General features: G+C 48.4%; 2 protein-coding genes across 3 annotated transcripts; one reads left to right on the top strand and one right to left on the bottom strand.

The window, feature by feature from the left end:
- The first annotated feature begins 17610 nt into the window (after nucleotides 1-17610).
- LPO (lactoperoxidase) lies at nucleotides 17611-36883 on the top strand. Of its 2 annotated transcripts, XM_068530290.1 has the most exons (12): nucleotides 17611-17686; nucleotides 18915-19002; nucleotides 23476-23636; nucleotides 24983-25100; nucleotides 25527-25656; nucleotides 26405-26611; nucleotides 27843-28167; nucleotides 29776-29936; nucleotides 34195-34447; nucleotides 35306-35479; nucleotides 36252-36489; nucleotides 36676-36883. In XM_068530290.1, exons 1-12 carry the CDS (start codon nucleotides 17611-17613, stop codon nucleotides 36881-36883), a joined length of 2139 nt encoding a protein of 712 aa, XP_068386391.1. The 2 variants fall into 2 exon arrangements, with proteins under 2 accessions (XP_068386391.1, XP_068386392.1); XM_068530291.1 differs by lacking the exons at nucleotides 18915-19002; nucleotides 23476-23636.
- Nucleotides 36884-39549: 2666 nt separating this feature from the next.
- Nucleotides 39550-48636, bottom strand: MPO (myeloperoxidase). The gene is made up of 12 exons (XM_068530255.1): nucleotides 48543-48636; nucleotides 48312-48405; nucleotides 47811-47986; nucleotides 47451-47574; nucleotides 47222-47351; nucleotides 46945-47151; nucleotides 45758-46076; nucleotides 43793-43953; nucleotides 42167-42422; nucleotides 41530-41700; nucleotides 40483-40720; nucleotides 39550-39757 (listed from the first exon to the last, which is right to left on the bottom strand). The coding sequence occupies exons 1-12, from the start codon at nucleotides 48616-48618 to the stop codon at nucleotides 39550-39552; spliced, it is 2160 nt and encodes a 719-aa protein (XP_068386356.1). The 5' UTR covers nucleotides 48619-48636.
- Nucleotides 48637-55925: the final 7289 nt, after the last annotated feature.

Here is a 55925-nt window from a genome sequence, read left to right on the forward strand (position 1 = left end):
ATTGTATTGCTGTAAACTTCCCTCATAGAACTGTTCTTGCTGCATCCCATAGGTTTTGGGTAGTTGTGTTTTCATTGTCACTTGTTTCTAGGTATTTTTTGTTTTCCTTTTTGATTTCTTCAGTGATCTCTTGGTTATTTGCTAGTGTATTGCTTAGCCTCCATGCGTTTGTATTTTTTACAGATTTTTTTCCTGTAATTGATATCTAGTCTCATAGTGTTGTGGTCGCAAAAGATACTTGATATGATTTCAATTTTCTTAAATTTACCAAGGCTTGACTTGTGACCCAAGATATGATCTATCCTGGAGAATGTTCCAAGAGCACTTGAGAAGAAAGTGTAATATGCTGTTTTTCGATGGAATGTCCTATAAATATCAATTAAGTCCATCTTGTTGAATGTATCATTTAAAGCTTGTGTTTCCTTATTTATTTTCATTTTGGATGATCGGTCCATTGGTGAAAGTGGGGTGTTAAATTCCCCTACTATGATTATGTTACTGTCGATTTCCCCTTTTATGGCTGTTAGCATTTGCTTTATTGAGGTGCTCCTATGTAGGGTGCATAAATATTTACTATTGTTATAGCTTCTTCTTGGATTGACCCCTTGATCATTATGTAGTGTCCTTCTTTGTCTCTTGTAATAGTCTTTATTTTAAAGTCTATTTTGTCTGATATGAGAATTGCTACTCCAGCTTTCTTTTGATTTCCATTTGCATGGAATATCTTTTTCCATCCCCCCCCACTTTCAGTCTGTATGTGTCCCTAGGTCTGAAGTGGGTCTCTTGTAGACAACATATATATGGGTTTGTTTTTGTATCCACTCAGCCCGTCTATGTCTTTTGGTTGGTGCATTTAATCCATTTACATTTAAGGTAGTTATCGATATGTATGTTCCTATTACCATTTTCTTAATTGTTTTGGGTTTGTAATTGTAATCTTTTCCTTCTCTTGTGTTTCCTGCCTAGTGAAGTTCCTTTAGCATTTGTTGTAAAGCTGGTTTGGTGGTGCTGAATTCTCTTGGCTTTTGCTTGTCTGTAAAGGTTTTAATTTCTCCATCGAATCTGAATGAGATCCTTGCTAGGCAGAGTAATCTTGGTTGTAGGTTTTTCCCTTTCATCACTTTAAATATGTCCTGCCACTCCCTTCTGGGTTGCAGAGTTTCTGCTGAAAGGTCAGCTGTTAACCTTATGGGGATTCCCTTGTATTTTATTTGTTGCTTTTCCCTTGCCGCTTTTAATATTTTTTCTTTGTGTTTAATTTTTGGTAGTTTGATGAGTATGTGTCTTGGCATGTTTCTCCTTGGATTTATCCTGTATGGGATTCTCTGTGCTTCCTGGACTTGACTATTTCTTTTCCCATATTAGGGACGTTTTCAACTGTAATCTCTTCAAATACTTTCTCAGTCCCTTTTTTTCCCTCTTCTTCTGGGACCCCTATAATTCGAATGTTGGTGCATTTAATGTTGTCCCAGAGCTCTCTGAGATTGTCCTCAATTCTTTTCATTCTTTTTTCTTTATTCTGCTCTGTGGTAGTTATTTCCACTATTTTATCTTCTAGGTCACTTATCCATTCTTCTGCCTCAGTTATTCTGCTATTGATTCCTTCTAGAGAATTTTTAATTTCAATTATCGTGGTGTTCATCATTGTTTGGTTGCTCTTTAGTTCTTCTATGTCCTTGTTAAAAGTTTCTTGTATTTTCTCCATTCTATTTCCAAGATATTGGGTCATCTTTACTATCATTACTCTGAATTCTTTTTCAGGTAGACTGCCTATTTCCTCTTCATTTGTTTGGTCTGGTGGGTTTTTACCTTGCTCCTTCATCTGCTGTGTATTTCTCTGTCTTCTCATTTTGCTTAACTTACTGTGTTTGGGGTCTCCTTTTTGCAGGCTGTGGGTTCGTAGTTCCCGTTGTTTTTGGTGTCTGCTCCCAATGGGTAAGGTGGTTCAGTGGGTTGTGTAGGCTTCCTGGTGGAGGGGACTGGTGCCTGTGTTCTGGTGGATGAGGCTGGATCTTGTCTTCCTGGTGGGCAGGACCACGTCCGGTGGTGTGTTTTGGGGTGTCTGTGAACTTATTATGATTTTAAGCAGTCTCTCTGCTAATGGGTAGGGTTGTGTTCCTGTCTTGCTAGTTGCTTGGCATAGGGTGTCCAGCACTGTAGCTTGCTGGTCGTTGAGTGGAGGTGTGTCTTAGCATTGAGATGGAGATCTCTGGGAGAGCTTTCCCCATTTGATATTACGTGGGGCTGGGAGGCCTCTGGTCGACCAAAGTCCTGAACACGGCTCTCCCACCTCAGAGGCTCAGGCTTGACACCCGGCCAGAGCACCAAGACCAGAATGCAGACTATGACAAAGGAATCTAACTGTGTTAAAAAATAATTTACATAACCACACTGAAGGGATTGAGAAAGTAAGGAGCCAACAGAAATAACTCTTGAAAGCAGTGTTTTGATGGAAACTGAAAGCTAAAGACAAAAAGAACTGTCCACAAACACTGTACTCTGGTTGGTAAATTCACTTCTCAGAGGCATATGGATTAGCAATTCTGAAACTACTTTATATGTATACTAGGGTTGAAGAAATAAGTAATCATACTGTAGAGAACAAGAGCAATGTTTCTCACTGTCTGAGAAAAAAGTTACAAAAAGGAAAGGAGGTAAAGGTGAGAATGAACCCCGTGGTGCTGGATCAGAGTTGGAGTTAATGGTAAAACTCCTGGGTGTTTTTTAAAATATGTACAAAGACAGAGTCAGACATGAATAGAGGTATGTAAGTATGTGTGTATGTATGCGTGAGTACTATCCATACATACAGTTCCCAGCTCTGTCCACCAAGAGAGTCCAGAAGCAGTCACTCTCCAGGAGAAATGAGCATTCCCAGTACCCAGACTTGGTTTGTAAATATCTTCCTTCATTATAAGGGATCAGGCTCCTTGAGGAATTGTTTTATTTCCTGGAAGAAACAGAATGGAACCTCTTAGGAACCGCTGGGCTAGCTAGCTTCCGTTAGCCAAGGGCAATCCTGAGATGGGTGCACCTATGCGCTGTTAACAGTCAACATGCTCAGCAGCCCATCAAGGGGACCTGGGCAGGGCACCGACAGCATCTGCTGCAAGTATCCTTTGGAGAGGTGATCCCAGGAAATACTTGTACAAGAGTGTTATTTACAGGCCAGCTTACTCAGGGCACAAAGAGCATAAGCATCCTCACCTTTCCCCAGCCCCTTCCAGGCAGTATGTCAACAGGTAGAACAGGTGGGACCACATGGGTATTACCACACGAACATTACCAGAATCAGTAGGAGAATAAAACAGGTCAGCAGTACCCAGAAACTCAGCCTCTGAAGCAGTTGATTTGTATGTCCTAACCAGATCTCAAATGCCTTTTCTCAAGAAACATACTCAGCTTTTGATAATTAATTGCTTTTATCTTGGGCAGCCCCATTTTCCCTACAATGTGTCCCAACAAGTTAGCCCAGGTCTTCAGTGACATCTCAAGACTTGGAGTAGTAGGAGTGTTCTAAATGGTAGGACTCTGATGACATTGGCTCCTATGGTCCCTCCTCCTCCAAGAAGAGGTTTCAATTTTTGGAAACACGGGGACTTTACAATTTACCTTCCATGCTCCTCCCTTTCTTGGTATTCTCCTGGAAATATGAAGAAATTTATCTCTTCAATAAATTCTAGGGCTTCCCTGGTGGCGCAGTGGTTGAGAATCCGCCTGCCAATGCAGGGGACACGGGTTCGAGCCCTGGTCTGGGAAGATCCCACATGCCACGGAGCAACTGGGCCCGTGAGCCACAGCTACTGAGCCTGCGCATCTGGAGCCTGTGCTCCGCAACAAGAGTGGCTGCGACAGTGAGAGGCCCGTGCACCGCGATGAAGAGTGGCCCCTGCTCGCAGCAACTAGAGAAAGCCCTCGCACAGAAACAAAGACCCAACACAGCCAAAAATAAATAAATAAATTTATTTTTTAAAAAAATTCTAATAAATGCCAGCATTTTCTGCCAACTACAAGATTCTTTCAAGTTTAATCTCATTAAAGTCCATTGACTTTCCCCAAATCAGCAATGACATTTTGAAAGTCTATATCTATATCTACACAATAATTATGAATCAAGTTTTTGGCTATTGCTTCAAAAGAATCATTTGGCTACAGCTATTAGGGTTGAAATTAAGTGGCATAGAAAATATTTTGAGTAAGGATTCTCAGCAATCCTGTCTGAGCCCCTACCATACTAAGATATGGTACTTATGAGTTGCTCCACAATTTATTAATTAATTCACTTAGTTCAACAAATATTTATTGCTGGTCTTCTGTGTGGGGGTCACTGTGTAAGTCCCGCAGATATGTGATATATACTAAACATTCTCTGACCTCATGAAATTTACATTCTAGGTAGATAGATAGACAGTAAACAAATAAAAAAGTAAAACATGGTACAATATTTGGTGGTCAGTTCCATGAAGAAAAATAAAACAAGGAAGGATAATAAGAATTGTGGGAGGAGAAGAGTTTGAATTTTTTTTAAGGGAAATCAGGAAACACTCAATGAGATTGTGATATTTAAGCAAACACCTGAAGATGATGAGGAAGCAAGGCATGTGGAGATCTGGAGAGTGAGCGTTCCAGGCAGAGGATTCAGCCATTACAAAGCAGGGTCGTGGGGCATGGGTGTACATTATATTTATTCTCAACTGTATTATAATTTATGTGAATAATTATAGTAATAGATATTGCTAAATTAAGACTAACTCCAAGCTTCCACTCAGCAAAGCTGATGAGATGTCCAGTGTGAGTCATTATTGAGGGTCCTTCCCACTCCCTAGACTCAGGGAAGAGTCCCTGTGCCCTGGAAAGGGGCCTCCAGTCCACTGTGGTCATTGCTGGAATGGTCATGGCCTGAGCTCACTGCAGAGTAAGCTGCTCTCTGCTCATCACACCCATCTTCCTCATGACCAACTTGGCCCCCCAAGACTGTAGCCTCAGGGATCAGTCCCCGATATGCATGTGCCACCCCATCAGAGGTCCTGCCCCATCTAGGAATGCTATATGGGAGCTGAAGTTCCCTGCTTCTTGGCCCTACATCTTGGAGCACTCCCTCCATCAACACAGGCTTCAGGAATCAAACTGCTAGTCTCCTGTCTTAAGCCCTGGGGATATGTTGTACACGAAATAGTCTCTGACCTCATGAAATTTACATTTTTTTCCTGTGTAAAAATGTTTATTTGTACTAATGCTTAGAATATAAGAACTGAAAAAAGAAAGACACCTCAACTCCAAAGGGACAGTGAATTAGGGCCTGCCTGCAGCCAAGAGGGGGCACACTCCAGGGTGTCCTGGTATGGACTGTCCCCGCTACTACTTAGTGTCACCAGGCAGAAAATTGAAGAATCAGGGTGTGAAGACCTTACCAGCTGCTAGCAAGTGTGCAAGGAATGAAAGGGAAGCCAGGATACACAGAGCAGGAGGCAAAGGCTCCCAATTCAGTTCAGGGCAGGAGCTGAATGTCCAGGTCCAAGAAGAACAAAAGGGGATTTTGGAGGTATACTTCCATTCCTCACCCCCCAATACCTCAGTGGAGCTCCCCAGCCCCTGTGAGCTAGGTTTGTTTGTCAGTTATGCTGTTGGTGGTGGTGGTAGGCTGGTTGGCTGGTTGGTTGGTTGGTTGGTTGGTTGTTTGGTTTATTATTTCTTGGTCGTTTAAAGCAAAGGCTTATTAATTTCCTGGGAGGCAAGGAAAATCCAGCCCTCCAGGACACAAAGCTTTTAACTGCTGTCTTGAGGGAGGGTGGAGGGAAAAGTATTTTTATCCTTTCAACAGAAGAAAATGAGTTAAGATCTCAGTCAGGTTAATCTACCACATAAACATCTCTGGAGTCTTCTCCAGGCTCTCCATCTCCAGGACCACCAGTCACTACCTTGTTCCAGGTTACAGTTATTTCTTACCTAAATGATTGCAACAGGTCCCCAGCTGATCTCTCTGTCTCCAGTCTTGTCCCCTCTAACTGTTGTCCATACTGATACCAAAGTGACCTTTCTAAGGCAATAATCTGATGAGGCTTAAAATTTCTTTGCCAGTTAAGGAACTAGCATGTTATCCAATTCACGCCTGTGAAATGTGAGAAAAGATTCGCCAGGATTTCTGGGAAAACTGTTCTTTCTCTTCTGTGAGATTCTCTGCCTTCCTACGAAGGTGGTTGTGTGCCATCTTGCCTCCAAAGCAGCTTGGAGGAGGCTTGGCAGGGAGAACTGCAGGGTAAAGAAATCCAGAACCACCGAATTAAATCAACCCTGAAGTCTGCCCTATCTCTGGACTTCTTGTTAGAGTTTTCTTTTTGTTTTTAATATTTCAGATGATCAAAAATATGGAACAGAGATTGCACAACAATGTGAATATACTTAATACTGAACTGTACACTTAAAAATGGTTAAGGTGTTAAATTTTATGTTGTGTATTTTACCACAATTTTTAAAAAACATTACAAAAATGACAGTAAAAATATGGAGAAATAGTATAATGACCACCTATACTGTATATTTGGATATTTCAGTATCCAACTTGAAAATTTCCCTATTAGTTAAGCCAATTTGAGCTGAGTCCAGCAGCAGAAGCCAAAAAGGAAACTTTCCATTACTGCCCCCTCCTCTCCCACCCTGTGAAATGCAACCCAGCAAGGAGAACATGGGCCTTAGTTTTAGTTTCTGGCCTCCTCAGTAACTAGAGACTCAGACGAGGCTGAGAGCAGACAGCGTGATGTCTCAAGAACAAGTTCATGCTGAAGTAGCTGCTCACCTCCCATGACTAAGAACTCATCTCCAAACTCATCTCTTACCTGTGATTCATGCTTTCCACGTCTGCATACAGGACCTCAAGTGGCCCTGACAGAGCCCTGTGATACAGGCTGGGGATATTGCTCCCATTGGCCAGAAAAGGAAGCCGAGGCTCAGAGACTGAGTGACTGCCTGGGGTCACACAGCGACTGAGCAGGGTTATCAGGACCCAGGGAGATGATCTGACCCCATTCCAAGCTCACTCTCCGCAACTCATGCTGCCCAAGCTGGCTGGACACCTGCCTGGGGGAGCAGGAGTAACCCAGAGAACACAGAGCACTGGCTAAACATGGCTCATATTCCTTGCGTGTCCATTTTAGCTTGATGTTAAGTAAATTTAAATTTTTTATTTAGTAAAACACACACAGATGAGTTCTGGAGTAGCACACAAAAGTGTGACTTGTTAAGTTAAAATGTGAGATCTCGAACTTTTAGTTGATAATAACGTAACAATATTGGTTCATTAATTGTGACAAACGTACCACAGTGATGTAAGATGGTAACAATAGGAAAAACCGGGGGTGGGTATATGAGAATTCTCTGTACTATCTTAGTAATAATATTGTAAATCTAAAATTGTTCTAACGGGACTTCCCTGGTGGCTCAGTGTTTAAGAATCCGCCTGCCAATGCAGGGGACATGGGTTTGATCCCTGGTCTGGAAAGATCCCACATGCGGCGGAGCAACTAAGCCCGTGCACCACAACCGCTGAGCCTGCGCTCTAGAGCCCGCGTGCTGCAACTACTGGAGCCCATGCGCCTAGAGCCCGCGCGCTGCAACTACTGGAGCCCATGCGCCTAGAGCCCGCGCTCCAAAACAAGAGAAGCCACCGCAGTGAGAAGCCTGCGCACCGCAGCGAAGACTATCCGCAGCGAAGACTATCCGCCGCTCACTGCAACTAGAGAAAGCCCGTGCGCAGCAACGAAGACCCAACGCGGTGAAATAAAGAAATAAAAATTTTAAAAAATAAAGCTGTTCTAAAATAAAAATTTTATTTTTAAAAATGTGAGCTATCAAAGAAATTGTACAATCTCAGTTTCCTCCAGGAGTACCTGGTCACACTCCTCTTTTGTTGAAGGTATATCAGAAGCCGTGTTTAAAAAGCATTGCCAGGAACCCTCCTACACTGTTGGTGGGAATGTAAATTGGTGCAGCCACTATGGAGAACAGTATGGAGGTTCCTTAAGAAACTAAAAATAGAGCTAACATATGATCCTGCAATCCCACTCCTGGGCACATATCTGGAGAAAAACATGGTTCGAAAGGATACGTGCATCCCAATGTTCACTGCAGTGCTGTTTACAATAGCCAAGACATGGAAGCAACCTCAATGTTTATCGACAGATGAATGGATAAAGAAGATGTGGTACACATATACAAAGGAATATTACTCAGTCATTAAAAAGAATGAAATAATGCCATTTGCGGCAACATGGATGGACCTGGAGGTTATCATACTAAGTGAAGTAAGTCAGACAGACAAATATCATGTGATATCACTTATATGCAGAATCTTTAAAAAATGATACAAATGAACTTATTTACAAAGCAGAAACAGATCACAGACTTAGAGAACTTATGGTTACTGGGGGTAATGGTATGGTGGATAGACTGGGAGTTTGGGATTGCCACATACACACTGCTATATTTAAAATAAATAACCAACAAGGACCCACTGTATACCACAGGGACCTCTGCTGAATACTCTGTAATAACCTAAATGGGAAAAGCATTTGAAAAACAATGGATACATGTACGTGTATAACTGAATCACTTTGCTGTACACCTGAAACTAGCACAACAGTGTTAACCAACTCTACTCCAATATAAAATAACAAACTTTTTAATAAATAAATAAAGAGCATTGCCCATGCCCTGTCGTTCACAGAGTAGAAGGACATTCTACAGCATCTTGAAAACGCCGCATTTCTTAAGAGAAGAACAAGAAAGCAGGACAATAAGGGCTCATTCACTCTCCTCCCCTGGCCTCTGCCCCCTTCTTAGCACTATGAGAAGAGTGAGAGGCAAACAATCACTTAGCCCTTCCCAGGTTCCCAGGAGAGCAGAAGGGATTCTCTTACAGCAAGTCCGCTCCAGCACCTCACCCCATTCCAGCCTCCACCACAATCTTCCAGAGATAATTATCTTTGCACAGCCCCAAATTATCTGGGTGGAGCCCTAGGAAGAAGTAGCGAGATCTCAGCCATTTACGGTAAGTCCCAGAGCCTGCACACCCTGGCACCTAGTGGGCACAATTCACTAGTTCCAGGGCTAGTCCGCAGGGGAAGGGGGTGCCTTCTCAGGAATGTCCATGCAGAATTCCAGCCTCCATCTGGCAAAGAGACCTAAAGATGGAACTTCACAAGACTAGGGCATGTGGGTTCTGTTGCTTCTGAGAGATTCTTCCGCCATCTGTAAAATAGGCATTGAAGTTCCACCTTCAGGTTGGAAAAGGGGGTCTAGCTGCTGTCTTCACCCAACTGTAAAAGGACCAAGATCCAGATGTTCCTCACAATCTCCTGGCTCTCTCTGCTTTTGTGCAGCTTAAGATGGGCAGTGGGGCTCTAAGTTGGGGAAAACGAAAGAGAAGAGAAAAATTCAGAAATTATACCCTCTAGTTACACTTTGAATAGCCACTGTGTTTTAGTTAAGCCAGAAGTGATTTACAGAAACAGCTTTAGGACCAACAGCCAAGACCTTGGACTTGAATGACTGAGTTAAGGCAAGGTCATTTTTACACCGATATCATCATCTTTATCAACCAAACAAATATCATTGATTGCCCAATACAATCTGGAGCTCTTAAGGAATTTATGATCTAATTTGGGCATCAGGAAAGATGCATAAAGAGATAATAGATAGGAAAAGCAAAGGAGAGAAAAAGAGAAGCAATATCTGATGCTCCCTGGAGGTTGGCAGATAGGGGAGTCTCCATGGACAAGATAGGGCTTGAGATACTGGTCAGACAAGAAGGGAGAGAGCCAGCCAGACATGGAGGACAGCAGTGGGAAAGGCACAGAAGCAGGACAGTGCCTGGCATGTTAGGGAAGAAAGAGTAGGTTAGTTTGGCTGGAATAAAGAGATTGGGTAGAGGAGTGATGTCTGAGGGGCTGGGAGAGATGGGAGGGTAAGCAGGCTAGAACTTTGGCTAAAACTTGAGACTTTGTCCTCTGGGTAGTAGGGAGCTCAGGAGTGAAAACCTTAGTATAGAGGAGGAAGGGGTGGAGCGGATTGGTGGCAGGGAGACCAATGAGAAGGATGTGATCTTGGAGCAAAACTGAGGTGAGTCAGAGCAGAACCAGAATGTGGGGAAGGCAAGGAAGTGACCAATGCAAGTGACTGATGAAGAACAAATGGGTAGGAATCAGTGACTGAGATAGGAGATGGGAGGAAGGCAGAGGAAGAGAAAAGAAGAGAAAAAAGGAGAGCAAAAGTACTTGGGATGACTCCCTGGTTTCCAAACTTGAGTGACTGAGGGAATGATCACATTCCCAGCAGAATTTTTCTTCCTGTTTCTCAACAAGATTCCTCTCGTTCTTTTATTCTGGTTGTCCCTCAGAACTAAAGGAAACTCCATCCCAGCTGGTCCTAACAGAGAATAACATAGGATTCTGATGCCCTTTTTGTATAAAGAGAACCTGAGGATATGTGACGCGTACAAGATTGAACAGGTGGGGCAGAAGCAGACAGGTACTAGGAGCTCCTAGATCTGATGATTCACAGGAGAATCCTAAACACCAGAGCCTCGGGGAACCACCACGATTATTCAGTGGACCCACTTCTCTTTGCAGATAAATTGAGGCCTGCAAATGAAGAATGACTTCCCCAAGGTCACACAACCAGTAGATGGCAAGGTAAGCCATCTGGCTTCCTGAATCTTAATCCAGAGTTCCTTGCATTTCCACTTGTTGCTTAGTGTTTTATCTCTGTGTGTGTCTGTCTGTCTGTGGTGTGCACATGCTTGCTGAGTGACAGGAGGTATTTTATTGGAATGATATTTTCTCTGTGGATTTACCACAAAACATACCTCACCTGACTTCTCATGTAATAACAATAATAATTCAAGATTGGCTTTTGTTTAAAATCCTGAGTTTGTGACTTATATGAGAGTTGGTTTCTCTTCCCATCTCTACCCCAACCATCTCTGGATCTATTTTAGGTCAAATGGTCTCAGCTGAGCTCTAAGATCTGTCTGTCACCTTTCCCAGTTCTGTCCCTGCACAATTCTACCAAGGCATGGAACAGATATGACATCTTTTTCATTTGAAGCCAACTTTATCAAAATGCATCATTTGTAAGCTAATTGGGAAGAAGGAGGGTTGGGGGTAAGAAAAGGAAAAAACAAGAACACATAATACGGGGTGCTCACTGAACATCTAAGAGGGAGATAAAAGAAAGGAAGGAGAGATGGAACACTGATGGAAAATAGGAGAATGGCCTTGACCAAAAAGGACTTTAGATTAATGGAGAGAAGGAAGAACATTCTGCCCACTCCAGCAGAGAGGTTCTTGGTTATTCCCTCTGCCCGCCCCACCAGAGTGGTCCCTGGAGGAACCCTGAACAAGACCCAGCCCTTCCGCTCCCAACATTCTGTGGCTAATTGGAAAAACTCATTGATACTTGGTTTACCAGTCAGAACCCTGATGTTATGCCAATCTCAGAAGCCACCAAATATCCAATGAATCCTCCCACTAAAAAATACTTACAGGAGACAGAAGGCCTCTTCTTGCCTGCTGAGGAAGACACACAAACCATCCCAGACACTTTTCTCTTCCACAAACCCCTCTTCCTCCTGAAGGGGGCTGCCTGGCAATGTTCCCATCCCTCCCAAGGCCCTGTGCTGCCAGGGACACCATTCAGAGAAACTTTGTTGTCTCCACACCTCTCCCAAGGCCAGGATGGCTGACGCCAGAACACCTGGGTTCCTTCCTTCTCTGGGGTGAACAGCGGATGTGTCCCAAAGAGGGTAAACATTGACATGTGGAGCCATACTGGGGACAAGAAGTCCGTTTGTTTGGTGTTCTGAGAACCAACAAGAGGAAATGCATTTTAACCAGGAAAGAAAAAAATTAACATGTCCAGCTGTGAATGACAGCCAAGCCAGCGGAAGGTGGGCAAAAACAGACAGCTGAGAAAGGGACTGGCTGGGCTTCCAAGAAGATATCACCTGAAACGGTGGAGATGGCTGGAAGGCCAGGGCCCAGTGCGAGAGCTACGGTCAACTCATACACAGTGGTCACTTTGTCACTCACTGACCATGAATGTCCCTTGATCAGCATGCAGAATTGTACTTCCAGGAGTAAAGGAGGAAAGCCAACCATGTCTGAGGTCAGCCTTGCTTATAAACTATGAATTCTTGGAAAGTGTGTGTGTGTGTGTGTGTGTGTGTGTGTGTGTGCGTGCACATGTGCAATGCCATGTGCCAGTGGCAGACTTCATCTTCATTGGGTATTTCCTGCTGCCACTATTACTAAAATATCTTGGACTCTCTGTGCTGATATATGAGAAGCTGTTGGCCTTTTTAGCTTTCTACTGGGCTACCTGTCTTCCAGTCTCCATTTCTCAGGCCAGTTCCCTCATGGGGAGACATCTAGCTGTGTTAAACAGATTTAACTAAACTGAGATAAGTCCATGAATACATGTCATCACACATCAGCAAAGCTCTGAAAATACAAGTATTCAGAACCAACTAGGTCAAGATCCACCTAAAGACACAGCTTCATTAACTCGTAAAGCACAAAACCCAGAGGTGAGAGCCCTGAGAAGCATGTTCCAAAGTTCAAGGAGTGGTCAGACAAAGAAACCTTGGCTGACAAGCGGAAATGTCTTTCAAAGAAAACAAGAAAAGCTTGATGTCTTTCACTTACCTTTCCTGGACAGCTGCCTTCTTTTGAGATGCCCAGCTCATTTGCCTGGATTCATCGCAAGAGAAGCAGATTCTAACTACCTTCCATCAGCCAGAGAAAAGGAATATTACCTTTTGGAAGGTAAATTCAGGGGGCTGGTTTTGGGATGATGAAATTCTGACAGTCCCCCAGAGTATTTTCAACCCAAAGTATAATTTTATAAAGAGGCTTATGTTTTAATTTGCCTGTCTGTAAAATACACTCTCATGAAATTTCATTTTCTTTAAACCTTCTTATTTCCTTCCTGTATGGATCTAATGAACTTGATGGTATATAACATTATACTTGGGCTTTAAGTCAATAAGTTCCTGGATAGTGGTGGTTTTTTTTTTTTAATGGCTCCCCCTATAGAAGGTATGAAGTCATAGAATCCTAGTAATCATCTAAGCCAACCATTGGCTTTGCAACTAGAGTATACGAGGAAACAGAAGGTGGAGTGACTTGTCCAGAGTCACACAGTGACAGAGGCAGGGATCTAACCTACCCCTTGACAACAAGTCCAGGGCTCTTCTCACTTCCCTGGTGGCCAAAAAGGGGCAGTATTTTGAAATTTTGACCCCCCTCAAAAGGGAACATTTGAAAACTACTGCAAATCCCAAAGATAAATCTAGTGGCTTCCACAATGATTGGGTGAAAGGTAAGGGAGGGATCAAAGGGCACTGAATAAACGAATGGGGAAGAAAGTCATTTAATTGTTCCTAATTTTAAGAGTTATTCAGATCCCATTAAGGGCATAAAAGGGACAAGCCTGCTCAAAGGTTGGAGTTTTGCCTTCCATGACTGCAGCGGGACCATGTAGTTCACCTGAAAAATAGGAAGAAGAGGACTTGCTTCATCCAGGATCAGTGATAGTGTATCAACCAATCCCTGCCATTTGGCAGTTTCCTCGTGCATCTGCCCAGAGTCACAGGGTATTTCCCGCTGAACCTGAGATCCTCCTCCAAGCCACGTCAGCCCCTCATAATCTTTCTTTCTGGGCCTTTCCCTGAAATTAATTCTTGATAGACGGTATAAAAGACCAGCTCCTCTAAGGAGAGAAACTCCCCTGGCTGCCACAGGAGGCCAAGGCACTTGGCAGGTAAGACTCATTAACTGGAATCTGCAAAGTTGACGATGAAATTTCCTAAAGGCTTCTCAGAAAGCTTGGTACTGCATTTGGACTTGTCTTCATCAGGCATTTTCTGGTGCCAGATTTGGCTGCCAACCTGGCAGGTTATCCCTGTTTGGGAGAATGTGATTGAATCCATAAGGGACAATGTGATTGAATCCATAAGGGAGAATGTAATTGAATCCATTGTGGGGCAAAGAGGCTTTTCTGAGTCTGAACACCGAGCCATAGAATCATAAATTCTTAAGGCTGGAAGGTACCATATTCCTCTCATCCATCCTGTTTAGGAACTAAGGTCTAAGAGATATCATGTGTCCAGGTCACACAGAAAGTTGGGGGAAAATAGTAACAGAATGATGCTCTGTGTGGTGTTCTTGAGACTGATGCAATTATGATATGAACGCTAATGAAAATTCATTCTAGTGAAAATTTTGCAGTGTTTAAGGGGTTCCCTAAGCCAGGGCTCTCAGATCTTCAACCTGTTTTTAGTGTCTCATGCTATCTACAGCAGACCTGAACATCTAGTTAGCCCTGAATGTCTAGTCCCAGGTGTCTCCAATATCCTGTGGGCACTATGTTCTCAATCAGATTTATGAATTGCAGCAATATTTAAATGGGTTTCATCTTGGGAAAATTGAGTGATTAAATCATATTGTTTTTTTATGAAATTGCATATCCCAAACCCTGTGGCTAAGGGGAATTTTTTCTGCTGTAGAGAGCTTGTCTCTTCTCTATTTTCCTCTTGATACTGGAACTGCTCAAAAGATCAAATAGAACATTCTTGGAGGTGATGGTGAGTTCATTGGTTTTCTTTCCGGCTCATCCCACTACCCTCAACAGAGCGTTCACCATTCATGGAAACGAATCCTACTGATGCCTTCCCTTCTCAGGCTTTCCTGAGAAGCAGCCCCCTTGGTGACTTCTCAGCAAGTCTGAGAGCCGGACTCTGGGAGATCGTGGTACTCAGTGTGGTCTGTAGACCTGCAGCATAGGCGTCACCTGGAACTTGTTGGAAGTGCAGGCTCTCCGGCCCCTTCTATAACCTTCTGAGTTAGAATCTGCATTTAACAAGGTCCCCCGGTGATTTAGCCACATTAAGGTGGGAGAAGCCTGTTAAGGGACCATCACCACCCTCTCCCTCTGCACCATCTGGATGCTGAACTTCTCTACCGTGGGAGTTTCATTCATTCAGCATGTACCCAGCACCTATTATGTACCAACACTAGGCTTGGGCAGTGGAAAAAACAAAAATAGGACGTAGCTCTTGAGGAGCTTATGATCTGACGGGGAAACAGACATGAAAACAGTGATACGAGATGTGAGTAAAGTACTGTGGGAAGAGAGAAAAAAGAATGACCTAATTTTGCCTAGATCTGGTACACTTCACCGAGAAGGTGGCATTTGGCCTGGGTTTTAAAGAATGAATAGGAGTTCACTGGGCCAAGAGAGCATTGCATAGGAGAGTGTGAGTAAGAGGCAGGGGATTGTGGACCAGACTGGCATTTGAGAGGCAGAGGCTGTGGTTCTGTCTCCAGATAATGCTTCATGTCTCAGGGAAGGCTCCAAGCTTTGATGCAAACCAAAGGGCTTGGGAAAGGGTTTCTGCACTGAGCATGATGATAAGAATGTGGGTAAATATCCAAACATCCCAGAAGCCTCTTGGCGCTGGCTGCAGATAGTGTTCCTCCAGGATCTTTCTGAACACCCCTTTCCCAGCAGCATGACCTCGTGTTTGCTTTTCTCTGCTTTCTGTCCCACGTGCTTCCTTCACACCCACCAGGAAAGATGGCCGAGACAAGGAAAATAATTTAGCTTTGGCCTTGAGGTTCCCTCCCACCACTTTCCAGTGATGGGGAGTATTAAGGAGGTTCCAAGGAAAGGAGAGGAGAAATGAGTATCTAAGGACTTTTTCCTGTTCAGATTTCTCAACTTTTATTTCTTCGGCTACGATATTTTTCTACCTCAGTCTATTTCAGATGATGCCTATTTTCATAGACTAACCTTTCACTTTTTGTTTTTGATTTATCATGAAACACTAGTCATTGAAAGAATAATGTAATGAATACTTGTGTGCCCATCAGCTCTCTTAAAAATCAATGATATGGTGGTTGTCAGGGGCTGGGAGGAGGGAGGAAGGGGGAGTTGGTGTTTAGTGGGTAGAGAGTTTCAGTTTTGCAAGATGAGATAGTTCTAAAGATCTGTTGTACATCAATGTGAATGTACTTATCACTACTGTACTGTCTGGTTAAAATGGTTAAGGTAGTAAATTTTATCCTGTGTGTTTTTACCACAACTTAAAATAATACCAGTGTTGCTTTTTACTCCAAAACCATCATATTTCTTTGCCTAAAAGGGCAGATTTCTGCTGGCTCAGTGGTCTCCTCGAAGCACAAAGAGGAGGACTACTCGGGGCCATAGAGGTGTAAGGACAGGAGCCCACTGAGGGGTCAAGCTGTTTTCCTCTTGGGGAAAAAAAAAGTGCCAGGGAGAATCTTGGCCAGAGAGGTATTTATTCACACTTTGCTTTTTTTTTTTCTACAGTTAGCTTACAAGAAGTACATTCAACAAGATAAAAATTATTAGGGGGATCATCAAAGGTCAGAGGAAAAGATTGGCGGAGTGCAAGGGAAGCTGAAATTACCTGTCCAGATACACAGTTCTCCTTTTCTGGAGATTATCTGGAGAGTGTCTGGAAGACCTCCTGGGTGGTCTCTTGGGCAAAACTCTAGAACCACGATTTCTCTTAGGGAGCTTTGCGTAGATACAGAGGGGGCAGCCAATCTGAGGATGTTTCTGGGGTCCAACCAGTGAATGCACACTATGGGGAGAACCTGTGCCCTCTTGTGAAGAACATGGTCTAGACTCATGATCGTTCCATCTGTACAGCATGGGTGCCTCTTGGGCTGGAACTAGAATCTCCTCAAGAGACATTTTGGGTCTATTCCACCAATCCTAATGAACACTCTGAGCCCCAAAGCCCCTCGTCAGCAAACAAAGCTGCACAATTTTAATCTGATGATTTAGGTTCAGAGTTAAAGCTCATGATAAAGGCGTTGATCTAAAAGCAGGAATCTCTTCAGGCAACCTGGAACACAGCTGCGAGCTCTGGAGAGCTCTGAGCTTTGCCACAATTTTCATTCGTGTTTTCCCATCATGTCGACTCTTTGAGGGAGGGTGGAGTTCCTTGCCAGTTCCCAAAGGAGGAACTGAGTGTCTGCTTCTCAGGCACACTCCCCTGGTGCTGGGCTAGAGGAGGATGGCTTTCAGGGAGCAATACATCCTGAGGGGGAAAAGGAAGGGGAACTTCAAAGTTGTGTTTTGGGTTTGGTAAGAGCATTTGTCACCGGTGACAAGACAGGTACAGGAACTTGGGTCACGGGGTGTCAGGTCAGAATCAGACATCCTGGATCACTTGGTCCTACCCTCTCACTCAATAAGGCCGGGGGCCCAGAGATGTCAAGTAACATGCTCAGTGTCACAGAGCTAGTTAGAGCAAATGCATAACTACAACTCAGGACTTTCTGACCACAAAGCCTGTGTTCTTTCCCTTCCACCACTGCCTCTTTCCATCTCCCAGGACCTAACATGGGCCTGCACATATGGTAGATGCTTAGTTAGTTACTGTGGTTTCCCCTCCTCTGTTCTAAAGTTAGGGTGTCTTGTGTTCTCTGGGCTTTCTCTGCTTTACCACCCCCTTGCTGTGATTCAGTCCTACCCATGGGGACTCTACAAAGCTCACAGCCTGATCCTGGTCTCATTTCAGCGATGAGGGTCCTTTTCCATCTCCCAGTCCTTTTGGCTTCCCTGAGCTTGTTCCAGGTTGCAGAATCTGACACAAATGGTAAGTACCACCTTGTACTGGTTTCCTGGGGCTGCTGTAACAGAGGACCACAAGCTGGGCGGCTTAAGACAACAGAAATTTATTCTCCTACAGTTCAGGAGGCTGGAAGCCCAAAATCAAGGTGTTGGCTGGTCATGCTCCTCTGAAGGCTCTAGGGGAGAATCATTCCTTGCCCCTTCCAGCCTCTGGTAGCTCCCACCAACCCTTGGCTTATATGTGCATCACTCCAATCTCTGCCTCCATCTTCACATGGCCTTCTTCTCTGTGGTGTCCTCTGTGTGTCCTCTCCTCTTGTTATAAGACCACAAGTCATTGGATTTAGAGCCCACTCTAATCCCGTACCTGTATGCCTTCTTCTTAATTAGCTACATCTGCAAAGACCCTATTTCCAAATAAGGTCACATTCTCAGGTGCTAGCTGGACAAGGATTTTGGAGGGACACTATTCAAGCCACTACACTCCCCTTGTTCAAAGACTGCATCCTGATCCCCCCCACCATTCCAGACCCCAATTCGAGTAAAACAAGGAAACCCACCTCTACTCTACACCATCCCCTTCCCTACCTCAGGGTCCTGGTGATCAGCTAAGCCCTTTGAGGGACTTGTTTTCAGGTCCACCTCACCAAGAACCAAAAAAAAAAATCCCCACAGCCCAGAGCCAAGAGCCAACCTGAGTGGTCACACACCTTCTTAATCCCATCACTGGGTCCAGTCAGGCCTCTGTATCCACAGGTTCTGCATCAGCAGATTCAACAAGCAGTGGATTGAAAATATTTTTTTAAAAGATTCCAGAAAGCTCCCCCTCCCCCCAAAAAAAACCCACTCTGGCAACTATTTACATGACATTTACATTGCATTAAGTGTTATAAGTAATCTAGAGGTGATCAAAGTATACAGGAAGATGCGCATAGGTTATATACAAATACTATGCCCTTTTACATAAGGGACTTGAGCATCCTGGGGGGTCCTGGAACCAATCCCCTGTGGATACTGAGGGACGAATGTATTCTACTGGACTCCTAAAGAGTGATATTGACACCTTATTGAGGATCAGAGAGTATTCTTCCCATTCTGGGCTTTTCCTCCTGTCGAATGTTTCCTAATCTTGATCTTCTGCCTGCTCAGGTTTGAGTGGTGGGGATAATGGTGGAGAAAGAGGGAGACAGAGCAAAGGGCTTCTCCAAAGAGTGGTGTCTGATACCCTGCTCCTTGCTTCTTCCCCCTCCAAGAGCAGGCCACCCGCACTTTCACCATCTCTGATGCTGTGAGTCAGGTCAAGATCCAGGTCAACAAGGCCTTCCTGGATTCCCGGACCAGGTAGGTGAGACACACATACCACATGCTTCTCTTCCTAGGCTGACGAGTGCATCTAGGCCAGTCCTGACAAGCCAATAAACCAAAGCAATGATACAACCTGCCCTTCCACCCCCAGCCCCTGCCCACCTGCGAGTATGGGGCAAGTAAGAGTAAAAGCCAACAACTCCTAAAATCCTCAGCCTCTAAGTTACCTTGAAGGGGATGTCTCATCTGATCCTATAAGCACTTTCTTCCACGTGGCTGAGTGATTCCTTAGGTCATGCATTGCAGAGTCTCAGAAAGCCTGTCCCTAGAAGTTCTCCCTTCATTCAACATGTCTTAGGTCAGGTCCCCTTGAGGCAGAACCTGAGACCTGGATTCACATGCGGGTGGCTTACTGGGGAACGCTCTCAGGAAAGCTGTAGCGGAGTGAAGGAGTGAGGCCAGATAGGTAAAAAGAAGGGGTTAAGCAGGGATGTGGTTTAAGGTCTAGCCCCAGCTGACCCCACAGGGAGATCCGGAGTGTAGGCTGCACCTCAGAGTCTGTCCTACCCCAAGCAAGGGAGCAGAGCTTTCACCTGCCAAAGGGGTCCTTGATATCAGCCAGACGTGCTGCAAGCTTGGCACTGGGTGTGGGGGGCGGGGGCGCGGTGTAGCACACTGTGTGACTCCCAGGCACCTCCAGCCAGGAAGCCACCCTGACTCAGAAGCAATTGCCCAAGAAAGTTACGGGAGTGAGCCATCAGCGGCTAGGGGAGGGGCACGCCAAGTTCTATAAACGGGCCCAAAGCAACTTGAGAAACGTGCAGGACACCGGCAGAGTCAGTCACCTCCCAACCACGTGTAGGGCCTGGGTTTTCTGAAATAAGCAATGCAGACTGGGTCCCTGCCCTCAAGAAGCCCATGCTGGAGCTAGAGAGGCAGAAAAACAAGAGTAACCACTTCACTGAGCAGAAAACAACCTTGCTCGTTCCTCTTGCTGCCCCTTTACTGGACTTGGGGTTTCATTCCTCCCTGGCCCTTGCATAAACTCTCAAGAGGTCCCATAACTTTTTTGCTGACTTTTAGATGACAAGATGTGCTCTGATCACTTCTAGTCCTTTCAGGAACTCAAATGTCAGCAGAAGACAAAGCCCAGAGCCTCTCGCTTTCCTCCACTCGGAGCTGCTTTAGGCTCTCATAGTGAGAGAAGGGCGCGTGGTCCGCCCGTCCCACTTTCCCGAGCTTCTCCTCATCCCCCAGGCCAGGATTGTCACTCTTAGGGGTCAAGCTGGGGGAGGTGGGAGAGATACAGGATGGCAAAGTCTAAGTCGCCTGGACAGCTTAGTGCCTGGGGGTTGGGGGTTGGGTCAGAAGCTCTTTCCCTCCTTGGGCGCTTTTCAGCTCTCAGAGATTCTGTTGCCAACTCTCTGACCCAGAGAAGTTTCTGACCAGTAGCTCACAGCTCCACCCCTCAGCCCTGGAGCTTGCGGCTCCCTCCCTCACCCCTCCCCACACCATCTTGAGCCAGGTCCCCTTTAAAGATGCTCCAGAAGACTAAAAGCTTTGCCCTGCTGCTGGAGGATGTGCCGATTTGGGGCCGAGGGCTGCCCTGCCTGGCTTACTCTGCTGTTAGGTGCACAGCACGAGCCACCTCTTCTTTTCTTGTTTTCTTTAGGCTCTTTGGGCAGGGGTCAACCAGCAGCCATAGCTCCAGGACACACAGCAGGGCCCTCCTCTCAAGGCCCTTGTCACTAGACTGAGTGCGAAGAAGAAGCCCCACGGTGGCAGGAGGGAAATGCCTGGTATTTCAGCAACTACCTCCAGATGAACATTCTCTCTCCCTCCTTAACGTCAATCCTTTTATAGCCCAAGGTCGGGGTAGAATAAAAGCCACACACTCGGTTTCCATCACCTCCTTTGCAAGTCGTGCTGCACAGGACAACCCAGCCCTGCCTTGGAACTCATCCCCACCGATTAGTTCTTGGATTTAGGGGTCTCATGGAGACATAAAGAATCACATTTAAACATCTTGTTCACAAGCACACAAACAATCCAGTGACCCACAATCTGCGATAAGGACAATGAAGGAAATAAACGGGCCAGTGGCTGCTACTCTAGGTGCGGGGAGCAGGGAAGCCTGATGGAAGATGAGAAGGAGCCAGCCATGTGGAGAGCCAGGGGGATGGCATTCCAGGGTCTGGGAGCAGCAAAGGCAAAGGTCCTGAGGCAGGAAAGAGCTTAGGGTGCCCAGGAAACAGAAAGAAGGCCCACGCTGGTGGCGGCAGTAGGAGAAGAGGACACACAGGTGGAGCCTGAGGGCCAGATAGTCAGAGGCACAGCAGTGGCTGACAGGGGCTGGGGGAGAAGGGGAGGGACTGGGCTGGCTGTTCATGGGTGTGGGGTCTCCTTTGAGGGGATGAAAATGTTCCGGAAGTAGATAGAGGCAAAGATCCCACAACGTCACGAGCACGTACACAGTAAGCCCGTGGATTCATGCACATCACAGGGAGAGCCAAGAAAGTGCTTCAGTCAGAGTGGCCTGGTCTGCTTTTCATTCAAAAAAGCGCCTTCCTGCAGCCGGATGGAGAACGGATGGGAGAAGGACAGGAGAGGAGGCATGAGTCCCGTTAGGAGTCTGCTGTGGCCATCCAGATGGGAGAGGATGGGGGCTAGGACAAGGGGGTGGGCCTGGAGATGGAATAAGAGTTCCTCCAGGGCCCTGCCTGCTCCCGTGGAGCCCGGCCCTGAGGCAGAGCAGGAGGTAAGTCCCTGGTGAGTCAAGGTCAGGCAGGAGACCGCGCAGAACGCTAGCCGGGGGAGAAAGGCAGGAACAGGTAGGGCCTTGCATGGGACCTCTGGGTGGAGCCCTGGGAGGCCCAGCAACACACCTTCTCTGTTGGGTGGGGGGCCCTTTGGGACCCATGATGATGGTGATGGCGCTGGTGCTAACACGTGTGTTTACTCTGTGCCAGAGACAGTTCTCAGCGCTTCACACGCCTTCCTCCCCCAAATGCTAGAACGCGCTCGATCCAACTATGTGAAACAGCTGTTTTTGAAGTCAGAATGATCAAATAACGTGATTACCGTCATTATCCTCATTTTATGGATAAGGAAATTGGGTACAGAGATGTTGAGTAACTTGCTCAAAGGCACACAGCTACTAAGGGGCAGCAGGAGTCAAACCCAGCCAGCGTGTTCCAAAGGCCCTGATGTAAGTAACACAGTGAGTCCTAGCTCCCTCAGAAGTCATGTCTGTAAACCAATCCTGGGGGAACCAGGGTGCAAACTCTAGGTCAGTGCTGTCCAATACAGGAGCCACTGACTACATGTGACTACGGAGCCCTTGAAATGTGGCTGGTGACACTGAGGAACTGAATTTTTAATTGTATTTAATTTTAATGAATTTCCATTTAAACAGCCACATGTGGCTAGCGGTTACCATATTGGACATGCCACGCAGCAGTCTGGGCCACTGGGCCATGATGTCTCTTGTAACAGCAACAAAAGGCAGTCTGGCTTATCTTCTTGGGTCCTTTCTTACCGAGGTTGGGGGGAGGTTGGAAGGGGTCAGGCCTGGTGATTACAGCTCAGTCATCACCCATGCCTGCCCGCTCGCCCATGTCGCCCCTCAGGCTGAGCACCAGGCCCCCTCATGCTTGAAGCAGAATCGATAACCTGATCCACAGGGACAGGCCAGGAGTTACATCCTGTGACGCATATCCCCAAAGCAGGGCTGCCTTTGTGAGAATCTGAGCCACTTCCAAAATTTCAGTCTTAGAGCCGTAAAGATCATCTCATAGGACCCCTCATCTCACACACAAGAAACTGAGGCACAGGAAGGGGGAGAGGGTTCTCATGCAGGGACTTTTCTGACACCACCTTGCCCTTGGTCACCAACTTCTTAGTAGTAGAAAGGTTTTTGGCTTCTCTTTTTATAGACAGGTAATTAAGAAAAAGCCCGAACATCTGGCCCAAGAAATGGTCAACAAGAGGCTAGATGCTACAGCCACAACTAAACGAACTCCACACTAATTCTAGGGCCAGATGGGATGAAGGATGCTTTCATGGGCAGAACTGGGGCCCATAGGCATGTTATTTCCAGAATTCTCGGTGCACGAGGCCAGCTCCATGGTCAGGGGTTCCTCGGTCTGAATCGGTACATCCTGGGACTTAGGGGTTTTTAGGGTTCCCCAACTGATTCAGAAGCAGCCAGCACAGCTGCAACCCTCTGACTCTAATTCAGGAAGTGCTCACGTCCATCTGTCTGCCTTCCTTCAGAACCAGACTTAACGAAGCTTAAAGACACACTGTAGCTTCCTCATTTCCCAGAGGAGATTTTCCAGAGGCATCAGAGGAGAGCTAAGAAAAGATCCTGAGAGCACAGAGGTGGGGGTCTCCTGCGTGCTGCCCACACCCCCGCGGCTCCTCTGTACACACACGGCACCTCACACCCCTGCTACATGGTCGGAGCCGAGGGCCCGGTCATGACTCCCCCGTTGCTCTCCATTGTAGGCTGAAGACGGCCATGAGCTCTGAGGCGCCCACCACCCGACAGCTCTCCGAATACCTCAAGCACGCCAAGGGCTGGACCCGCATGGCCATCCGCAACGGGCAGGTGTGGGAGGAGTCCTTAAAGAGACTGAGGCACAAAGCGACCCTGACCAATGTCACAGGTACAGAAAACCCACCAGCCCTCTGATGGCAGGAAGCAGTCATCTCCCCGCAGGAGAGAACACAAGCCACCAAAAGCCGCAGTTCCGACTGGGAGCCATCTCCTCTCTCTCCGTCAGAGTCGTGGACCACAGAGCAAGGAGGGGCTGGGAGGGCAGCCAGGCCAATGCTCTTTTTGCAGAGAAAGGAACTTGGGCCCAGCAAGATCACATTGCCAACTCCAAATGAGGGGACATTTGTGCCTTTTGTTATAACACCATCTGTAAGGCCTCTGTCCAGAGGAAGGACTAAAGTTAGTACACACGGGCTCCCTGTCCCAAACCACAGTGTCACCACTTCCGCCTGTGGAGGGGACATTTCAGCCACCTGTGTCGGGGGGCTTTACTGGGATTACGTCACAGGTGATGAGTGTCTCTCCTGTCCTGGGTACCATGGAGCTGAAACAATGAGCCGATGGATTGATCGCGACCTCCTCCACCCCTCCACCCCACCCCCTACCAAATGTCACTGTTCACGGTGGGTCACAGAGGAAGGGGATTGGTCCTGAAGGGAGGAAGAGGCTGCAGGTTCTCCCTGGGGAAACATCAAGCGGGGGAAGATACCTGGCCTAGGACTTGGGCAAATTCCAAAGTTCCAAAAGGAGGAAACCAGGACAAGGTAGGGAGAAGCAGGGAGCACTTTGGACTCTGAGACTCAAAAGGTGCTGGGGCTTGAACCTCGGCCCCTGCCAACTTCCGCAGATGAGCCCCCAAAGAAGGCCCCCAGAGCCGGATTCCCTTCAGGCTGCATTAGGACGTTGGCGGCTCTTTCCATTCTGTGCCCACGTGGAGGCCTCTGATGCCTAAAGCTCCCCACTCTGTTACTCCCGCCGAGATCACAGCGCCCCTCACGTAAAAATGCCCTGTCCCTTCCCAACATCTTTCCTATCTAGATTCCTGCGTGCTTGGGACCTTAGACGTCAGTTGGGCTTTAGAAGAAAAGCAATCTTCTCAAACTAACTCATACTAACATGTACCTAACCTCTCAGGGGTATTGTTCTAAAAGAAAGATCTGTTGATTCAAAGGGTCTGATAGACAAAGAACTACTAACAATTCTGGAGACCGTTACTATCTGTGTGGCCTTGGGCAAGTCTCGTGGGCACTATGGTCTCAGTTTCTTCTCTCGTAAAATGAGAATTTTAATTCTTACCTTAATGAGTTGTCAGGATTCAATGAGAAACCCCCTGAGAAATGCTTACTTAGAACGTAAAATGTACTCCCCCAAAAATCAAGTTCAGAAAATGAACCTCCCCTCAGGGCCTCAGAATGGAGAAAGAACTCAGCCCTTTTGGCGTCCCTTCTCTTTCAGACCCTAGCCTGGACTTGACTGCACTCTCTCAGGAGGTGGGCTGTGGCGCCCCAGTTCCTTTGGTGAAATGTGATGAGAACAGCCCTTACCGCACCATCACGGGAGACTGTAATAACAGGTGAGTGGCCAGTGGGTGGGTTTAGGAGGCAGGTTCTCCCAATCACCACAGCCGACCCATCTGCCCAGCCCGGCCAGGGGCTTCGCCACGTGGGCATTACAGGCATAACTCCCACCGCCTCACCCTCCTGGAAGCTAGCCTCCCACTGGAATCTGTTCTGTTGGAACCCCGCTAACTTCCCCACCTTCTAAAGAGGCCACTGCATCCCACTGGAAGAAGCACCTTTCCCCAGGGCAGAGGAGCCCCGCGCCTTCGGAGGTGGCAGTAGTTCCGACACCCCACATTGGAGAGGCCCCTCCTCCGCGCCCCCTTTCCCTTGGGCAGAGGCTCCGGGTCCTTCCCCAGGGGATCCCCGTGGGGTTTGCGGAGAAGCGGACCCCGGAGCGAACCCGCCGCCTAGGCTGAGGGCCAGCCTTGCTGTTTCAGGAGGAACCCCGGGCTGGGCGCGTCCAACAGGGCGCTGGCGCGCTGGCTGCCGGCGGAGTACGAGGACGGGCTCTCCCTGCCCTTCGGCTGGACGCCGAGGAAGACGCGGAACGGCTTCCCTCTCCCGCTGGTGAGGGCGGACACGGGGTGGGGGCGAGCCCCGAGCAGGCGGGTGAAAGATGGGAGTCAGAGGGGAAGGGATGCTCTCCCACAAACACACAAGGAAAGGAAGAAGAAGTAGGTGGGAGGACAGACGCGCGGTAGAACCGCATCCGGAGATAGATGGGAGATTTGGACTTCCTCCCTGGTGGTGTTCCGGAAAATGCCACTAGAGAGCAGCAGAGTCCGGGTCCCGGAGCCCAGCCACGAGATGGTCACGTCCCAGCTGCCGGCAGGCCAAGTACCCTGGGGTCTCCCAGGCAGATGGCTTCCCTGCCCCATCCTGCTCGCGCTTGCCCTGCCCCAGCCCCTGGAGTGCATCAGCTGGTGCTTGCCGGGACGTCCTATCTGTTGGCCTCATCTGAGTTGGCGGGCCCTCCCCAGAGGCCCTCTTCTATTCCCAGACACCTGGCGCCTCCGTGGCACTTACTTCAGGGACAGCCTGTCTTTGTTTTCCCTCTTTGAGTGGAAAGAGCACTGGCCTTGAAGCCAGCAAGTCATACAGACCTGGCCCTTGGTAGCGGCAGGACCTTGGCGAGTTGACCTCACCTGTCTAGTCCTCAGTCTCCTGATCTACAAAATGGGGGTATGGCACCTACCTCACAAGCTTGTCATGAGGATGAAGTGTACCTGTTACATCATAGGTACTCTATAAACTGCAGTTGAATCTGAATCCTCAAAGCACCTTTTCCTCCCTCTCCTTCTCTCTCCACCTGTAGGCCCGCGAGGTATCCAACAAGATTGTAGGCTACCTAAATGAAGAGGGTGCTCTGGACCAAAACAGGTCCCTGCTCTTCATGCAGTGGGGTCAAATTGTGGACCACGACCTGGATTTTGCCCCCGACACGGAACTGGGGAGCAGCGAGTACTCCAAAGTGCAGTGTGATGAACACTGTATCCAGGGAGACAACTGTTTCCCCATCATGGTAGGCCCTGCAGCTGCGGGTCCGTGGCAAACCCCTTGCCTCCCTGATGTGGCAGACATTCCCAGCCTGTCAGCCAGGACCTCCTGGAGATCTTGAATGTTGATTTGACAGCTTCCCAAGCCTCACACATCTATTCATTCACTCACCCATTTATTTAGCAAATAGACATTAATCATCAACTCTGTGCCAGGCAGTACGCTAAACACTTAGAATTCAAAGGTGAACAAGACACTGTCCCTTCCCTCAAGGACAAAGGACCTGTGTGGGAAATGGACAAGTAATCACTAATGGCAAAATTGGGAAGCTCTGGGGCGTGTTGTCTTCATCCCTGGCCCAGCAGCACTGATGTCACCTGGGGTCTTATTAGAAATGTAAAATCTCAAACCTCATCCCAGACATTGGGAAGCAGAATCTACATTTTATCGGAATCCCCAGGAGACTCATTTTATAGACAGCAAAATTTGTGGAATGCTATCGTAAGTCATCTCAGAGTCGGGAAGTCTACTCCCAGAATGGATGAGTCAGGATGAGTGGCAGGCATTTGTGGGAATTTCCAGCAGGAAGGGAAAGGAACTTGCAGTGGTGCACTTTTCTTCTTACTCATGATTTTACAGTTAGAGAATGATTTATTCACTCAAACAAATCGGGGCTATGTGTTGTGGTGTAAAGAACATAAGCTGTGAAGTAAGGTCAGCCTAGATCTGAATCCCACATCTTTCCCTTTCAGTTTGTAAGCTCTTGGGCAAATTGCTTAACCTTTCTGAGCCTCCGTTTTCTCACGTGTAAAATGGGACAGAATTATCTACCTTACAGGGTTTTATGAGGACCAAAGTGAGTTAAAGTATGCATAATGCCAAGCACATGGTAGGTCCAGAATAAATAAATGGTAGCTGTTGTTAGTAGTAATTATTGACAAACCCTTTCCTGCCTCATGTCCTGCTTCCTTGTGCCGGGATCTCAGGACTCCCTCTCAACCAAAAATTTGGAGCTTTTGCTATGAAAGATTGAATGATTCGCCCTCAGCCCTTTTACCCAGCGGACGTAGTGACCTTCAGGGCGTTGGGGGCCCAGGATTTATAGCATCAGCAGGAGGCATCTGGAGCCATTGTCTGGTACCAGGGTCCCAGGAGGGCACCATCAGCGTCTTTGCCAGCTGCATCCAGACCTACCCTGGGGAGAGGTTGCCAGCTGTACCACCTCTGCCCAGTCACCCACCCCGATCTCTCTGCAGTTCCCGTGCAACGACCCCAAGGTGAAGACTCAAGGGAAATGCATGCCTTTCTTCCGAGCTGGGTTTGTCTGCCCCACTCCACCTTACCAGTCATTGGCCCGAGAGCAGATCAATGCTCTGACCTCCTTCCTGGATGCCAGTTTAGTGTACAGCCCTGAGCCCAGCCTGGCCGGCCGCCTCCGGGATCTCAGCAGCCCACTGGGCCTCATGGCCATCAACCAGGAGGCCCAGGACCACGGGCTGGCCTACCCGCCCTTTGACAACAAGAAGCCGAGCCCCTGTGAGTTCATCAACACCACTGCCTGTGTGCCCTGCTTCCTGACAGGTGAGTCTAGGCTGGCAACAGAGGGGCCAAAGGACAAGGGGATTATCCTGGGGCCTGAGAGCAGAGGAAGGCCAGAAAAGTTTCTCGAGGCCACTGGGCGGCTTCCAGGGAGGCTTTACCATTGCTTCTTCTCATTGTCTTCTGGAAAAACACACACCAGGCCACCACTGCCATGGGCAGTGGTCCAGGACTGGCAGAAGGGCACAGATGAATACAGAATCTAAGAACATGTGTTCACTGTATAAAAAAAAAAAAATTAAGGAAGTCCAGTAAAGCACAAAGAAAATAAGAAAATCCACAAAATCCCACCACTCACAGATAATCATTGTTAGCATTTTAATGCCTATGTTTCCAGTTTTTTTCCATCACAGATCTAGTTCTACCTTGTTTTACACAATTGGGGTCATACTAGAAGTAATTCTCTGTAACCTGATGTCTTCTCTTAATGTATCACATCTTTAAATATTCTTCTACATCATGATCTTTAATGGCTGCCTGGTATTCCATGACATATATTTATCATAATTTATTTTATCAACCTTACTTGGAGACATTTGTGTCATTTCTAGTTTTTCTGTGATTTTTTGTTTGTTCGTTTTTGTTAAGGTCCTGAGCATCCTTGTTGATGAATTCTTGTGCTCATTTTTAATAATTTTACTAAGATAACTTCCTAGAGGAGGACGTTCTAGATTAAGAGGAATGTATATTTTTAAGGCTTTCCATAAACTTGGCACAAATTCCCCACTCCATGTAGCCTGTACGCAGCCAAAGCCCTCCAATTCTCCTCGTTCTGGGGGCTCATGCCCTCGTGGTCTTCTCTGCCTTTGGCTTCTGGAGGCCTTCTCTCTTCCAAAAATCCAGTCTCCCAGGACAAACCCCCAGCCCACCCAGACATGGCAGAAGACCCAGATCTCTTGGATTCTGTGTCCATACACATCTCACATCAGTCCAGACACAAAACTAAGCCCTTCCTCTTTTCCATTAAAATATCCAGTAAGACCAAGCATTCATGAATTTAATAGACTTTCCTGAAGATTAGAGGACACAAGGAGAAGTCCCCTTATGAAACAGCTGGTCTTTTACCATCTATATGACCCTCTCCTCCCAATAGCCCCCATCTCTAGATTCTTCTCCCTTATTACACAGAGGAATTCAACCCTACCCAAGCTCTTACCCTCAAACTTGCATTCCTAAAACCATCCAAATTGCTCTGCACAACAAAAAGCCCCTCGTTTATTTGTAGGTCCCGTCTTAGAAGGCAGTTGGGATTTAGTTAGCAAAATTTTACTTTTTAATGTCACCTGTATGTAGTCTTTCTTTACCACAGTCTTGTGGGTTCGACCTTATTATCCCCATTTTCACAGATATGAAGACTGAGGCTTAGAAATGTTAAGTAACTTGTCCAAAGTCACAGAACTAAAAAGTGTGTGTGGAGAGCTGGGATTCAAATCTATGAATCGCAACCCCAATCTCTTTCCACCTTAAACTAACTGGAAGGAGGGGCTTAGGAGAGCTTCCCTCTGGGGCACCACATTTATTCTTTGTGCAGGTTACTGGGTTCTGGGGCTGCTCAGGGGGGACCCACCCTTCTGCCTTCTGGGCTTTCAGGAGATCCACGAGCCTCGGAGCAGATCCTGCTGGCCATTTCCCACACCCTCCTTCTCCGAGAGCACAACCGGCTGGCCAGAGAACTAAAGAGACTCAACCCTCACTGGGATGGAGAGAAGCTCTACCAGGAAGCCCGGAAAATCCTAGGAGCTTTCATACAGGTAATAGGCTCAGGAGAACTGCCTCATGTGCCAGCCTCGCTTCTTCTCCTGGCTCTGCCCTCTGCCCGCGGCCACGCGTCCAGTGACCTCCTCGGCTTTCCACACCTCCATTTCCCCCTTCCTCTCCTCTGCTGCTTCTTTCCCACTGTCTCATTCTTTTAAACCCTCCCTTTTGTTTCTTCAGCTTCTCAGCCCCAAAATGAATCCCTGGATTCAGGGTGTTGGAGAGTCATTCATATGTCAGTCACTCAGTATGCCCGCCCAGGGGCCATCACTGGGACCACAGGCTCCATCACTCCTGGGACTGTTACATCACAGTTATTTTGATTGTTTTGATTGGATTATCTTCTAAAATTTTCCACATCTAAGCCACACGTCACAGGCATAGTCAATTGCTATTGTTGATCGACTGATTGACTAACTAGAAGAGACTTAGAAAAGTTGATATGTTGATATTAACCATGCACATATTTTTTAAACATTTTATTTAAAAATAATTGTAGATGCTCAGGAAGTTGTATCAAAAAAAAAAAAAAAAAAAAAAAGCACATGCACCTAGTCTCCCCCAGTGCTAACAGTTTGCATAACTATGGTACAATATCAAAAGCCAGAAGTTAACATAGATACGAACCATAAAGTTTATTCAGATTTCACCAGTTATAAGTGCAGTCAATTCGTGTGTGTGTGTGTGTGTGTGTGTGTGTGTGTGTAGCTCCATGTAAGTGTATCACATATGTAGTTTCATGTAACCACCACCACAATAACAACACTTACCTCTACCATCACCACAGACTCCCTTGTGCTACGTTTTTATAGCCACATCCACCCTCCCCCTTCCCACATCCCTAACCCCCGGCAACCACTAATCTGTTCTCCATCTGTACAGTTATGTTATTTCACGAGTATCATAGAAATGAAATCATGCAGTATGTATTCTTTTGAGACTGGCTTTTTACTTTCAGCATAATTTCCTTGAGGTTCATCCAACTTGTTACATACATCAATTGTTCATTTCTTTTTGTTGTTGAGTAGTATTCCACGTTTTGTTTAACCATTCACCTATTGAATGACATTTGCATAGCTTCCAGTTTGGGGCTATTATGAATAAAGCTACTGTGAACATTCGTGGATAAGTTTCTGCATGAAAATAAGTTTTTATTTCTCTGGGATATATGCCCAAGAGTGCAATTGCTGGGTTATATGCTAAGTCCATTTTTAGTTTTAAAAGGAACTGCCAAAGTATTTTTCAGAGTGGCTGTACTGTTTTTTACATTCCCACCAGCAATGTATGAATGATCCAGTTTCTCTGCATTCTGGTCATTATTTGGTGTCATCACTCTTTTTTTTACCCTTTCTGATAGGTATGTAGTGATATTGCATTGTGGTTTTACTTTGCATTTATCTGATGGCTGATCATATTGAACTTCTTTTCATGTGCTTTTTTGCCAGCTGGATATCCTCTTCAATAAAACATCTGTTCATATATTTTGCCAATTTTCAAAATGGATTTTGTCTTTTTGTTGACTTTTGAGAGTTCTTTATATATTCTAGATATGAATCCTTTGTCAGATATGTGACTGTGAATATTTTCTCCCAGTCTGTACTTTGTCTTTTCATTTTCTTAGTAGGGTCTTCTGCAGAGTAAGAGTTTTTCATTTTGATGAGGCCAAATTTATCAGTTTTTTCCTTTCATAGATTGTGTTTTGGTGTCAAGTTTCAATTCTTTCCCTAGTCTTAGGTCCCAGAGATTTTTCTCCTGGTTTTATTTTTCTAGACGTTTTATAGTTTTATCTTTTACATTTAAGTCCATGATCCATTTGAGGTTAATTTTTGTATAAAGCATAAGGTTTAGGTCGGGGTTCATTTGGGGTGGGGGGTATGGTTGTCTAATTGCTCCAGCACCACTTATTGAAAGGCTATCTTTCTCCTTTTGAATTGGTTTTGCTCCATTGTCAAAAATTATTTGGGCATTATGTGGCAGCCTGGATGGGAGGGAAGTCTGGGGGAGAATGGATACATGTATATGTATGGCTGAGTCGCTTTGCTGTGCACCTGAAACTATCACAACATTGTTAAGCGGCTATACTCCAACGTGAAATAAAAAGTTAAAAAAAAACTATTTGGGCATATTTATGTCAATCTATTTCTAGGTTGTCCATTATATTCCACTAATCTACGTGTCTATTCCTACAGCAGTACCACAGTGTTTAATAACTGTACCTATACAATAAGACAACATTAGGAAGAATGACTCCTCACTTTATTCTTTTTCAAAATTATTTTGGCTACTGTAAGGTCTTTACCTTTCCATATATATTTTAAAACATGCTTATCTATGTCTACAAAGAAATCTTGCTGAGATTTTGATAAGAATTGTATTAAAACTATAGATCAATTTAGGGACAATTGACATCTTTACAATGTTGAGTTTTCCACTATATAAACATAGTATGTCTCTCCAAGTATTTAGATTTTCTTTGATTTATTTCATCAGCATTTTATAATTTTAATCATACATATCCTATACATGCTTATTACATTTATACCTGAGTATTTCATTTCCTTTGGAGGAATTGTAAGTGGTATTACATCTCTTATTTCAGTTTTCACTTATTCATTATCAGTGTATAAAAATATAATTGATTTTTATGTGTTGATTCTGTATCCTATGACCTTGTTGAACGCAATTAGTTCCAGGAGTTCTGTAGATTCCTTGGGATTTTCTACATAGATAGTCATGTCATCTACAAATAATGACAGTTATATTCCTTCTTTTCTAATTTGTATGTTTTTCACTTCTTTTTCTTGCCTTATTACAGTGGCTACAACTTCCAGCACTATACTGAATAAGAGTGATGAGAGCAGACATTCCTGTCTTCCCAATAGTAAAAGAAAAGCATTCAAGGTTTCACCATTAAGTATAATGTTAGCTGTGATTTTTTTTTTGTACATGCTCTATATGAAGTTGAGGACGTTCTGCTCTATTCCTAGCGTACTGAGAGTTTTTATCATGAATAGATGTGGAATTTTGTCAAATGGTTTTTTTTCACTTATTTAGATAATCATATGACTTTTCTTCTTTAGTTTATTCTGCTTGCTTTAGGTTTACTTTGCTCTTCCTGCTAGTTTATTGAGGTAGGAACTTAGATTAGTGATTTGAGAGCTTTCTTCTTTTCTAACATAAGTATTACAAGTGATACAAATTTCCCTCTTAGCACTGTTAGTTGTATCCCACAAATATTGATATGTTGTATTTTCATTTTAATTCACTGTGTATGTTCTGTTGTTGTTGTTTCTTCTTTTCAGACTTTCTCTTTGACCTATGGGTTATTGAGAAGTATATTGTTTTTTTTCCAAGTGTTTAGAGATTGTTCTGCTGCCTTTCTGTTACTGATTTCTAATTTGATTCCATCATGGTCAGAGAATATACTCTTATGATCTCAATTCTTTCAGATTTGTTAAGGTTTATTTTATAACCCTGGTATGGTTATCTTGTTGAATGTTCCATAGGTCCTTAGAAAGTATTTGTATTCTGCTGTTGATGGGTGTAGTGTTACCCAGTACATCATTCTTCTTTCCTTTCTGGAGGTCACACGTCTTTCCCCTGTGCCTGCGTCTCTCTCATCTTATCAGGACACTAGTCTTTTTGGTTTAGGGCTCCACCCTTATGACATCATTTAACCTTAATTACCTCTTTACAGGCCCTATCTTCAAATACAGTCAAATGAGAGGGTTAGAGCTTCAACATATGGATTTTCATCCATAGTAAGGCTTCTTGGACTACAAGAAAAAGGAACCCACGCAAGCTAGTTCAGATGTTCAGTACTGGTTCACCCTATACATGTATCAACTGGAGGCTAGTAAGGGTTTCTCCTGGAACCCCCAGGCAGGGAGTGTAGTTGGGCCTCAACTAGGGTGAGAGCCAGAGACTGGAAACCATCTGGAATTAGGGCAGCTGCTCTCACTCTGTCTCTCCCTCCTCTCTGCTCCTCTCTTCACTTCTCCACTCTCTTTCTCTACAGATGGGTTTTCTCTGCTTTTCTGCACATGATAGAATATGACAACCCATATCACCCCATCTGTCCCCTCAGATAGAGCGCCGCCAGAAACAGTCTTGAATAGCTGCATCTGAAATCTAAGTTCCTGAGACAGAGAATCTGACTAACCAGCTTAGTCTGGTGCCACAGCTGGGCCCGTCCACTGTGGCCAGAGGTAGGGCTTCTCACACCCTTTTCTCATGACTTGTTTCTCCTTCCAGATTATCACCTTTAGGGACTACCTACCTATTGTGCTAGGTGATGAGATGCAAAAGTGGATCCCTCCATACCAAGGCTATAACAAATCTGTAGATCCCAGAATTTCCAATGTCTTCACCTTCGCCTTCCGCTTTGGCCACTTGGAGGTCCCGTCCACTGTGTTCCGCCTGGATGAGAATTATCAGCCATGGGGTCTGGAAGCAGAGCTCCCCCTGCATACCCTCTTCTTCAACACCTGGAGGATAGTCAAAGATGGTATGTCCTTTCAGGGAAGCACTGTCACTAGGCTGTCTCACTCTGTAGCCTGCTTCTAGGGAAACCTGGCTTGGAAGTCAGACTCCAGGCACTTCCTGTGTGACCTTGGGCAAGTGAATTCACCTCATTGAGCCTCAGTTTCTTCATCTGTAAAATGGGGACAGTAATAATACCTATCTCATAGGATATAAAAAAAATAGAAATATATGTATAAAGCACCCTACAATGGTTCCTGACACACAGGAGGTGGTCACTAAATATTAGTTATTATTCTTTCTTTCTTCCACTGGCCTTTAAGATGCTGAGTTTTCCCTGTTTCCTTTCCCTGCCTCAGGCTTCTCTGATCCCTGCAGAAATAATTCCTGGGTCTGGTAAAAAAAAAAAAAAAGTTGCTCTTTTCTGCTCTCCTCTATGGCTTTCCACCTACATTAAGTGCCAAAGGTTGAACCCAGCTCCCCTTTATCCTGAGGTGGGCTTTGTTGAAACTGGCTCTACTTAAGGCCTGACAAGTCAGGGTATTTTCCAGAGATTTCTGCCATCTCTTCCCAAACTGCACAGTTCATTGGGGGAACATGTGGAGGAGAAGGAGCCAACTCTCTGAACTGGAGCTTGAAAGAAACCCTAAGCTTATGCTGATGCCATCACCCCAGGACGGCAGGTGGTCTGGACTGACCCCCAGCCCCCAGCATACCCTGCGGGCTGCATTGTGCTCTTCTCTCCCCACTTCCAGCCCGAGAGGTGCAGTTGGCCCTTCTTTCACCTGAGAAAGAGAAAATGTCTGGTGGAGAGAGGAGCCAGCAGTGGAAGATGTCCCCAGCTGCCCCCATCCCCAACATGGCCTCTGGGTCTCCCTTGCAGGTGGAATTGACCCTCTGGTGCGGGGCCTGCTGGCCAAGAAGTCCAAATCGATGAATCAGAATAAAATGATGACAGGCGAGCTGCGCAACAAGCTTTTCCAACCCACTCACACGATCCACGGCTTTGACCTGGCTGCCATCAACATACAGCGTTGCCGGGACCATGGGATGCCTGGTGAGTGGGCCTAGGGTCCTGCCAGGCCTGGGGAACTTTTAGCTACTTTCTGGGGTTCCAAGGGACTCTCGTCTGTAGCCCTGAGGAGCTGATCACTTCTAAAACAGAAGGCAGAGATGCCCTTTTTTTTTTTTCTGACTGCGCCACGCAGCATGTGGGATCTTAGTTCCCCGACCAGGGATCGAACCCGTGCCCCCTGCAGTGGAAGCACAGAGTCTTAACCACTGGACCGCCATGGAAGTCCAGAGATGCCCATTTTTAAAACTCACTTTGCTCATCTGTGAAATGGAATCTTCCATTCTCCTTAATGCAGAGACCAGAGAACACATCTGGTACTTTCTTTGAGCTCCTGAAATGAAAGAAATCAACAACTGACTTGTAAAACCAGTTTAAAAGTCCAGAAAATATTAAGAAAAGGATAACAGAGGGAAAACAACGACTATCGGATCTTCCTAAATGTAGTACTTAAGAGCCAGACTGCCTGGGTTCAAATTCCAGCTATGCCCTTTCTACTTATGTGACCTTAGGCAAGTTACTTGACATCTCTGTTCTTCAATTTACGTTTGTGTACAGGGCTTAGAATAGTTCCTGGACCCATAGTAAGCACCATATAACCTCCTAGCCCCCTCGAAGCTTAAGTGCCACAGTATAAAACAATGGCTCACTGACTCCCCTATCCCAAGGGCTGTGAACACAGACTTTCTGGGGCTGATGGAGCTGGAGTGGGCACGTCTGCAAGGGGGATGAGACAGCTCCAGCCTCTCTGCCCTAGGGTACAACTCCTGGAGAGGCTTCTGTGGCCTCTCACAGCCCCAAACGCTGAAGGAGCTGCACGCCGTGCTGAAGAACAAGGTGCTGGCTGAGAAGTTACTGGTTCTCTACGGGACCCCTGCCAACATTGACATCTGGATAGGGGCCATCGCTGAGCCCCTGGTAGAAAGGGGCCAGGTGGGGCCTCTCCTGGCCTGCCTCCTGGGAAGGCAGTTCCAGCAGATCCGTGATGGAGACAGGTGAGTGAGACCTCAGCGGGGAGGGCGCGGAGGGCACCCCTTCTCCGAGGTGGGCCGTGGGCGTCCTACAGGAGGACTGATGCCAGACCTTGGCATGTTCCGGTGACCTCCTCCCTCCCCCTCTGGCAGACTGGGGAGGGTGCAACAACTGGGCTGTATGGAGAGACCCTACTTCTGTCTCTGCAGGTTCTGGTGGGAGAACCCTGGGGTCTTCACTGAGGAGCAGCGGAACTCTCTACAGAAAATGTCCTTGTCACGCCTTGTCTGTGACAACACCCACATCACCAAGGTCCCGCTGCACCCCTTCCAAGCCAACAGCTACCCCCACGGCTTTGTGGATTGCTCAGCCATCGATAAGCTGGACCTCTCACCATGGGCCTCCGAGGAGAATTAGGGGCCTGGACTCCACGGCCTCCCAAACTGTGCAGTAAAGCTCCCCTTGGTCCACGATGCCATTTCAAGCAAGCTCAGTGACCCGGTCCCTTAGAGCTCCATACCCAGTCCCAGCCCTTCTTTCCAGCCGGGTCTCTCTACACGCCCTGGATGCACACCTCACTCAAGCCCGAGGCCAGCCCCCTTGGCCTCTCCAGCCCTTCCTCTTGAATCCATATTCTCTGCCTGCAGAAACCCTCCTTTCTGTCAAGACTCCGAGATACCCTCTGAGATACCTTCCAGTCTAGCTTGCCAGATGTCAGCCATCCTCTCCCTTGAACAAGTCAAGGCCTTTACGCCCTTATCTCTCCTCCCCGTGAACGAGCTTGTAAACTCCTTGAGCCGGGGACTTCAGCCCACTTCCAGGTGTGTCCCGTGGCCCCCAGCATGGTGCTCAGCACACAGTAAGTGCTCAGTAAACACCTGGTGATTGACTACAGGTGCTGGCAATGACCTTGTTCCCCTCCCAAGGCAGGCCTTGGAATCACTGCCGAATGACTAACTGGATGTTTACAGTTCAGACATGTCTCACCACTAACAGGTCGTGTGCACGAGTCTGTGGGGTGAGAGGGCACGGTCTGGTGGGATTTCAAAGTGCTCTCAAAGAAAAAGAGGAGGCAAGGGGCTCCTGGGAAAAGAAGCCATGGCAGTGGGGTGGCAAGAGAGCACTCAGTGCCATGGGGTCAAAGAGGGAGGAAATCCAAGCCTGGATTCCCCCAGAGCTAAAGTTAACTTCCCTTCCAGGGGCCCTTCAGGGAAATACCCTCTTCTTCTAGGCCAGTCCTTGGAGCCTGCGAGGCCGTTGACGGGCAGCTCCAGAGTATTGCTAGTGCTGCCGCCCAATACATATTCATGAGTTCTTTTAAAATGACCTTCCTGGGTAAGGTCAGCCCAGCCGGGGCCTCCAGATCCCCTGACTGGCGGGGCAGGGGTGGGAGGCACTTAGCCAACCTGTGGGAAAAGCCCAGGAGCCAGAAGGCCTGGGCTGCAGCCCTGACTCTGGCACCCTCTTCTCTGAGGCCTCAGGTGAGGCCCTTGACCTCAATGAACACCCCTCTCGTCATCAGTGAAATGGAGCTGAGTAGTATTTATCCTGCTAGGGTGAAGTGCCGGGGGGCTCCTATGGGCATGGGAGCCCCAGCATCCTGCATACTTTCAGGCTGCAGCTGTGGGTGTCCCTCCCCAAATGTGGGAAGAAGGGAGGGAACAGGGAGGGAATCCACCAGTCAGAGGGATTAAGTTCCAGGCAAGTTTATTAGGGAAGTATGCTTCTTCCCCTCCCTCAGCCCAGCCTGCTGTCCCGGTCTGGGAACCTGGCCCCGTGAAGGCAGGAGTGAGAAGGAGTCTACTGTCCTAAGGCCTCCGAACTAGTGTGCCAGCTGCAGGGATGCAGGATCCAGAGGTGCCTTGTTATCTGGGGAGGGAACTACCTCCCCGTCACCCCTCCGCTCTTCCTCTCCTGCAGGAAAAGTGTGTGTCCCCTCTATTTCCCAGCCTGACACAGAGTGAGCACGTAGCAAATACTTCCCAGAGCAACGCACGAACAGAAGGGCTTGGTGACCACAATTCCTGTTCCCTGGGGAAGGTGAGGGAAGAGGGTCTGCTTGGTTTGGCCTGGCCCCTAGGCTTCTAAGAACTGACTGCCTTCCATGTATGAATCAGCCAAAGGAGGACTCCTGGATGTCCTGACCCCCAGTTCAGAAAGGGCCCTGAAGCACTGACCACCCTGGTTCAAGTTCAGAGCCCAGAGCAAGCCTCATGCTGAGGGTCCAGCCCCACTGCAGACAGAGCAGAGATCCCCATCAGTGATTTTTATTATCATAATCATCAGGTACAAACAAATGGTACAAAAGGGCCGATGGGCCCCAGTCCCTCTCCAGGCAGGCTCCTGTGAAAAAGCAAGAGAAGAGAGTAAGCAAGAAAAAGGGCAGCCAGGGACTGAGCCTGGCTCGCACGGGCCCATAACTCAACCGCCACCCACAGCCCAACTGCTACTAGCCACTCCTCTGGGGTCGCTGGTTCTCCTCTGCTCCCTGGACACTCTCAAGGTATAAGCTCCGTGAGGGCAGAAACAGTGTCTGACTTTTTCTGTATGTTTCCCATGCCTAGCACAGTGCCTGGCAGGTAGTAAGTGCTCAATAAACCGAGTACTAGAGAATGCAGATGGACCTTCTAAGGAGCCGTGATAGCTGTTATTTACAGAGAAGAAAACTCAGGCTTAGCAAGGTTGAGGAACTTGTCCAAGGTCACACAGCTGGTGAGCTGCAGAGGCAGGATTTGAACCCAAGCAGTCTGGCTCCTGAGCCTGTGCTCCTCACCAATCTACTCTGCTGCCTTCCATACTTAGTACATAAACAGCAAACACACACTCACACATACACGGCACACAAAATACTACCCATGTTCACACACACACACAAAATGCAATTTATATTCATTGCGCACGTACACACACACACACACACACACACACACACACACATGAATGAATGTCCAGTCATTGGTTTTTCTGGCTGGCACCCAGAACCGGGATGGGCTCACCTAGGGAAGGGAGATCTCTGTGGTTCCAGCTGGCCAGCCCAGGTATGCCCAACCTGCCCCTCACCACTGCACCCCCTTACCCAGCCTCTAGTCCGTGTCCCTCCAGGAAGCCAAGTCCAACGCAGGGAGGGCACTGCAGTTGACAAAGTCCCGAGGGAACGTGTTGGACGCGAAGATGTTGTTCTTGGACACGACGGTGATGCCTGTGTTGTCGCAGATGATGCGGGGCAAGGAGATCTTGGCCAGGGCCTGCTGTTGCTGCGGGCTGAACACGCCCTTGTTCTGCCACCAAAACCTGCACGGGAACACACCTGGCCACTGTGCCTGAGGCCCTCCTGGGCCGGGAGGGCGTCCGCTGGCTGGAGCTGCTCCCCGATGACAGAGGACCACGGCAGACACCGGCCCCACAGCACGGGGGAGCTCCAGGCCCTCAGGCAGCCCAGGGGGGTTCAAACAAATAGAACCCCACTCACAGCTGCCCAGCTGCCTCCCCCGCCCATGCCCCAGCAGCTTCCGGGCACCGCTGATGACAGACCGGGAGCCAGGCCCACACTCATTCACAACGTAGCCAGGGCTACATCCACGTGGGGAGAAAGGCTCTTGGGGGTGGTTTATCATTTGTCCACCCGGAGTGGGACACCTTTTAAAAATGATCCCAAAGGCACGATTCAGGCTAGGGTAGAACTGGGTGTGATAGATGTCAGGACCCCAGGGAAATGACAGTAGGAGCAGCCATGGGAAAGCAAGGATGGGACCTCTCAACAGAGACTGGCGGTGCCATGGCAGCAGCCCGGGACCCGGAGAAGTGACTACGAGTGGCATTTTCTCTCTTCCCTCCTTTACAACCAAGGGTCCAGGTCCCTCCTTGCTGCGCCCCCAACAGATTCAGGCCACATTAGGGATGACCCTGAGGCTCCCCAGAGCACACTCCTTCTAGCAGGAGGAAGCTGGGGCCCCCGAGGGTCAGGGACAGGCCCACCGCCACGCAGCGGGCCTGAGCCGCTCGGCCTCCGTCCTCACCGATCGCCGTCGCGGAGCTTCCTGAACTGGGTCCCGATGAGGCAGGCGAGGAGCAGGCCCACGCGGCCTTCGCTGTTCAAGGGCTCGGCCACAGCACCCATCCAGATGTCAATGTTGCTGGGCGTGCCGTACTGGGCCATCAGCTTCCTCGCTAGGTCCAGGTTCTTCAGGACCGTGCCCAGCTCGCCCACCGTGCTGGGCTGCGGAAGCCCGCAGAAGCGCCTCCAGGCATTGTACCCTGTATGGGGGGAGGGGAGAGAGGCCTGTGGGTGGGTCCCAGAAAGGCCACCTTCCCAACACAGCGAGGCCACGTACTGAGGTAACTGAGGGAGGGGAGGACACAGAGGGGCTGCTACCAGGCTATAAACCCCCCAGGGAACCCTCCGGCCTCTCCAGGGGCCTGGGGACAGCTGGGTCTCTCCGGGAGCCTCTCTGTCTTCCCCTTGCCCTCCCACCCTAAGGTAAATCCTAAATTGCCATAACTCCTGCTGGGTCAAAGAATAGGAGCATCTCCCGGCCCCCGGTGGAGATCTCAGACCCGTGATGGGCGCAGTGTGTCTAGAAGGATCAGCCACACCAGCTGGCCTGTAACACGGGCACGGGCCTGGCGTGAGGCTGATCTGGGCTCCAGTTCCAGCTCTGTCATGGACTTGGCTGGAGAACCTGGGCAGATTCTGAATTTCTCCAAGCCTCGGTTTCCTCATCAGTAAAATGGAAGTGATAATAGTCTCTTCCCCTCAGAATTCATGTAAAATGAAGCAAAGTGAAATGAGGTGGAGACAGATTTTCAGACTGTGGGCGGGGGCTTGTGGTTATTACGACGATGCTCTAAGTTGGAGGGTTACAGCAACACAAAGGAGGCGGGAGGTGCTGGAAATAGGGCAGATGGACCCAGGGAGAGGTAGGGGCCTGACCTCAGACCGCATCCTAAGAGCAAGGTTCTGGGGGTTCAGGGGAGCCCTGGGCAGCTGGGGGCACTGGAGAGGGCAGGCCCTGGAGTGGGAGGTGGGGAGGGGTGGGGCCGGGGAGACTCCTACAGCCCCTCACCTGGGAGGCCGTGGTCCCGGCTGCGCTGCATGTTTAGAGCGGGCAGATCCAGCCCGATCCTCATGACCTGCTCAAACAACCGCTCCCGGATCTCATCCACCGCGATTTGGTTCTGGCGATTCAGCTTTGCAGGGGTGGCCATGAGGCCCCGGAGGATGGGGTCGATGCCACCTGGGGCAAGAGGAGCAAGGTTGGGGGAAGGATCTGGCTCAGTATCAGAGCTCAGACCGGAGTCAGGTAGAACCGGGGGGATTGCAGAAGAGGGCCGGGCACATGCGGCTTCTGGTGCCAAGGTGTCCCCAGCGGGCAGGTCCTCACTGAGGCTTTGAGGTCTCGGGCGATAATGCCATTCAGACTGGCAAGGCTCAGGTGCTCCCAGCCCCTGGCCTCCTGGGTCACTGAGAATTATTCAATACAACACACAGGAAGGAGCCAGCTCCTTACAAGCCATCTCCACCCCACTCTTTGTTATCAGATGTGCAAGCAGGGTCAGGTGAGCTGAGGCTGGAAAGTCAGATCAGATCCCCAAAGATGGAAGGAAAGAGGATTTGTTCCACCTTAGCTCCCTGTGACCAAGCCCACCCCCATCCCACCCTCGGCTGCCAGCTAACTCACTCCTGGCCTAGGTCCCGCTCACCTTCCAGCACAACCCTCCAGCTGGCAAAAAAGACCTTGCTGAGCGGAACACGAGGGTTGGGTTGCATAGGCTGGTACTGATTGTTCAGGCGGAACATGAAGGGTTGGATGAGGGTGTGGCCATAGCGGAAGGCGTTGGTGAAGACGTTGGCGATGCGCGGGTCCACCGAGTCATTGTAGGCGTGGTACTTGGGCAGGTACTTCCTCATGGCCACCGGCCCCAGCACCAGGGGCAAGTAATCCCGGTAAGTGATGATCTAAAGAAAAGCCATGCAGAGCAGCCTGTCCACTCACCCCGCCCAGCAGATTCTTCACCTGCTCCTGACTCGGGGGATCCCTCCCTCGTATATGGCCAGGGATTTGCCTCCCACAGCACTGGAGCTGAGTCTCACAGAGTGGCACCGAGTGGCATAAACAGAGCTCTAGTGCTTGCCTGCTGTGTGCCCTTGGGCCAGTTATTAACCTCTCTGAGCCCCAGTTCCTCAAATGTAAATTACGGGTAATTATGCTGCTCTCTGCCCTAAAGTATTACATAAAAAAAGGGCTTTGTTTGTCCTTGCAATAGCTCCCTTGCCCTTGTTACCCATGGTCCCATTTCTCCTACAAACTTATTAGCTCCTTGAGGGCAAGGGTTGTATCTCATTTCTCTTGAAATTACTCAGTGCCCAGCAAGTGCCTGGCTCACAGTAGGGTTCAATATATTGCCTGTAGGAGGAGGGGGCAGCAAAATGGAAAAGGGCCACCTTAGATGCTTTCTCCCAGTGAAAAGAGAAGAGATGGAACAGTCCCACTCTAGATTCTAGACTCTGGAATTTCCTCTGAGGTTTAAATGAATCTCACTTACTTTCTTAGTGCAAATTGAAAACTCACCCTCAGCACCAGCAACTCTCTCCCCTCCAGGGTCAAGGAGTATTAACAAGGGAAGGCTTGTGCATGTGCATGCGTGTGTGTGTGTGTGTGTGTGTGTGTGTGTGTGTGTGTTTATGTCTTGGGGAGACAATGGGGATGCTGGGGCATCAAAAGTTGGGAGAAGGGAAATCCCCTGGTGGTCCAGTGGTTAGGACTCTGTGCTTCCACTGCAGGGGGCACGGGTTCCATCCCTGGTCAGGGAACTAAGATTCTGCAAGCCACGTAGTGTGGCCAATAAATAAATAAATAAAGCATTAAAACATTTCAAAAAAAGTTGAGAGAACACCCCCCCCCCATGGATAAGCGAGGATAAGGAGAGCAGGTGAGCTGTGATAGAGCTATACAGAAGAGGGAGTGTGCAAAGGAGCCAAGGGTGATGATGAGATGAAGGAAAGGAGAAGCATTTACTGAACAGCTACTGTGCGCCAGGCACTTTAGAACCACCTGTTTAAACCTCCCAGTACCATTCCCGGTGGACAGGAAAGTATCAGTAGAAAGGTCAGCAAGCCTGGGAAAGAGGGGATGGAAGGTAAGTGACCCTTGTCAGGCATTTAGTATCTGCCAGGTGTTTTCATATGTGTCCTTTAATCCTTACTGTATCATGGATGAAGAAACTGAAGCTCATGAGGGTTAATTTGCACTGCTAAGATGTGGCAGAGGCATGTCTGGATCCCAAGTCTGCCGACCCCTGGCATCACTGATGCGCAGGACTGCCTACCTGGACCATGGCTCCCACGATCTTTCGGGCTTCCTGGTAGAGCTTCTCTCCATTCCAGCAGGGGTTCAGGCGCTTGAGCTCTGTGGCCAGCCGGTTGTGCTCCCGCAGAAAGAGTGTGTGCATGGAGGTGAGCTCAGGCATCTCACTTGAGCGGGTGTCCCCTTGGGGAAGCAAAAGCTACTGTCATTCCTAAGACCCCCCTCCCAGAAAGGACTTGCTCCACTGAAACCCTCTCCCAAGCCAAGGCCTCAAATGCCCCTTACCCAGCCCTCCTCTCCACCCATCTTTCCACGCCATGCTCAGTTTACACCTCCTCTAGGAAGCCTGCCTTGATGCCCTGGTCTGCCATAATAGCTCTTCCTCTCTTTAGTGGCACTGCTGGTCCGAGGTGCTCATTCACTAAGCACCAGATCTGACACAAGACTTGCCACCTTCCCACACCTGAGACTGGCAGCACCTTGAGGACAAGGACCGTGGCTTGTGCCTTTTTGTATCTGACCCTCCCACCCAATGTATACATAGACCCGTGGGGTTTAACACAGTGCCTGGTACAAAATAGGAGATCCATGAATACAGCTTGATTGACTTATTCTCTTGATTCAGGGAAGGCCAAAAAGTAGCATGCACGTTGGCTCTCCCTATTTTCCTGTCCATGTGAGACACAGTGAATGATCACAGCCCTCTCCCCTGCTAAAATTGGATGCAACCTCAGAATCCTTCTTAACACAGGACTCTAGAAAGCCAGTACCACCTGCTCAGAACTGCCATCTGCACCTTACTGCATGCTAATTGTGCAGCCTGCTCAGGGCAGGGAGCCCGGGCACAGGATGTGTGAAGTCCACCCTCGAGACTGTGCGAAAGAACGAAGTGTGACCCTCTGATCCTCTAGTCCTCTCCTAAACCTGCTCTGGAAGTACCAGAGGGTTAGGGCCAGGCCCATTTCTGCAGGACACTGGGTTCAGTCCTCCACAGCTCTCAAGTTTGTTGAGAAGGATATTCTCTGAGAGCAGCTTTTCCTTCCCACAACCTGACAGAGGTCATGACCATCCGGGCTGGGAACATGTGGCTCAACACCAATGTGGAGGCCAAGGAGCGCTGCTCTTCCCCTGCTAGGCCAGAAAAGCCCACCCTGGTGCTGACCTTGATTCTCCTCCCCAGGGCCCAGCCATCAGGAGCCACCAGGAGGTGAGGTTGGGAGGCCAGAGAGAAGGGCCTCAGACCCACCGTTGGGTTGAAAGGTAAAAGCATAAAATTTCTGGGCACTACCACCATCATTGCCCCAACCATATCCCCAGGAGTGCCAGTTGTTTAAATGGAAAATCCCACCCTCTCTTATTACAGGGAATCAAGGTGGATAGGTGGGATGTTCTGGAGCAGCTCTGCCCAATAGAACATGAAGATGGAAATGTTCTACATTTGAGCTGTCCTATATGGAAGCCACTAGCCTACGAGGCTATTGAGCACTTGAAATGTAGCTAGCGCAGTGGAGGAATCTTGTTCTTAATTTAAGTTAGTTTAAATTAACTTACACGTAAATGAAAATAGCCATGTGTGGCTAGTGGCTACCATATTGGATACTGTGATTCTAGAGGGTGAGGGTGCCATGTTGCTCTCTGTCCCTTCAGTTCCCTGTTCCTGGAGGACTCAACTTTCCTCTCTCCCAGAGTCCAGAGGGAAAGAGAGCGACAGAGAAAGGGCTGAACAGATGGACAGAGGCTCGCTCCTTGGCCATCCCTGAGTCTCCGTCTTAGGTTTGGGGTTATTGTTTGTGTCGGTTTGGGGTTTCGTTTTTGTTTCGCCTTTCTGGCTCCAACCAACTTGTTACCAAGGCAACTGGATTCATATCATGAAGTTGGTGAGGACAGTCTCTCTAAACGCAAACCCACAAGGGGCTCCCAAACGGGCCCGCTGTGGCTCCGGTAGGGGGCACCCCTGCGTCAGCCCAGGTCCCTGCCCAGGACTGACCTGCCAGGAAGCAGGGGATGTGCGCCGAGCGGTTGGTGAGGAGGCAGGGGTCATCGTGCAGGTTGTCAAAGGGCAGCAGGGCCCGGCCGTTGTCTTGGAAGCGGGTGTTGACGGCCAGCAGCCCCAGCTGGTCGGTCTGGTTGCGGAGCCGCAGGGCGAGGGCGTCCTCGCTGCCGTACACCATGCTGGCGTCCACGAAGGAGGTGAGCGCGTTGATCTGGTTGCGGATGGTGGTGTTGCTCCCTGCGCAGGCCGGGCTGGAGCGGAAGAAGGGGATGCAGTCACGTTGGTTCTTGATGCGCGGGTCGTCGGGCGGGATCTGCGGCACAGGGAGAGGCCCGGCGGGCTCGCCGAGGGCAGGGACAGAGATCAGGAGTGGCTCTCCCCCGTCCACCCTCCTGAAGGCCTTAATTCCCACCTCAGAAGCAGCCTAGAGCCCAGGACCAGAGGGGGCAACCCAGACACTAAAACGGAGCTCCTCGGCCCCCTCGGCCGGCCGGCCGGCAGGAAGGCGTCTCAAGGCCCCCAGGGGATCAGCCTGAGGTTCCACCAGCAGAGCGCCTCGCCTCCGAGCTGGAGGGGTGTCAAGTAGGGTGCTGGCGTGGGGGATGTGGGGCTCCCTGGAGGGGGTGTGGCCAGTCCTCTGACCCCTCCCCTCAAACCTCCTTTCTTCTGTCTCTGCTCCTCCCTCCTCTGTTCTCTAGATCTGGTCTCTACACTCTCCGGGGGCCTCCTCTTCCTTTCGCCTTCCTCTCCTGTCTCTCTTCCCTGTCCCTTTCCTCTCTCTCACTCTGGCCCCTGTGCCTCTCTCTCTCTCTCTCTCTCTCTCGGATCCTCCTTCCTTCTTTCTCCCCTCGTCTACCGACTCTGCACCTGCCTCAACCAACCAGCCCACCCTCAGTCCTGCTCCAACCCCAAAAGCCAGCCTCTGTGTGATGTGGGCTTGGGGAGAGGGAGCCCGTGAGTGGGGAGGGAGGAGGACTGAGCCCCCGGCACCTGCACACAGAGGTTTGAGGGACGGTGGGAAGGTCCCTAGCCCAGAGCGGCGGGAGATGGGGGCTCAGGGCCAGCCTTGCTGGCAGCCAGGGAAGGAAGGCTGGGCACGGAGGGAGGTGTTCCCTTCCGGGAACGCTGCCCCTCCCGCGACCCGACCCGGCAAGCTGGCCGGTGGGGCAAGGAGGGAGTACCTTGAGCGGGAAGCAGGGAGGCTGCTGCAGGCAGCTGGTCTCGCAGTTGAGGCCAGTGAGGAAGGAGACGCGGGCGGCTGGCTCGGGGGTGAAGTCGAGGTCGTGGTCCAGCAGCTGGCCCCACTGCATGAACATGAGCGAGCGCTCCTGGTCCGGGGTCAGGTTCTCCGTGGGGAAGCGCACGATGGCGTTGGAGACGGCGCGAGCCTGCGGGACACGGGGAGTCAAGGGCCCTGGCCTCGGCCGGGCCTCTCCCACTCCGCGGGCCAGGGCTCACCAGGGGCACCGGGAAGCCGTTGCGCTTGACCCCGGGCGTCCAGCCGAAGGGCAGGGAGAAGCCATCCTCGTACTCCGCCGGCAGCCAGCGCGCAAAGGCGCGGTTGGAGGCCCCTAGCGTGGGGCTGCGCCTGCAGGGGTGGGGGGACAGGGCGCTGACGCCATGTGGCCGGGACCAACCCCCTCTAGCCACCGCCCGCCCGCCGAGGGGCGGTCCCCAGCGGCCGCACCTGTTGTTGCACTGCCCGGTGATGGTTCGGTACTTGTCCTCCTCTGGGCACCTCACCCCCAGGTCCTGGTAGGCGCAGCCGCTAGTCTTGGACAGCAGATCCAGCTGGGCAGGTGTCAGCACGTCTGCGGGGCCGGGAAAGTAGGGGGTGAGTGGGAGCTGAGACCCTATTTTCTATCCTCTGCTGGGGCGAGTGGGAGCTGAGACCCTATTCTCTATCCTCTGCTGGGGAGCCTCGGTTGGGGGGTGTGGTCTGAGGACATGGAGGGGACGCTAGGATGCCCCCTGAGACTCTCTGGAAAGAGGGCTTGGGGGAACCACTGGGACTGAGCGAGGGTCTGGGATGTAGAGGGCACGGTACCTGTGACATTGAAGCGGCCTGGCCACAGGGGCCGCAGCTTCCTCTCCAGCAGGCCTAGGGCCACGTGCAGGTAGTCAGCAGCCCTCACAGCTGTCCTGGTGGCTGCCACCGGCTGCTTGAAGTAGGACAGGAGTTCCATGGGGCTGGCCGAGCCACTGCGAAGCCGCTGCTTGATGCTGCTTGGGGGAGGGAGGAGGGAGGGCCAGAGGGGGGAGGCAGAGACACTCAGCAGAGCCCCAGCCCAGGGTTCTGGGCACAGAGGACAGTGTAGACAGACCCACAGTTAGGAAGCAGGTTTCTCTTTTTAAACAGGGTTTGGACCTGGGTGCCCAGAGGCCAGGCCATGGGAGGCATGGTTTGGAAAAGGTTCTCACACCCAGAGATAAAAAGACTGACAGACAGAGGGCCCCACGCCCAGCCACAAATTCCCCACTGCCTGTTCCTTCTCTGAAAGGCCTGGGACAGCCTTGCCCAGAGCCAGGCCGTACCCCGGCGCCCCACCTTTCCCGCCGCTCCTTGTAGGCTTTGTCCACTAGCCGCTTGGCCTCCTCCATGCAGGTCAGCACCACCGAGGTCTCCACTTGCCCCAGGACAGCTGCCCAGAACAGGGGTCACGAGGCCAAAGCCCCCATCAGGCCCCAGAGCCCGGGTGGCTTACACTGAGGAAAGGCATCCCGGGGACTCAGAACCACCCCCAGCACACCACCTTTTCCCTTCCTTCTGAACTGTTACCTGGAGTGGCACCCTCAGAAGGCTGGGGCGTGGCTAGAATGACCAGGAGTCCTGCTAGGCCCAGAGGCAGCTTCATCTCTGCAGCAAGACCCCAAGCCCAGTAAGTGTCCAAAGCCCACAGGGCATTTAGGGAGAAGAGAGCCCCACGTCCCTCTCCTCCCAGGCCCCTCACTCCCACCTTCACCCCCCCCAGTGCCCCCTCAGTGGGTTCTGCCTACAGACGGAGTCCAGGACCCTACCTCCAAAGTTCCAGTGCTCCACCTGGCATTGGCATCACCTCTTAGCTCAAGCTGGGCTTTTATGTCCTCCAAGCTGGGGGAGGGGCGGGGCAGATGAGGCCCGCCCCCGGAGGCTGAACTCTCTCTCCTCCCCGCCTGGGCCTGGGGTGCCTAGAAAGAGTGCTCTGATATGGGTGAGACGGGCAGGAGAGGAGGGATCAGAACTGTCTCCAGCCTTTGAACTTAGTACCCCCAGAGTTTCTCAGCTCCCCATTGTGTGCCTAGACCAGTGCTGTCCCCAGGGGGACGCAGACAACTAACCGCCCCCCTCCAAAATTCTGGTTCAACTGAGTATCCAAGGTTCCTTTGAAAGGGACAAAAGTTAGGAACTGACAACCTAAGGAATTATGGGAAACAGAAGGTGAAGGAGAGACGTGGAGTGATGATGGCCCGATCTGCCTCGGGGCACCATGCCCCACCCCCAACAGTAACCTGGCCCCTGTGGCCAACCTTGATGGGCAGCCCTCCATTCTTGGAGAAGGCTAAAGGGACAGGAAATCTGGCTGGGGACCGTTGGGCTTCACAGGAAAGAAGACCCTGGGGGCCGTGGGCTGAGGACCAAGGTTAACTTCCTCTATCCCTCTCTTCATCCCCTTTCCTCTTGGCTTTTGGTAGGGGGCTGTCTCCAACATCCCCACTATCTGCCCCCAGATTTCAGGAACCAGGAGAGAAGTGAGCTGGTTGTGGTTAGTGGTCAGTTGGGTGACACAGCCCAGTGCCTCCCAGGGACAAGATCAGTGTCATTAGGATTTGCATTAAACTTTTGAAATAGAAGAGGGAGAAGCCCTGGGGAAGACTGGCAAAGGGACTGCCATTCCGCAGCAGGAAAGGTACCCTACAACTAATGACTGTCTGTCCACCTCCCTGTGCCCTCGTCAGGCTGGGCACGTGCCAGCCGTGGCCCCCATGTCCTGTTTGGTCTACCCACACCGCCTACCTTCAGATACCCTCCTGCACTCACTCTCGCCTTCTATGCCCAGACCACATCTTGGCCAAGGAACAAGGGGCAGCGACATCTTCCAAATGTGCCCAGTGATCCTGTCATCTGCCAGGAAGCAGAGTCCAGGGGCCCATGAGAGAGGAGGCCATTCTTCCAGCCTTGTTCTGCCAGGGACTTGCTATGTGTGAACTTGGACGAATGGCTCTTTGTGAATCAGGTTCTAGAATTTTATAGGCTTTTGAAAATACTTTTTTTTTCATCCTGCAAGTAACATATATTTCCATACATGAAATGTTATAGAATAAGTAAACAATATTGTAAAATATTTACAATCAGGTGAGGTTATGGGTAATTTTTTTTTCTTTCCAGGTTTGCCATCTTTCACATAAATAAGAAGCAGGAAGGAAAATAATTTCCCATAATCCCACCACTCACCAATAACCCCATTTCATAATTTGATATCCTATATGTAGATATAATATGTATTTTAAACTGTGATAAGAACATACTTTAGGGGAGTTCCCTGGCAGTCCAGTGGTTAGGACTTGGCACTTTAATGCCGTGGCCCGGGTTCAATCCCTGGTCGGGGAACTAAGATCCCACAAGTCACGTGGTGAAGCCAAAAAATATATATTATTTTTAATATTTAATATTACTTTAAATATTATTTTACAAACTACTTTTTTAAATTTTTTATTTATTTATTTTTGGCTGCGTTGGGTCTTCGTTGCTGCACGCAGGCTTTCTCTAGTTGCAGCAAGCGGGGGCTACTCTCCGTTGCAGAGCACGGGCTCTAGGCGCGCAGGCTTCGGTAGTTGTGGCTCACGGGCTCTAGAGCGCAGGCTCAGTAGTTGTGGCACAAGGACTTAGTTGCTCCGCGGCATGTGGGACCTTCCCAGACCAGGGCTCGAACCCGTGTCTCCTGCATTGGCAGCCAGATTCTTAACCACTGTGCCACCAGGGAAGCCCCTACAATCTACTTTTAATACTTAATTTAGCCTGGACATCTCTCTGTCAATAAAAAGAGATTTATTTCATTTCTATATCTGCATAATATTTGGTATGAAATACTATGTTTTATTCACTAATCCTCTCTTGTTAGATACTTGGGTCATTTCCTACTTTCACTGTTATAAGCAGTACTAGGGTCATTTTCCATGGAGTTAAATCTCTAGTCGCATCTTCAGTTATTTCCTTAGGCAAAAAGTCCTAGAAGTAAAATTGCTGCATATTTGGGTATCCACATTTTTAAGGCTTTCACCCTCCCATCAGCCATGCGTGGGAGCACCTGTTTCCCATCGCCCTCATCAACTGACAATTAGTGTTCCTTTACTCTTTTAAGGGAATTGTCAGAGCCCAAGAGGTAAGAGACATTTAATACAAGTTCCTCATAGCACAGATGAGAAAGATGGAGGTCTGGGAAGGAAATAACTTTGCCTCAGATCAGCAGCGTGGCACAGCTCAGAAAAATCTAGTTGTCAGGTCTCTTGACTTACAAATGAGTGCTCTTTACCCAGTGGCCTCTGCAGGTTTATTCCTGACCTTTCGCTCAGGCATTTATTCACTGAGTAGGTACCGAGCTCCGCACATGACAGGTACTGTGCTGGCCATTGGGTACCCTCCATTGAGCAAAGGCCTTTTCCTCAGTGAGCACAGGGGGATGCAGACCAATGGCAGCCCAACAACCTTGTGCAGGGTTCTTTGGGAGAATCGAAGAAGGCTTTTTTGAGGAATTGGTGCTTGAGACTGTCTTGAAGAATGTTTATAAGTTGGACACGGGGAGGAAGAGCATTCTGGACCCAGAGGATGACACAGCAAAAGCCTTGACACAGGTGGGCTTCGTCCAGACAGTTCCAACATGGCGACAGGGTGGGGCAGGATGAGGCTGATAAGGCAGGCAGAGGCCCAGGACACAACGCTCTTGCTGCCCTCCTGAGAAGTTCTTGTCCTGAAGGCTCCAGGGAGCCATGAAGGCCCTGAAGTGCATGGTCAGAGTTCATTTTAGAAAGCTCACTTGGGCTGCCAAGTGGAAGGTGCACTGAGGGGACAGGCCCAGAGGCCAAGTGCCAGGCAGGAGGCGTTGCAGTGATTCATGGGCGTCAAGAGACCTGCCCTGATTTCTCACGGGCGGTGATGAGGCGATGAATGAAAAACTAAAGCCTTTTCAAAGGATGACGTTAAAATGCCCTTCACTCTCTATCCATGTGGAGGGGGTAGAATTCTCAAGATTTATAATCCCCAAACCACCTGCCTTTGGCTCAGGGCAGGGGCTGTGGGCCTCCATTTGTGTGCAGAGGTTTGAGATGCTCTGTGATGATGTGAGATGCTCTTTATGATGTTTCCAACCAATTAATAATGGCCCAGGTGGGATCCCTGTAAGGCCGCCCCGTCTGTGTCTCTGTTGATCCCTCATCTAGGCCCTATTTGTCTGGCTCAGGTGTAACTGAGGCTCAGAGGGCTTCTCAGCCTGCAGAATAACCAGAAGGAGAATATGTCTGCCAGAGGAGATATTTCAGACAAGCCTTGTCCCACGACTTACCCCCTGGCTCCCTATCCTGGGGGTGGCCTCTGGAGGGCACTGCTGAGACTGCTACATCTCATGACTATAGTCCTTTGAGGGAGCCTCTCCACCCACCCACACTTACTGCCCTCCTTCTCTCCATTTGCCTTCCCAAACATCCCCACTCCTAGGGTGAAGTCCAACTGTCTATGGGGTAACGGGCTCTCTCTGCTACTGCTTGCAAAACAGCTTGTTCTTTCTTAATGCTGTTTAGGAAACAGTTCAGTTGGGATTACAGCCAGATTTCCTGTGTGTGTGTGTGTGGTTGGAGTGAAGGGGGCTTATGGAAGCTGGGGAGGGGACGGGGGCAGTGACTCCTCAAACACCCCAACTGCACCCAGTCCAAAGTCCTTGTTTTCTCTCTCTTTAAAGTTTTAAAAGTTAATTTAGAATTAGGCAGGTAATTAATACCTGGATATCTTTTGAATAAAATTAAAATATTACAGGTCAGTTTCAAGCTCCCTCTAGATTAGGTTATTACACCATTTCCAGTTACAGTCCCTTTCCCCCAATCCTGAGACATAAACATTGTTGTCATTTTTGTGTTTGTCCTTCCAAACCTTTTTACTTTACATTCATTTATACATATGGATCTGTGGGAAATATTCTTCTTTATTTTTCCATAAATGATTATCACATTATACACATTGCTCAGCAGCGTGCTTCTCTCACTCAATAATACCTCTCGCAGATCTGTTATCATGTGCTACTTAGAGAACTATCTCACTTTTCTAAATGTTACCCAGTATTCTTCAGATGAGGTATACCTCCACTATGCCACCCTTCCTCTATTGATGGAAGCTGACATTTTTCCATTTTTCACTATTAAAAACAATGCAGCAAGAGCCTCTTTGTGCACGCACACGTGTTCTCCTGGGTAAAGATTAAGAAGTCAGTCATAGGTTTTGTGCATTTTAAATTTCTAATAGATATTACCAAACTGTCCTCCAAATGGTAAAATTCTCGTAGGCAAAGATTAGAGTCACATTATTGGTTCAATTTTTACTTATTTGATTAAGAGTGAGATTGTGCATCATTGTATGCATATTATCTCCTCTGTAAATTTCCTGTGCTTGGTTTTGTCCAGTTTCCTATTGATTATCACTCTTTTTATTGAAGTGCAAAAGTTATTGTATGTTCTGGATGAACAGTCATCTGTCAGCTGTCATGTACATTGCTAATAATTTTTTCCAGTCTTGTCACTTTTCATTTATGTTTTTTATAGGGTCCTAATTTTGAGGTGGTCAAATTTATCAATCTTTTCCTCTATGGCTCTTCCTTTTCAGACTTGTTTAAGAGGATCTTCCCTTTTTCAAAAATCATATGTATATTCTTCTAAAACCTTAATACTTTGATCTTTCACATTTAGATCACTAAACCATCTGGAATTTTTGTGTGTGAACAGTGTAAGAAAGCAAGCTACCTTCATTTCTTTCCAAATGGAAAACCAGTGGTCCCAGTGCCTTTAACTGAATAATCTGTCATTTCTGCACTGAGCTGAGATGCTACTTTTATCACTCACCATAAATGTGTGTGTGTTTCTAGATTATTCTATTCTACTGATCTACTAGTCTAGCTATCAATTCTGATGTCGATACCTAATCATTGCAGTTGCCACAACTTTCTAATATATTTTGATTTCTCGTGAGATAAATTCTCCTTCCTCATTCTTCTTTTTCAAAAGAATCTTCAACATTCTAACATATTTTCTCTCTCTTGTGAACTTTTTGAGTGTCTAGTTCCATGAGAAATCCAGTTGAGACTTTTATTGATATTGTATTCAATTTATACACAAATTTGGTGACAATTGGCATCTTATGATATTAAATCTTCCTATCCATGCGCATTCATCCATTCAACATGTATTTACTGAGCACCTCTGTGCCAGCACTGTCCTTGGCACTGGGGATATAGCAATTAACAGATTACTTGGTCTCACGGAGCTTACATTCTTGAGTAATACAATGTACCGTTTTGTCTACTTTTATAGTCTTCATTGAAGTGTTATTGTTTTACCCTCTTGTTAGGTTTATTCCTAAGTACTTTCTTTTTGAAAAATGTATATACATTTAGCCTTTGAGTTTCTCCACAGAACTTGTAAAATCTTATAAATATTCTCTTTCCCTTAAAAGCTTTCAAGGTAAGGATTTTTTTTATTATTATTAATTATTTATTTGTTTTTGGCTGCGTTGGGTCTTCATTGCTGTGCACGGCTTTCTCTAGTTGTGGTGGGTGGGGGCTACTCTTCGTTGCGATGCGCGGGCTTCTCATTGTAGTGGCTTCTCTTGTTGCGGAGCACGGGCTCTAGGCGTGCGGGCTTCAGTAGTTGTGGCTCGTGGGCTCTAGAGCACAGGCTTCAGTAGTTGTGGCACTCGGGCTCAGTAGTTGTGGCTCGCGGGCTCTAGAGTGCAGGCTCAGTAGTTACGGTGCATGGGCTTAGTTGCTCCACGGCATGTGGGATCTTCCCGGACCAGGGCTTGAACACGTGTCCCCTGCATTGGCAGGTGGATTCTTAACCACTGCGCCACCAGGGAAGTTCCAAGGTAAGTATTTTTAAAGAAAAAAATTTAGTATGCTTCTTTTGGTTCTCTTTAGAAGGTAAATTCATAGAGCTGAAAAGCGTTGGGCATTTTTAACCCTCCGCTCTAGAGAGGTTGCACTTCCTATTTACTGAACAAGATTAAAACATTTTAAAGAGTGAACATTCAAGCTTTTGTTAGTTTCAAATAATGGTTCCCAAATTTGTTTAGGGTAGTATGGTAAAGGTAAAGACAGTTAAGTTACATGACTATGCAAATGTTTAATGGTTATTCAGTTAACCCCCTTTATACTTGTGGTTATTGGTGGTGGGGGTGGTATGGGTGGTAAGCTTCCATGAGTCAAAGTTCTACAAAATAACACTAAAAATAAGAAGCAATGAAACTCAAAGTAAAAGAATTCAACAGCATCTTTATCCATCGGAAAGACTAGTTAAAATTTAAAAGGGCTGATAAAGCCAGTGCCAGTCAGCATGTGAAAAGATACATGTAGATTGGCTCCATGCCATGGGATGGCAATTTGGCAATGTCAGTTAAAATCCAAAATGTACACTTGCTCTGACTCAGCAATTCTACTTCCAGGAAGGAATTTATCCTTCAGATGCATTCTTAGGAAAACAGAAAGCACAAGGGTCTTCATTTCAGCCTCATTTGCAACAACGAAAAGAGTAGAAACAAGCCAAATGTCCATCCAAAAATTTTTGCCATACTGTGGTACATCCACATAATGGTGTTTTATGCAGGCTTTAAGACTAAGGAGGGAGGTCTATATGTAGCAATAAAGGAAAATACGTAGCTGAAGGAAAAGGGCTAGTTACAAAACATTATATACAGCATAATGCAATTTGCGCAAAGCACACATACACACACACACCACGCTCATGCACACGCGTATTTTAAATATACATAGAACATTCTAGAAGCAGACGCAGAAGCCTATTAACAGTGGTTACCTTTGAGGAATGGAACGGAAAAGGCTGAGGAGGTGGAGGCTTTACTTTAAAATCAATGCCCCTCTGTTTGAGAGTTTTACCAGGAAAATATAATTTTTTCACAATAGAATTAATA

The sequence above is a fragment of the Eschrichtius robustus genome, chromosome 20, assembly GCF_028021215.1.
Source record: "Eschrichtius robustus isolate mEscRob2 chromosome 20, mEscRob2.pri, whole genome shotgun sequence".
Lineage (NCBI taxonomy): Eukaryota > Metazoa > Chordata > Mammalia > Artiodactyla > Eschrichtiidae > Eschrichtius > Eschrichtius robustus.

Coding starts and splice junctions, on each gene's coding strand:
- MPO (XM_068530255.1), bottom strand. CDS start 48,618: ATGAAGCTGCCTCTGGGCCTAGCAGGACTCCTGGTCATTCTAGCCACG. Junction 47,152..47,221: donor ACGGCTTCCCGGTGCCCCTG/GTGAGCCCTGGC, acceptor CGTGTCCCGCAG/GCTCGCGCCGTCTCCAACGC. Junction 41,701..42,166: donor CTGGAGGGTTGTGCTGGAAG/GTGAGCGGGACC, acceptor CTCTTGCCCCAG/GTGGCATCGACCCCATCCTC.
- LPO (XM_068530290.1), top strand. CDS start 17,611: ATGAGGGTCCTTTTCCATCTCCCAGTCCTTTTGGCTTCCCTGAGCTTG. Junction 23,637..24,982: donor GACCCTGACCAATGTCACAG/GTACAGAAAACC, acceptor CTTCTCTTTCAG/ACCCTAGCCTGGACTTGACT. Junction 29,937..34,194: donor TCCTAGGAGCTTTCATACAG/GTAATAGGCTCA, acceptor TTCTCCTTCCAG/ATTATCACCTTTAGGGACTA.